Source organism: Hippichthys cyanospilos, chromosome 11 (assembly GCF_059441005.1).
Source record: "Hippichthys cyanospilos isolate Australia breed blue-spotted pipefish chromosome 11, RoL_Hcya_1.0, whole genome shotgun sequence".
NCBI classification, from domain to species: domain Eukaryota; kingdom Metazoa; phylum Chordata; class Actinopteri; order Syngnathiformes; family Syngnathidae; genus Hippichthys; species Hippichthys cyanospilos.
This window is the reverse complement of record NC_142379.1, coordinates 21,843,239-21,915,327: the sequence shown is the minus strand read 5'-3', so window position 1 is coordinate 21,915,327 and position 72,089 is coordinate 21,843,239. Positions and strand designations below refer to the sequence as shown.

Sequence of the window (72,089 nt, the reverse complement as noted above, 5' to 3'; positions counted from 1 at the left end):
TGGGATTGCATTGGCACCTACTGTACCATGATGCTGCTTTTACACTGTCATTGATGGATATGGAATACGAATGCTCGGTGAATGATGATCCAGCAAAACAATGGCAGTCATTGAACACCACCTCATATTTTAGTACACGCACACTCGTATGTATCAAATCCCTCCTGAACTACCAGTAATCGATTGGACAATATTTGAATCAAAACTCATCATTGTTTTTAAAGTAATATACTGTATAACAGTTCAATTGGACTTCACCCCCAACAGTGATTCTATATTACCCATTTGTCATTAGAAGCCAAACATTTTCTGTTGTGTGTGTGTGTATTTCTTTTTAAACCACAAAACACAAACTCTTTAATATGCACAGAAAGATATATGCCTTGTCCCAGCAGCTGTAAAGCTGAGAGACACGAACTGAGACAAAAAAAACCCCACCATTGTTCTAAATTCCCTATCCAATTGGGGGCTGGGGGGGGGGGGGGGGGGGGGGGGGGGGGGGGCTATGGAAGAGGGGTGTGCAGAATTGTTTTGATACTAATTAGTGAGGATTAGTTTGTGTGCAACATAAAATGTTTGGGTCAGTTTATTGCAAAGTATTTCCATGATCATCCAAAATGTATATTTAACAGTTACACAAGATGAGTACAATGAGTCAAATTTTCACTTTGATGTAGTATTATTATGCATTAATGAACAAGTCTTTCTATTGTCATTTATTGTCATTTTTTCATGGACTGTGAAACTTGAATGTGCCATATTTGTTATCATATTTATTATTGCTGTGATTTTGATATACTGTGAATGATTTAAGATACTTTTCATTTGTCTATTCATGCTAACTCATTCTGAATTGTCACTTCTGTAAACCAGAATTTAAGCCTTTGAAAGTAAAAACCATCTAAAATTTCTTATTAATAAATTAAATAATCTTTATTAAAAATATCATCTTAGAACAAGTCCTACTATTTCCCTGCCTTTCAAACTCCAACAATATTTACAACTAATAAAAATGTGTGGCCACAACAGCTGCTATTTCTGTAATGACTGTTTGTTGGCAACAATTTCTTCTTAGTTTGCAGTGTGATCATTCTCTTGAATATCTAGCGGTCAAAAGTAACTTCCAAAGTAGCTAAACCAGCCTGGTGATCAGTCTGGTAATGTTAGCTATTTGCAGGCCCATAAGGTACAATGAAAGGCATCACTAATGACAGAGTTCATCAAACAATAAAAGAATAGAAGAGCGTTGAATGCCTAATGCTTAACATTCTTTTACAAGGGCATGGATTAACACAAACATTGAACCTTAGTAGCTCTGTGTGTGAACAATACAGCTTTGTTGAGGCAGACCATGTGTTCCATAACTCCTCAAGTAATACTGAAACTCTTTTACTTAAAAAAATAGCACTGAAACATGACTCCAGCTATAATTTGCCACTTCTCCTTTTTCAGCCTTTGGAATATCTAAAGATACATATTAGGATCAAGAGCATCACCCCTTTGCATCTCTTGTCACCTCGTGTTGCACTTCATCAACTATTTTTGCTCTGGGGCCCTCAAATATCATGACAACACAGCTCTTTGGTTGTGGTTAAAGCAATGTACTGTTTGGGAATTGACAGTGACAAGTGCAGTTAAAAAAAATTGCATTTTGAGATACACAGTATATTTAATGCACACAGTATTTCTAAATCGTTAGGCCCTTAAAATACAAATGTTTAAAAAAAAATGTATTTGGCCCTTTTCTCATCAGAAAATGCTGTAGCTATAGAAACACACATACGCATAAATGTAAATTCTACAAGAGGGCAATATGAATCCAAAAGAGGTCAACGTGAAGCCATGTTTTGGTCCAGTGTAAATCCCTTACACATTGTTTGTCACTCCAAAAAAATAAATGTAGAAGTTGCAGATATGACATTTTTGCATTTGTACTTCAAACTTACACTTGGTACTCATCCAGAAATGAGTGCTATCATTAACTGGTAAGGGAAAGAACCGGCATGGGGAGTGGATTGAGGTCAGCTTGGCCCTTGGTGCCAGGCGTCTGTGGGGTAAACACAGCTTATTAGAGCCAGGGGAAGGTATCCATCCTGCATGTGTGTGTATGTGTCTTTGAAGGTGGTTTTGGGTAGTGTGTGTGTGTGTGTGTGTGGGGGGGGGGGGGAGGGGGGGGACTTGCTGTCTCTGTGGGCGTAAACACAACCTGGTCCACAATGAGAGGACAGTATAAATGTACGCAGGTGCATTAGAGCAGGCGCAAGAGGACAAGGCTATAAAACTGTCATTCAACTGTAAAGAGGACCTAAGAGCTGTCACTGGAGATCAACAACTTAGCTGGATGTGCTGCAAGCTAGTTTTTATCCATAGAGGTGAGCATATTTCATTATTTATTCATGGAAAGCCACGGTATATTAATACGTTGGAACCATTTAAAAACAACAAAATTGAGGCAATTTTGGAGCTTCTGTGAAACAGTTAGGACTTATTTCAAGCATGCAACTCTGATTTGCATCTGACAACATTTTTTTTTCTTTATGTATGTGAAAGTTTATCTCTGAGATTTTTCACAGATATATAAATTCATTTTTGGCCAACTTTTCCCACTGATTTGGTAGTTTCTGTGTCTTGTGTCTGTCACTGAAATTGGTTGAATGTAACCTAACAAAAGTAAAAACTGTAACATTTTACTGAAAGATATGCAATACATGTCAAGTATTTTTTTGATTGTCCAACAAAATTAAATTAAAAAAAAAAACATGAAACCAGGCCAGACAAAATGTATTCAACCTTTTGAGGCAATCACTGCAAACAAATGAATTATGTATTTCTTAGTGAGACCTCTCCACCTACCTACCTGTATTTTGTTCCCCTACTTGTGAATAAATATCTCCACATTTCCAGGTTTAAACGTGTCTTCTTCAGACTGCCTCTTTCAACACCTTCCACAGTTTCTTTTATTTGTGGTAATATCAAATATGTGGTGCTATGTTCTGGCACCAGGGATCTTGAATTTGTGTTATTTAAATGAAATTTGAGAACTGTCAAAGCATATTTGAATATAATGCGATGCCTGGGGCCCAAAATGATATCTTCAAAGATTAAAATAGATACTTCATTAAATCTTAATTTTCAATACAATAATATTCATTATTATTTTTGTCAGACTCGTGTTATTTCAGTAATCATTGTGGATTCATTTTTAGCTGAAGGATAACATTTGCGTGTAAATCTATGCAGCTAACAGCTGTTAGTTGATTTGAGTTGGGTGTTTTTTATTGCATCTTTGTGTACATGTTTTAACTACTGTAATGTATATCCTATGTTTATCTTTTAAAGAGAATGAGTTTGACATAAACAGTTTGATATAAATGTGCATTATCTCAAACACACAGTTGTGTCTCAGCAAAATTTGATATAAACTACTAATAAAACAAAGCATTTTCAAACTCACTTTTGACATGCCAACACCAATGATTAAGAGCAATTCGTGTGCAGAAGTAGACACAAATTATGTGTCTACCCTCTACCACCTGTCTGAGTGCTCAAATCAGTGGTTCTCAAAGTGAGGTCCGTGAACTCCCGAGCATTCGTGGCCTGACTGCAAGAGGTCCGTAAAATTATTTGGGTTATTTATAACATTGCAAATGCTAAATATATTATAACATTTCATTTAAGCTTGTATTAAATAAATAAAACAATAAAACAATAAATTCAACCTGTTTAAATAATTTTAGAAAATGTAATTATTTTGAAATTTGTTAAAAGACCCACGTAATTCACGTCATCATCAAAGAGCTTGTCCTGCACGATTGCCGTGGATGCGTTTGTAAGACTCTCCATTTCACCTAGTGAGAAAAATACAAAAGAAAAGCAGTCTAAACAAAGAACATACAAAGAGGACGACATCAAATTTGGTTTAATTGAAAACAACAGATGACCAAAATGGCTTCTTTTTTTTGTTGTTTTTTTTGTTTTGGCATTCATTTGTAATGGAACAACCTTGGAAACTTTGCTTTCCTAAAAGGGGGTACTGACACCAAAAATTTTGAGAACCCTTGCACTAAACCATTTTTAATCATTTAATAATCTGAACTGTTCAGTTTGACAAAAGAACTAAATAGGCTGTTAAAATTTGGCACAATTAGAATAAAACTGATCAGTAAGAAAGCAGAATTTTGAGAAAAAAAATGAGACAGTTAAGTATTATCAACCTGAGGCGACTGAGTGTTTACATATAATTGCAGACAAGAAATTACTGCAGTTAAGACCTTGCAAGGCACATGGCAAAGGATGCAGGAGGGTGGTGGTGGGGGGGATTTGAGCTTTTTATGCTGAACAAAATAACTCACCAGGCTGTACATACTGTTTGTACCAATTAATTTTCACCAACAAGCTTATGCTCACATTTGTGTTACACATTACACAGCAAAAATAGGCGCACAGTTGCTAAGAAACTTGAGGTAATTGTGTCTTAACTCTGACATTATCCAGACAGTTTGTTTTTTACCAAGCTTTACATAATTATTTGAATGTGACTTTTTCTGCTTTGAGTTGAGAGAGATTTTTCTTGTGTGTTCTTACATTTGCTGGTTTATTGAGTTAAAAAGACTCAGGTTTCATTAAAACATGTCTCATTAAATGTATGCCTTGAAAAATGACAACTACAGCTTTTCAACCATGCTAGTAAATCAATTATGAATGAATTGACCCACGTTACATTTGCTGTTTTCAAGGTTGCAGACTCACAGAAAATGTTTGGAAGTTTCAACAAACGTCTTCAGGGGTACCTGGCTGAGCGAAAGAGTCGCAGGACAAGGCTGGTAACCAAAGACGGCCACTGCAACATTGAATATGGAAACATCAAGTACAGCAAACACTTTGTTTTCCTGGCCGATTTCTGGACCACATTCGTGGAGATCCGGTGGCGTTTTGTGCTGTTCTTCTTCATTGCGTCTTTCACCCTAAGCTGGTTTATTTTTGGCCTGCTCTGGTACTGGATTGCCCGAAGTAATGGGGATCTGGCATGGCAGGCCCCCCCTGCGGGCCACATGCCTTGCATTGATAATGTTGTGGGACTCACCACTGCGTTCCTTTACTCCCTTGAAACCCAAACAACCATTGGGTATGGTGGCCGAGCCCTCACTCCTGTTTGCCCCGGTGCCGTGGCCCTTCTGATAATCCAGTCTCTCCTTGGCGCAGTCATCAACTGCTTCATGTGTGGAATCATCTTGTCTAAAATTTCCTCACCTAAAAAGAGAGCTAAGACCATCTCATTCAGTGACATGGCTGTTATCAGTCCGAAGAATGGTGCGCTCTGCTTGTCAATACGAGTGGCCAACCTTCGCAAAACCCTCATGATAGGAAGCCAGATCTATGGCAAACTACTGAGAACCACCAACACAGCAGATGGCGAGACCATTATCATGGACCAGGTGAACATTGACTTCACGGTGGATGCCGGAAAGGACAACCTTTTCTTTGTGTGCCCGCTCACACTATGTCACATCATCAACAAAGGCAGCCCTTTTTTTGAGATGGCAGTGGACACGCTCCACAAGCAAGAGTTTGAGCTGGTCGTCTTCCTGGATGGCACTGCTGAGTCCACCAGCTCCTCCTGTCAAGTCAGGACCTCGTTTATTCCCCAGGAGATCATGTGGGGATACAATTTCCTGCCAATCATCTCCCGAAGCAAAGAAGGTAAATACAGGGTGGATTTCTCCAACTTTTCCAAGGTGGTGCCTGTGGCCACGGCACACTGCGCCTACTGTTTCCACAACATCAAGGGTCACCACCACCACTCCAAGGATGGACTTGACAACCAGGGTTTTGAGGTGATAGACATCCATGATCCAGCAAGTATCACTAAGATGTAAGACCACAGAGGCGGTAAAAAAGACACTTGCAGATTACTTTTATTGTGCAGTGAACCAGTTAGCGTCCCAAAGTAACAGTTTGGAAAAACTGCCAGTAAATGTTAGATGAAGCAAAGCTCATTATCATAGTCAACAACTGTTGTATGTACAGTATGTAAAGCCTTACCTGTTTTAGTCTGTCGCCCAGTAACCTATTTCAAAAGCATTCCCATGTCATGAAGATGGCTTTGTTGAAATACAAGGAGAGAAATGAATGAATCCTTTCACAAGAGAACTCTACTCGAATGAGCCCTTGCTGTGAATGAAGATGAGTCGCTGCACTTTAGCTCAGGCCCTGCACATCGGATTTACTGAGGATCGCAAACAGTATTCATCAGTGTATGAATCCAACTTGAAGTTTTTTTGATTTTCAGTTGTCATCGATGACAAAACTGTTTTACGGTTGTTAGATAATTCATGCCATTTTTGTCTTCCATACACATAAATACACATGAGCTTGAAAAATAAGTCGTAGGTTATCTTTTCCAGAAGTGGCTCACTAGGGTTTGATGTGGACTTTTAGAGTGACTGTAGTGAGACAACAATTTTCTCGTGTAACACTTAAATTATTGCTGCGTGCAATCTGAACTGTTGAATGAGATATTTTTATGCTTTTTTTTAATCTGATCTCAGGGGGGCAAACATCCTAAATAAAGCTATTTTTACACTCAATAATGACTGCCATCCATTGCTCTCAACCTCAATTATTTATATAATCAAGAAGGTCAATGTAACAGTACATCAGTTGGGCCCCTATCACAGATGTTCATCTAAACAAAGTGAAGTTGTCACTGCAAACAGAAGAGCGTATGTGTTGGGCATAAAGTGTGCTGGTTGCCCCTTTAATCCAATGTTCCGTATTGAGCCAAAGCACTCATATGCCATGTGACAAATCTAACACCAAACCAGCACCAAGCAAAATATGTCACATATTGCATGAATAATTAAATTATTTTGATGTATCAATTCCCACATAAAACGAAGGTGCTTTGATTAAACACAAAGATGACTTACAGAAAAACAATTTATTCTGTTGTATCATCAGCATCAGAAGGGATACCCTGGTATTGTAGCGTCAAATGGAAGCCCATTCATTTACTGTTTATTTCAGACTATAAGACACACTTTAAATCTGTTAATTTTCTCAATCAAAATCAACTTTGCACCTCATGTATGAATGGTGCTTGATGACATGTTAATTGAGAATGGGTAAGCCTGATTGTCTGAAAAATTGTTGCCAGCATTGGTGGATAAACAAAGATGGCGATTGTAGTATTCGAGAAGTCTGAGCACTGGATGTCTGCTAAGGATAGTGGTGTCATGTTGCAAAACCTCACAATTCAAAACACACACACACACACACACACACACACACACACACACACACACACACACACACATGCACACACATTCTTCTGACATTTAATTGGCATCGTTTCCTTGCACAAAACGGAATAACAGTCACAGATAGAGTGGTTTATTTGCTGTTGTAGGTTTGTACCAGCACAGTGCTGTCAAATGACCTTTCCCAATATGAGGGTTCCTGTTCTGTTCTGACATAATAGAAAATCCAAAAAATGAGGGTCATATTAAAAAATGGAGACAGTTGGACAAGCTTTCAAACTTAATCAGGTTTGCAATTAGCTTTTTTCTTAATAAAATGAATGTTTGTGAGGTTTGCTGATAACCAGATAAATATTTTAAAATGTAATGCATACACAAAACTCCTTGCGGCAATGCATACACAAAACTTGTTTGGGCAAGTTCTATCCACTCATCAAAGAACAGGATACTTTTGGCCACATTCACAAATTCACACTGACTACACAGAGATTGGTATGTTTGGAAGGGCAGCGTTGCTCCCCTTTCATTAATTTTCTTCTATGTTCTAATCTAAACCAATCAGTGGGTCTGCTTAATTAAACTGTTTTCAGCTGTACTGTGCGACACACTGGGTTTCCAGCCGGGACACAGAATGCGCGTACCTACACTCCTCTTTTTGGTGTACACATCATTTCTGAACTTCACAGTTGAGCAACGCACTGAAAGTTTGAAGTGAACCAGCACGTGCTCAGAGTATATTAGCAAATGTGCCCTCTATCTACAATATTTATGTATTCCGAAGATATACTTTTCTTTAACAGTTGTTGTCGTTCAGGTTGCGGGTGAGCTTGAACAGAAACATCCCATCCAACATATACAAATGAATACCCAAATAGTAAAATTGGTTTGGCTCAGTGATGGCTGACTCACATGTGACCCATATACCTCAATGAATTACAGTACTTTAGTGCGCCACTTCTGGTATCCAAAATGTGGGCCACAAAAGGCCCATATCTGAGCCACACCGTACAACCATAGCTTTGCCTAACACTGCCCTATGTTGGGCCAGGCAATTTTCAGACTCGGTTCCTAACGTAAGCCTTTATTCAATCTTAAGTAAGCCACTTCATTCATTTGCCATTTGACCCAACTTTTTTGAAAAAACTATAACAACTACAGTGTTATTAAAAGCAGATCTTTTTTTTAAACCATGTGAACCCATGGAGGTACATATAGTGCAAAAGTAACTTGTACAGTGGTAATTTGTACGTGTACAAAGGAAATTGAGTCAGTTTTCAACTGTAAAATGACTTGCAGTTGTGGAAAATATCTTTATTTGTAGCCAAGAAACATTTATTACAACATTATAAAATAGTATGTTTCAATAGTAGGCTATACCTGTACGAAATCATTTTGCAGCTTTAGCACAAATGACTTGCAGATATGGAACTACATGCCCACCACCCCAGTCATTTTGCTACAGCTACCATATTCGTTCTTACAGGTACAAGTAACTATTTCTACAGATGAAGAAGTATGAATTTACTGGTTAAGAAAAAAAAAAAAACAAGATGAACTAAGATTCCACAGGTCACAACACTGAGTCCAAACTGCAAAACACAACAGTATTTGAACAGCAGTCATAAGTCCATCTAATTGTCCAGCTCTCCATACCATTTTTTTCCTCCTCATCTCCTCTCTCCTTCTGGCCAACATCCCCACCAAGTACCAGATGTAGCCATATTTTGATTGTGGTGTGGCAAGATGAAGATACTACAAGTTGCTGTTCTAGTATACATCTTTACTGCTCTCATGTCAACACAAAACTATGTCCAAATCAACAAGTCAAAGCCACAAGGTGAGCGCATCAAAGATTGGGTGAGACTGGGTGAGGGGCATGGTCCTAATGCCACAAAGATATCAAATTCCCTGTTAGGCCTCACAGCAGTTGAAACATGCAAAAATTGTTTTTAATGAACTTTTAGTATCATTAGGTAATACAACTAGTAATAAGAAAAACACAATGGAATTTCAAATATTTCAGTGTTCCAAGCAAAATGTCACAATGAAGCCTTGTAGTCGCTCCGAATGCATAAAAGGCACCAAAAAATGGCACATTGAACAAGAAGGACAGATATGGAGCAATGCGACATGGAAAGCGACACGAAATTCCACTTGTTTTGCCTGGTCGCAAGAAGTTAAAACATGAGTGTCACAAACCTGAGCACAAGTGTTGTGTCAGTTTGAGTTTTGATTAATTTTCAAAACATACCAACACCATGCTTGCCATGTCCTTATCCTGGCTTTTGCACCTATGAAACATATGACTGTAAATGGGCTAGAAATGCGTACAATTAAACAGTAGAACAGAATTGTATCTGAAAATATTTGGTTTGGGTACTAATGAGACATCCTGGCAATACAAATACACCTGTAAAGGTCATTCTAACCCAGGGGTGGGCAAACTCTTTGGCTCGAGGGCCACATTGACTTTTAAAATGTGACAGCTGGGCCGGGACAGCAACAAGATACATACAATACATAAAAAAAATAAAAATAAAAAATTGCATTCGTTAACAGTACATGTGAAATGTATGCATAGCTAACGTATTATGTAATTACATATACTTTTGATTGAGAACAGTGTTGTTGATCACCCTTTTTTAGCCAGTGCATCAAAGTCTAGTTGTCCTGTGATGGCAATTCTCAGAACAGGTCTGAGGTGTTCCATCACTCATAATACTCAAAGCCAAGCTGTGTCATTCAGCTCTGGAAATTTGTCAGTGTTTTCAAGTAGCTCCAAAAATGAAATAATCCTTTGAGCTCCCAGAAATGTTGACATACGTTTCCTAAACTTAACCAGTGAACATTAGAATGGTACAGTTACTTCGTATGATCAGCGTTAGTTTCTTTGAGAAAAAGAATAAAATGGTGATGGCGAAGTCCCCTCACTTGATTAATGTTAACAGGTTTTCCCACACGTTCAACATGCAACCTGTTTTTCACAGTGCTTTCTAGTGAAATATGCAGTGTATGGACATTACCTCTTGATTAGCCAGATGTTTATCCTGTCACATTTGGTGATCCATCTGTGGTAACGTTGACGAGCGTACTCCAAGGTAACTTGCGCCTCTGTATGACCATTGACACGCTGTAAAATAAGTCCTCTCTCTTGGTTTTTTCTTTCAGGGCTTCAATATCCAAAAAGTCCTCCATTTTCCCGAAAAGAGCAGCGTCCTTTATATCAGGACGCTATATTGTTCTTGTCCAGTGCCAAAGAATAAAGTCTCGAATAAAGGTGTTTTGCAAAGCCTTCACACTAGCTACTAACCTGTGCAGTGGTAGTGGTACATTGTGTTGAAGAGTTGCTGACATAATTATGGAGGCCTTGGTGGATAAGTGACGACTGCTATTATATTCTTTTAAAACCGCTGTTTCTTGGCAAATAAGATATACAGCCTTGGACCGGACTACACACACACACAAATATATATTTATGTGTTCATTCTTTCTTAAACACTCACTGACAACTTTTTTTTCTTTGACGTTACTGCAGATGGGTTATAATCTGACCAGTAGAAGAGCGATAACTGAAAATTGTTAATTCTCATTTGCTCTCCCTGTCTCTCATTCTTCCTTGAGGCTCTGCAATATATCATTGCGCCTAAGGTGACACCTGGTGTTGGTTGTCTGTCATAACAAGTCAAAATGAAACATCATAGGTGGGCTAAATTTAAAAGTCCAACCGGCCAGATCTGGCCCGCGGGCCGCAGTTTGCCTATCACTGTTGTAACATATCTTAATTATCGGAGGTGTTCTTTTTTAAGCACACCTGCACTCACAAACACGATGGAGACCATGGAAAACATTATCTACAGAAACCATATGAATTAAATCAGAAGTCAAAACATCGTTAAGTTAAGCAAAGTGACACAATGCGGTTAAATTCCCAGCAGAAGAAAATGAGTAATTGACTATCTGTGTTGTCCAGTGCCAAGTTAAAGTTCCTTTGCTGTTCAGCTGCCATTTTAAGAAAAGCACTGCCATGGACAATTGATTTAAAAAGATTAAACTGGAAACGTTTATGACATTGTAAACATGTATTACTGGTCGAAACACATAAAAACTTGACGTAATAATTTGCTCCAGTAAACAGTCGTCAAATGATATGACAAATTAATCTTACTGTACCTTCATCAAGTCACATTTACAACTTCAGCTGCAGGCGTTGGGCGTTTATGAGTTTGAAGAAATGCGCACAATCAGTCCTAACAGTCATGCATTACAAAAGTAATGCAATTACTGTAATACATTAGTTTTTGCTGTAATGCGGCAGTGTTTTTAATTTACATTTCCAGTGATCTAGGCATCATTTACAAGTCCAAGGAAGCAATAATATTTATTTTTGGCCAAATAAGTCAATTAAGTTTAGTTTAAGGTCATTGCACTAGTGTAATGGGTGTAATGAGCTACAGTGCATTTAGAATGGCTAGAATGCTGGAGAGAGTAATGTAAAAGTAACTCAATGTAATGTAATGCCTTACATTTCAAATACAGTAATATTATAATGTAACTGATTATGTTGGAATGACAGTAATAAGTAATAAACTAATAATGTAGATATTTCACCTTCTACAACCTAAAATACCATTAAAACATTTACAGAAATGAGAGAAATTTCTGCATGTAAGCACCAAGGTTAAAATCAACATTGACCGACCAAGAATTTCAATATTCGTTATACCTGATGATTATTACCTGTTATGGGTATTTATCCATGAAGCCTTTTCATAATTGGTTCGACCAAAACACCTTGTTAAAAGATTTTAAAAAAATTAATTGTACATCAAGATCATGATAATGGTTGTTTTACGTTTTTGTGAACCGTGCCTCACGATGACGTGCAAAAGTTTAATTAAATAGTTATGCAAAAATAAGGAAGGTAGAAGTTTCACAAACTTGAGGCCAATTAATTTCAAAAGAAAAGTAGCTCTGTTTTTGAGGAAACACAGCTGAAGCAATGGATCGCTAACAAGGAGGAGAGTGTAAAACATTTATTTTTCACATTTCCCTTTACAAACGCCCTTTTTAAAAAGGTATAACGTCATAGATCGCAGTAATGACAATAATAATGACAACATAACGTAATAAAAAATCATGGTGCTTTGTGTGTGTGTGTACGTGTGATATATATATATATATATATATATATATATATATATATATACACACACACACACACACAAGAAACTGCTTAAAAGAAGAACTATATATTCCTTTTGGTTGAAAAAAGTTCCCATTTTATTTCGGCTTTGAGTTGATGGATGTTAATGCCATTTGCATGAATTTACATACAATACCCTAGGTTCCACCAATTTCCGGACTATTTGCATTCAAAAATGTTGAAAAACCATCATAATCACATGTTGCATAGTAAGTCAAAAGGTTCCTGTCTTTCAAGCTGTCGCTTGTGTTTTAGGAAAAGGCTTAAAATAGCATGTTTACACAAAAGCACTTGGAACGTTACACAATCTCATACAAAATAATACAATACGAACATTTTTAAAAAGCTAAGAAATGCGTCGCTCAAATGAACAAATATAAAAATGCTTCAAATGGTGACAAAACGACTGAGCAAACATTGAATTCAAAGATTTGCATTTTTTTGACCGAGGTCAACTCGTATTAATTATCTTGTCTCATTTTAATATTGTCACATATGAAAATAACTCTGCATAATTTATACAGTAAGTTGCTTTAATGCCTAGTTAACTGATGCATATAAAATAATAAAAAATAGGTCTAACAAACGCACAGCATTTGTGAATCTGAGGAAATCTTTGTTTCATCTTGTGTTATTTTACATTGGTTTTGTTTTGCAATATACATAAAGTCATTCACTTTCAAGTGTTTCCTTCCCTTACTGGTCATGGAATGCATTTGCCAAAAACAGCTTGTCCACCTGAAGATGAAAATGTGATCATATGATACCATTACATGAAAAGGAAGTCAATGTGCATGTTATCTGGCCTTTAGATCAGTGAGAAACTAACATTCAAGCATACATGCTACTCTCAAACTAGGATCCAGCCCTGGTAATATTGACCTTGACAATGTTGACTTACACAATTAATGGATAAAGCCACTTCTCAGTGTGACCTATAAGATCCTGACTTGTCCCATAAGAAGATGAGACAGTTGGAGTCATTAAGCAAAAAATAGTCAGCTCTTTCATCAGGGCGTCTAATGAAGACCAAGCAGAACAGCAGTTTAAAGGTGATACTAATACTGTTGTAATTGAATGTTCATTTCATCGCATAGTAAACAGGTTGCACTCATTTTATTGCGATACATTTATGATTGTAAAGTCTTGGTAGACTTTATAGACACCATTAAACAAGAAAGATGCCCTTTGTAATTTAGAATGAGCAAAACCATTCAAATGAATTATTTTGGTCATTAATTTTGGTTTGTTCTATTTTACAAAATGAAACCCCCCGACAATCTTTGACTTTGCATGTTCTTTTTAGATATAAACCGGCAAACCTTCACATTAATACTGACATGGTCGAGAGACAAAATATGGCTTTGAAGCGACAACGCAGTAAACTTTTAATAGCCGAGTGTGTCGACCAGGGTTTACCTGTTGCAAAATTGCTTTAATTATTCTTTCACTTGGTTCCCTCCGCACAGCAAAGCTGGACATATTGACTGCCATCAACTCTACATGTGACACACAAAGCATTTTAAGTACAACTGACAGTTCAGTAGACATACAACACATCCTTCTCTGCTACTGAACTCTTCTCTTGCCTTCCAGTTTCGAGGATAAATTAAATTGTGAATGGCATATTCCAGTTGACAACTTTCATTCAGCGCTGAGCGTGTTTGTGTATGTGTGTGTGTGTGTGTGTGTGTGTGGGGGGGGGGGGGGGGGGGCACTTTTACTTTCCCGGCAAATTCCAAGGTTGTAGATGGTGGAAAGTAAATGCTTCCAAGCTGTAATGCACTCAGAAGGCTGTTGACAGTGTGCAGTAAATAAAAGGCCGTGTCTGAGCTGAGGCAGCAGACAGGGTTGCTCTTCTGTCTTTAGACTTTGGCTGGATTTTGGAGAAGAATTTTGTGCACATTTCAGAAGGATGTGGAAGAAAACGGCACATATTCAAAACATCAAGTCTTCTGAAGAGAAAGTAGTATTTCATTTTGGACCATAGCATCCAGTTGTTTTGAAATTCTTAACAAATATAAAATAATCTCTTCTGATTTCCTTTTGACCCTCCATTCCATTTATTAGGGTATTACATCGTTAGGAGTGCAGATCATTAATGGTGGCTAAGTGAGTGGTTAAATGGTGGTGAGAGGTATTTAATAGTAACTGCCCAAATGGGAAGGCACATGGGTGTTGGGGTGGCGAGGGACGTTTGGGTTGGGGTAGATATTGGCAGTGGGTGAACTCCAGTATGGAGCAGTTGGTCCGAAGAAGTTGGAAGAGGTAACCGGCATGGATGGAGGGTGAGGGGATACGAAGTTGACCTTCTGCTGGTGGCTGTGATAAGAAGGCACGTAGGCTAGGTCAGAGGGGTACTTGTACATGGACGACTCGGTGGGATGCGGCTGCAGCGCCTGGGCGATGCCGTGGAAGTCAAACTTATAGGCGTAGCGCTTGCCGTGCACCTTGGTCATGATGTTTTTGTCGTAGTAGTAGCGCAGCGCTCGGCTCAGTTTGTCGTAGTTCATGTTGGGTTTGCTCTTGCGCTCTCCCCAGCGTCGTGCCACCTCGTCCGGGTCGGTCATCTTGAACTCCCCGTTGGTGCCCTCCCAGGTGATGCAGCCCGCGTTGGCACTGTCCGACAGGAGTTCCAGAAGGAACTGCCAAAGTTGTATCTGGCCTGAACCTGATGAGCACAAAACGTCAAGTCGTTGTAGAGTGAGAGACGCATTGACTTAGAAACTATTACACATTTACTGAGAAAATACACGGCTGCATTACTCAATTCAGATTCGTATTGCAAAGTCCAGACTTAACATGTTTTATTGTTGTCTCGGGCTTCACTCTGACTCTTTGGCATTCGACTTAGACTTTTCTCGGATTGGATCTTTGGAATCAAGCAATATTTGGGGTCATTCCAGAATTGGAGGACATTTCAAGTCCCACACATCAAATGTTAAATGATCCAAATACAAAACACAGAAACATACAGCATCTGAGTAAATTGACTTGCCCCGAGATCAAATTGAAAAATAAGTTTGAGAATATTTGAAGAATATTTGAAAATAGTTTTTAAAAAACAAAAAATACTTAAAGTACATTTTTTCTCCTGTCCCATGCCTCCCAACTTCAAGATTCATGAGATTTATTCTCATATGTATAGTTGTACCACGCATTGAAATTCTTATTCTGTTCACTTCCCCGATCAGCAGGCATAATCGAGCAATAAATAAATAAATAGCAATAAATAGCAATAAACAACAAACAGAGACAATGGTGCTAATAATATAGTGCAGAATATCATGTAGTGCAAAATTTTAGCTTAAGATATTGTTTGTGCATGCAGTGGGAGGCAGATGACCAAAACCAAAATGAGCAAACTAAATCTCAAATAAAACTATTAAAATTAAATTAAATTTTAATTTCTTGGTTATTACTATATTGGAAAAACTTGTCTAATTTTGGTATCAACCAACTAGTGATTTATATACATTTTACAGTCTTGATGGGGCGAGATAAAATGTCTCACAATATTGAGTCCATTAAAATGAGACCAAATGGGATTTTTATACAATTTTGATAGTTACGACTGTGACGACAGGGCATGGTGACAGGAGGCGAGGAAAGGGGGCAAACAAAAATGCAGGAAACGAGTGGAACTGAGCTCAAAAAATGAAGATTTAATAAAGAATGGAGGCAGGCAAAATCTGGAAACAAAACTGTACAAACAAGCAAACAAGAATTTAGACTAAAATAAACTCACAGGCAACAGTAGAAAGGCAGCGACGGGATGACTGGGGAGCATAAGGAATGCGGAGGAAAGTGAGGTGAATACAAATAACGAGAGGGAACAGCGACATATGACTACGAGGGGAAGACATCAGTGAGGTAAGATAATAACCCAACAAATAACTAAAACAAAACTGGGGCTTGAATACTTGCAGACTTAGCGAAAACACACAACAGCTGGATGGGAACATGAGGCTGGGGAACCGGATTGGCTTGGGATTGGGGGCGGAAAAACGCGCACAACAGTTGGAACAAATAAATTAACAAGAGCGACATTAGGGAAAACATAACATTAACCCAAAGGAAGTGAACCAAAAACCGAAACCTCACAACATCAACAAAAAACATCTAACCCAAACAGACATGACACATATAAAATAATGTCTAATGCAGTTTTCCAGTTTTCAAAATGTTTTTTTACTGAGAAGACTGCAGCAAAATTAATGATCTTGCATTGAAAATTAAATATAAAAATAGAGCCAGGCTCATTTTTCAACTACAATGGAGATCTTTATTGTTTTTTTTCTTTCCCGCAAATTTTTAAAAGTATATGACAACTTGCAAATTTGGTATTTTAGCCAAAAACTTGAAGTCAAATGAGCATTTCCGGATCTGGCCCCTTGGTCTTGAGTTTGACACCTGTGAACTAGATAATGATGGAGTGACTGTACTCCTAAATCAATGTCTTACCAGGATTGGCGAGGCGACTACTGGTGGGACCAAGTATCTGGTAAGGATCTGTGAACAAATCAGAAAGGTGTTAGGCTCAAGAAAAGGACTCCCACCTACATAAGGCTAATTCATTTTAATCAGCGTAAAGACGAGGGTGGGTGGGTTCTCTTCCTCCCACATTGTAAAAACATGCATGGTAGGTGTATTGCACTCTCTAAATTGTCCTTAGGTGTGATTGGGTGCGTGAACGGTTGTTCGTCCTTGTGTGTCCTGCTATTGGCTGGCAAACAGGGGTGTTCAGGGTGTCCCCCACCTACCGCCTGCAGACAGCTGGTATAGGCGCCAGCAAGCCAGTGACCCTAGTGAGGATAAACGACTATAAAAAATGAACTAGACTATACGTGGGAGGAAGACAGACTCTTAACAAAATGAAAAGAGGAGTGATGTTTCAATCCGATTTTCACTGCAATATTTTACTCTTCTCTCTGAGCACAGCTCTCCCACAGCCCCAAAACATGCATGGCAGGTGTATGGGACACATTCAATTGTCCTTAGGTGTGATTGGGTGCTCTGAGTGGCTGATCGTCCCGGTGTGCCCTGCAATTGGCATACATAATGTCCCCCACATACTGCCCCAAGTCACCTGGGGTAGGCTCAAGCAAGCCTGCGACTCTTGCAAGGATAAGCAGCTACAGAAAATGGATGGATTTTACTGAAAATAAATCCCCTCCAACAATTCTATTTTGCCAGCTGTCTATGAGAAGAGGCCTTTTAAAAATTACTTTTTTTTTCCTTTGGGTAGTCAACGCCAAAGTGATGATGCTCAATTCTCCACTCCCCCACCCCATCCCAATCAGATAGCTGATACCTGGTTGTGCTCTGGGCTGTTCTGCAGTCTTGCTCACATTCTGAGTTACCACCGATGAGGCTGCAGATAGAGGGCAAATGTGACAACAAAATATTGACACGTTGACTTCATACCTTGGAGTTAGTTGTCACAGCTATTAGTGAGATTGTTTCACATCTGTGAACCTGTATTGCTTTGTAACCTCACCTTTGGCACTGTGCATGTTGTTTGACCATCCTGTCCGCCGTACAGCATCATACAAAGGGTTCAAGAACAAAAAGAGAACACAATTTAGGCCATGTCTTAAACACATTAATAATGAAAAGTTATGTGAACTTTGATTTTTTTTCTGTATTTTTACACTCCTTTTGTTTCTTCTTTGCATAGATCCCAGCAATATTGTGCTAGCAAAGGAATATATGAAACTAATCCACGGTAGAACAAAAAAGGAACTGAAAGCAGTATTCATTGTAGCAAATTTTTGCTTAAGACAATTTTATTCTTTTATTGAGGATCACAGGGATCTCAAACATACTTGGAGCTCCAAAAAATATTGTTCTGTAATCCATCCATCCATTCATTTTCTAGAGCCGTTTATCCTCACAAGGGTCACAGGCTTGCTGGTACCTAACCTAGCTGGCTTCGGGCAGTTGGCGGCGGACACCCTGAACTGGTTGCCAGCCAGTCGCAGGGCACAGTTATTCAGTAATCAAGTAAATTCACTTGTGTTTCTGAAGCATAAATTATTCGAGTAATTTTTAGAGATAATTTTCTCTTAATATTTGTTTGAGTCTGAATACAACGTATCAGTTTCCTCAAACCTTTTGACTTACCATACTAACCAAATGGGATTTTTACGGTCATAGTATTGTTTGAAAAAAAAGTTGTGAATGGATGATCCGGCCCTTGAGGACCGAGTTTGAATCAATCGTAAAGGGGATTCATCAGAGAAAATGACTTGACCCCAGTCCTCTGCAGTCCAGTCCTTGTACCATCTGCAGAATATCAGAAATGGCTTCTTTGCTGCCATTCTTGACACCAGGCCATTCTCCAAAAGCCTTCGCGTGCAGATGCACTCACACCTGCCTGCTGCAATTCCTGCGCAAGCTCTGTACTGGTGGTGGTACAATCCCACAATTGAAACACCTTCAGGAGACGGTCTTGGCACTTGCTGGACTTTCTTGGGCATCCTAGAGCCTGTTTGGCAACAACTGAACCTCTCTCCTTGAAAATCTTGATAATTCGATATGTGGTTGTCTGAGGTGCAATTTTACTTGCTATAGACTTCCCTGTTGCCTTGAAAGTAACCATTACTAAGAGATGAGGAACAGTGGTCTCATTTGCCATCTTCTTTTTAAAGTTTCCAGTCACTCAATCATGACAGAATGATCTCCTGCCTTGTCCTCATCGGCACCCACACCTGTTTTAATGTGCGTGACACGTGTGTGTCATTGAAATGGTCCTTTAGTGGCACAGCTCAAATGCAGTAGAAATGTGCTTTTGGTGATGAACTTCATTTTAAAGGCAAAGACGGACTTTGCAATTAAATGCAGGTGAGCTGATCACTCCTCCTACCATTTTGGAGTACAGTGAACCCTCGCTACTTTGCGGTTCCACTATTGCAGATTCACCACATCGCAGACTTTTTTTCCATTATACAGATTCACGACTTAAATGTTTTTTTTTTTTCATTACGTATTGAACTTTTGCAATAGCTCCCAAGTGTGCTGCTCCCGCGAAGGCTTGTACTGACCCTAAACGCCATCAAAAAATGATGACAATTGCTCTAGAAGGTGATACTTCTCAAAGGGAAAAGTTACGCGGCTGTGGCCCGCCATTTGGGAGTGTTCGCTACACTGTGGATGAGGCGAACTTTAAACGACGGCTGCCATCACCTTTGGCAATTCGCAGAAGCCAGTTGTTACGGCTTGTATCAAAACGATCGTCCGTATAGAAGCTGCTTTAGCAATCTGGATTGCAGAATGCCGACGAAAGAAGCCCTTTCTTTTGAAGTCTCACGCAGCTGCGGTCATATTAGTAGCGCTAATTGTACAGTGTATGAAGTTTAAAAATAGAAGTAAATATGTGTACTGCAGTAATACTTGTCTTAACGAGTATGTATAGCATGAAAACTTTTCAGAAATTCAAACTTTTTTTTTTTTAATGTAAAAAGTGGGGGCGCTGCTTTGCAGATTATCAGCTATCGCCTGGCTCCACAACGTATCTACTGCTATAAACAAGGGTTCACTGTATATGCAAATTCCCATGAGGAAAACTGAAACAACAGACTTTGTGAAAATCAAAAGTGTTATCCTCAAAACTTTTGGCCGTGACTCGCTCTCTCTTTCTATCACTATCCCTCTCTCTCTCTCTCTGTATATATATATATATATATATATATATATATATATATATATATATATATATATATATATATATATATATATACAGTGGACCCCCGTGTTATGAACTTAATCCGTTCAGCGGCTACGCTCGTAACTTGAACTGCTCGTATGACGGGCAATCCAAACCTATGTTAATTAGTGAATGCATGCAACGTGTGCAAAAACCTTAGGTAAAAACATCACGACTTTATACACATATTAAAAATGAGTAACATAATCTACTGTACAGTTAAATAACATATACAAAGGAAAAATGACATTTACCTTTAGGGCGACGTGACTTGAGTTGGGTGGAGGCGGAGGGGAGAGACCAACCCACAGAATTTATTTATTTATTTTCTTAAACGGGAACTTTTCTCAAACTAGAACATATCACCGGCGATTTCCTTCACTTTAATCCATAATAGAAGAAGCCTCTCCATTTTGTTGTCGATCGAGGTCCGTCCCCCAGCAAGGAAAGTCTTGCCCTTAGAAGATTGCCGAGCAGTTACGACCATACTCACGAGCAAGGTTAACTAAGCGTGCGCGTCCTTCGTATTTTTTTTTTATTATCTCCTGCTTCGTTTCTATTGTCATCATCCTCTTACTTCTTCCTTTACCGCCCCTTGCAATTTTAGAAGCCATGTCTAACAGATAAAGTTTGCAAAGTCTTCACAACATTCCTTCCTTCCGTTTTTCACTCATTTTCTCTCCTTCCTTCCATCCCGACCAGCGGTGCCATCAAGCTAGATAAAAGCGTTCGACCAATAGCATATCGGCATTTCTGTGATTGACGTGACGCCGGCCAATAGCATCTCAGTGAGTGAGACCGACCGTGACCTTAATCAACCAATAGCATATCGGCATCTCCGACTGACTCCGTGACTGACACCGTGACTGAGACAGTGACTGTGACATTGTAAGAGCAATAGCGTTCAACGTTGCCGTGTCAACGTCGTCAATTGATTCTGTTGACGCAGCAGAGCGAAAATATCTGAACTAATACAATGGCCAGCATGTCAGATTGTTCGTAAGACGAAAGGTTTGCACGTAAGTTGGGGACAAAAAACTCCGTGGGCCACGCTTGTAAGTCAAAATGTTCGTAAAAGAGGGTGTTCGTAAACCGGGGGCTGACTGTATATATATATATATATATATATATATATATATATATATATATATATATATATATATATATATATATATACACAATATACAGTAATAACAATAATAGAAGTCAATTTAATTTAAAATTTATTTTTACTAAATATATATATATTTTCTGAATAAAATTATTCTCAACATTCTCTTCTTTTCTTCTTATATTTTAATCCATATGAGTTCTCTCCTCCTAAGTACTGCAGTTGTGAAGAGTTTTTAAACAATTAGAAACAGCTAACGTGTGTCACCAGGCAGACATCATGGCAGACTTAATGTCTGCAGGAGCCAGGCGCTGGGCATTCGCTTGAAGGTTGCTGTGCAGCGTGCGATGACATTTAGTGTTCGGGCCTATATTTTTGTTAGGCAGCTACAGTAGCCAGTCGACCCATTAAAGCGCCTTCAAGAAACCTCATGTAGAACGTGACGTAACTAGATGCTCACTGCAGAAAGGCGGTGCTATATTGAACCTCCATGTTGAACAGCGGAAGTACTTTGTATATATATACAGTGATCCCTCCTACTTCGTGGTCTCATATATCGCGGTATCAGTACTTCGCGGGTTTATCCCGGAAAAATTAAAAATATTTCAAAATAAAAAATAATTTTAAAAATGGGCAAAAATGGAAAAAAATTGAAAAAAGCAAAAAAGTACATTATACAGTAATGTATTCATCAAATAACAAAGTAATATTAGTTAATAACTATGTTAAGAATTCTTCAAGCGTTAAGAGTTCGTGATGTTTTTTATCTTATTTTGAAATGCATGCTTTTAATTTGTCGGGTCGCGTTGCATTTCCGTTTCCTATTTTAGTTCTCTGTGCGTCATTCGGCTTGTTACGGTGACGTAGTGAATGACAACGTAAGCTTATATTTATAGTTTATTATCATTTATGTTGATAACGTACGCTACTGCCTATGTTTAGTAAGCGATGAGTGTTTATTCTGTTTATGTGTTTGTTTGTGTAGAGGTTGCACTTTATAGTTAGTAGTTGTTGTTAGTTGTTGCTAACCCGCTAATCTCAGCTAAAAATACAGTAAATTGATAGATTAAAGTTCGGCAAGTGTTTATATGTTATTTGACTGACTTTAACATTGTTGTTGATTTATTATTCAACAGATACTACATGATACACCATAGGCTACATGAGCCAAAATAAATGTGAAGTTCAACGTGATGACTTACGTACTCTTTCACCGGAGTCTTGGTGCAGATAACCAGTCCTGAAAACAAATTCTCAACAAACTAAGTAATATTAGTTATTTAATGAATATACAATAATGTTAATAAGGATAATGTTGTGTTAAATAATAGGAGAAAGGATATAAAATACGCAAAAAATACAAAAAAAAAAGATTGTTTATGGTTACTGCGGCTATATTGGGGCGTACATAGAAATCTAGGAACTGATACCCTACTTCGCGGGTTTCAGACTTCGCGAGGGGTTGACACTTCCCATTAACCGCGAAGTAGGGGGATCACTGCATATACATATGCTGATCTTTTCATGTCATATTATCTATATTTGGTTTTGCTCCTTCCAGTGCTGTAGTTTTAGATTGAATTTTTTATCCAATTAGAATTCAGCTACTTGTTTCGCCAGGATGTATGAAATCTGCCTGCGGCCAGGGGACAGGGCAATCAACAGTTGTGTGCTTCTGTGCTTGTGTGCAAAGACATATGTGAAGGGGCAATATAGACAGTTGCAATAGCCAATAGACTCCTAAGGTGGCCATCTGAAGCCTCATGTTGAACGCGACGTGATTTGATACTCACTTTGACCTAAACAGAGACAGCATGGAAGGCGGTGCAATGTTGATTAACTGTGTTGAACAGTGAAAAAATTAACTGCTTTTTTAATTTCTAATATGTTCTTGTGATTTTTTTTAATTCACAATAAAGTAATAGAAAAACTATACAACTGTGTTCTTATTTTAAGTTGTGATTTAAAATTTAGCGTAAAATGTTGTTAAAGCTTGCCTGCTCTTAGTGTACGGTATCTTAGGGTGTCTGATTATGGCAGCGTTGTTGTGTTTTATGCCCAGTGACGACTGTGGCACGTTGTTGGACAACATTTACAGTTCATCGAGTACCTTGCATTGCGATACCCCTCATCACAAATGAAAGGCAAATTAATGGCCACAGTTCACATTTTTATTTGTGATTTGTTCACTTCCTCACTTCATGAAACTGACAAACAGTAAATCCTGGCTCACTTTTCTGTGGATTAGTGTTAGGGTTGTTATAATATTTTGTTTTATTTTTTTAATTGGTTATTTTTAACATTATGATATTTGGTGGTGTATTTGAGGTAGGTGTGTTTCACTTGAGCGCATCTTGGCACTATGGAGGTATATAGGTATATCGATTGTTCAGAAATCAGAAGGTGGAATATAGTAGAGCATTGGTTGGGACAAGTGAGGGTAATATGTTTTATGGCAAAGGTATTTTGAGGTTATTAAAAGGAGGTGGGATTAAATACGTCTTCATTCTTCCCACTCCTTTTCAGACATGGGGACAGGACTTGTGGTTTCCTTTTATTCGTTTTTTACGAACTTTGATGGTGTCTCCTTGGCAACTGTATCTATTTTTATTGTATTATTTGTGTGCTCATGTTTATTTTTTCCCACTTGTTTGAAATAAATAAATAAACTAAACTATACAAAATGTTATGGTTTAAGTCTATGCTCTGGTGAACAGATTACATACATGTTGGCTTCAAATAAAGGAACGATATCATCCAGGATCCCCTTTTTCATCATGTCGTGCTTCCAAGACCCGTATCTACTGTGAAACATTGCCCTCTTGTGGATAACAATATGTTGACAACTCAACAAGCAATCCACACGTCCTCTCTAAATAATCAACTACTATGGCACTGTAACGAAGAAGAAATTGCAACCCTTTTTAAAGCGACTTCAATCTGAAAATTTCATTCACAAATATAAAAACCTTTTTTTCACGGATATTTCGTGTTATATATTGTTTCAAAGTGTCTTCTAAATGGAAACATGTATGTTTCAGTCTCGTCAATTATTTTCCACCTATTTTAAACCCTAAATTATTTAACAAAAGCGTCCATTCCAGGGGATGATATTTAGAGTGTAATTAAAGCTCCACCAAGAGCACGGATAGAGTAAGAATTAGAGGCATAAAGTCATTAGGATGGACGGAGGGTGGGGAGTGGGCAGGCAAAGAACAAGCGGGCTGAGGGGGCTGTCAGGTTGAATCTGGTGTAGGCTGAGGAGCAGCAAGTCCTGGGAGACTTGCGTTTCCTGCCCACCTCGCCTGAGGACAGCCTCTCTTTGTTTTACTGGCGTTTTCTCCCCCTCCACCTCTTCACTATAACCACTACAAACGCACACATCCACTCGGCAGTACCTGGAGCGGGACCCACAAAAGTTTGCTTGAGCTATTTGGAGAGACGCTCAACGGGAAGAAAGAAATCGTCAATGGGAAACAAATATCGGAAAAGAGGACAGAATGTTTGGAATTTAGAAAAGAAAACAATAGTAATTAACGTCCTGGTGAGGACAGGCCATTCTAAAATTGTTTTTTCTTCAGAAACATTCTCTAGTGATATCGGTTAGAAGACAACTCAACAGTGCGACTTTAAAAATGAAGTAGGGACACCACAAAATGTGTGACCACAATCCACTTTTGTAACTCTTGTTTTACTTCAGTTGATCATAGTAAGAAGGGAGAAAACACAAGGAACAATCAGCAGATGTAAAACATACACAAAAAAAATTCAAATGGTCTGGGTGCAATGCAGATCCACCCATACATACATACATACATACATTGACCCAAGAGCGCAACCTCAAATTGCCTCCACCATTCTCTCCCACCTCCCAATTTTTTTTCCAAGCATTGCTCTGACTGTGTCTTGAGCCAGTTTCCACTCTTGTCTGGGGTGTGGTGCACACTCCTGGGAGACATCTGACTGCGCCACTACTCAGTCAAAACAAGGCTTGAGTGCTAGACAAAGAGGGTGAGAAAGGTGGAAAAACGGAAGGAGAGAGAGAGAGAGCGTGAGAGAGAGAGAGAGAGAGAGAGAGAGAGAGAGAGAGAGAGAGAGAGAGAGAGAGAGAGGGAAGAGAAGTAGATCCTCTCAGAGACAAAAGAGTTGAACCCCTGGATGTCTGGTGATTTTTCACTAAACTGGCCTTATTGTCAGGCAACTTGGGGTGAGTTTGAACGGGTCATAAAATCAAATATAAATATATTTTTACTTACAACCCATCAAAATGTTCATCAGCCCTATCAGCCCTATCTACGGTGGCCCTGAAGTGCAAATGAAAAAAACAAATACCGAAGCAAAATTAAAAAAAGAAAAACACATTTACAAAAGACAAAACAAAACAAAGAAAAACGCAATTCAAAACAAAATGCAAAAAAAGAAAAGAAAAAACTTTTTACAAAAGTCGAAACGCACGCAACATTTTCACAAATGCACACAACATTTTGAGAAACAAAACAAAGAAAGAAAAACGCATTTCAAAAGACAAAACAAAACAACAAAAAGAAAAACGCAATTTAAAAACAAAACGCAAAAAAAGAAAAGAAAAAACTTTTTACAAAAGTCAAAACGCACGCAACATTTTCACAAACGGGCGCAACATTTTCACAAACGCACGAGGGAATAGTGGACTCACGACTGATTGGACGAGAAGTGGCAACCTGAGTGGACGTAAATTGACTTTGTATTTGAACAGGAGGTTGTTTCACGGGACGTAATCATTTCCTTAAAAAAAAAAAAAAAAAAAAAGAGTGTCAACACCGATTCTGACGCGGGCGCTTTCCGGCTTTTTAAATAAATTATTTTGTTAAATTTTGGGGATTTATCTTAAATGCTTGTTAATCATTTATACCTTCAAAATGAATCACTGGCTCCCGTTGTTGAATTGGGGTAAACACTCCTAAATCACTACAACCATTAATGAAGTACTCCCAATTACGGTACAACTGCTGGTTTTCTAATTAATTCCTTTGCCTAATTTTAAGGATTTTTTTTTAAATGCATATTGACCATAATATATTATTATTACCAATATATTGATCAATAGCTCTGCGGTTGGTTGGGTTAGGGACTCCAAAATCGCCAAACAAATCAGTGACGTCCCTTCCTTCATGCTATAATCTGGTTTTCAAATAAATTACTTTGCCTTTTTTTAAGTCTCTAAACCAACAAATGGCCGAGCTATTGATCAATATATGGGTAAATATTAATCAATAATCATAAAAAAAATCCTTAAAATTTGGCAAAGGAATTTTTTAGAAAACCAGAGATTGTAGCGATCACGGAATGATGTCACTGATGTGAGTGGTGATTTTGGAGTCTCAAACGCAACAAACAGCCGAGCTATTGATCAATATATTGATAAATATTGATCAATAAGTTTAAAATTTAACAAAATAATTTATTTAAAAAACGGAAAGCGCCCACGTTAGAATCAGTGTTTTTTTGTTTTTTTTTAAGGAAATGATATTGTCCCGTGAAACAACCTCCTGTTCAAATACAAAGTCAATTTACGTCCAATCAAGTTGCCCCTTCTCGTCCAATCAGTTGTGAGTCCACTATTCCCTCCCGCCCCCACCACTTCCGGTTTGGTCTTTATATAATAGTGTTTCTCGAAATGTTGCGTGCGTTTGTGAAAATATTGCATGCGTTTCGACTTTTGTAAAAAGTATTTTCATTTCTTTTTTTGTGTTTTGTTTTTGAATTGCTTTTTTTCTTTCTTTGTTTTGTCTCATCTTTTGTAAATGTGTTTTTCTTTTTTTAATTTTGCTTCGGTATTTGTATTTTTCATTTTCACTTCAGGGCCACCGTACCTATCCATGCAAATCCATATGTATTTTTACATATATATTTCAAAGCTGTTTTGTTTTTGAAGAATTTCCATTTTGTAAAGAAAAAAAAACGTTAACAGCCTTTCCATGCTGCAGATTTGGCAAATGGGAAGGTGCAGATATAATGTTATGCGTTGCACAAAATAACACACTTCCCTGCAGCAAAATAAAAGCTGTCCTGCAACTTTTAGTTCTTGGGTCAAAGCCTTTTGTCAACTAAAAGTCCCATAGTGCATTGCAAGAACTTTGCATTATGGGAGTCAGCCTAAGCCACTCAATGGAGTAATTGAAAGGCTTGCATAAATTGCCCGTTAGCGCCCCCTAGGGGTCTCAACACAAACAAATTCTATTGCACATTTTTGTCGAGTTGCCAATTGCAAAAATGGAGGAAATGCATGATTAAATATTGTTTTTTCAATATGTCCAAAACTGACAATATTTCCAAAATGTAATGGCAGTAAAAAAGCCGGACATGAGGTAAATTTGACATATGCAGGGTGGACCTCTTGACCTCCCATTTGCAAACATTTAGAAGGGACAGCAGGACGGCATATTGAAAGTTGACATATTTGGACAATCTATGCAATATTTTATATTTAATTATATTATATTTAACCTGCTTGTTTTTTTTTTTTATTTGTATGCTTTTCCTTTGATATCACACATCAAAAACATCTAAAAGCCCAAGCTGGGTCAAGATTTGCCCCAGAGGTTAAATATATAGGCTAGTGAATCTGGTGACCAGTGGTGGCTAATGCTCACTTGGTTGACAGTTCAACAGCTGTGAACATTGATGAAGTCAATTTAGTGACCACTATCCAACCTTTGCTACTCACTCAAGGCAGCTATTGGAAGCTGGCTGTGTCATTTACCTGGCCCAGGTCCTATATTGTAAACATTAAGAGTCATCCAGACTTGCTCTGCCTGCAGTCATAGGCTCGTAAGACTACTTTTCCCAAGATTCTGTCACATGGTTCAAAGCTATGTGTTTGCTTCATTTGTGCTATGGTGCATCAAGTGTTTCAGAAACCCTAGAAGTCAACAGTGTTAAAATTTCTATGGGTATTTGTTTAAGAAAATGACACAAACGTACTTTACATTTACAATATGAACATCATTCAACGAGTATCAAAGCTTTTTCAAAGTGTTTGGCTTTAAACTGTTTCTTTTTTGGGAAAGTATTTCACCAGCTTTAGAAAAAAACCTTTTCACAGGGAGCAGATGAAAGTCGGTGGCAGGGAAATGCAACTGCCAGTTGCAACGCAACGCAAGTGCGTTTTGGTGTCCGCCAGTACACTAAAGGATTGTTCATTCTGAAAATATTTGGTTGAGGGAATTTTGGACCTCCACCATTGCATCACCAAATGTCACATTATGTTCGTAGTTAAACAAATGGGACATTTTCCATTACACAAATTCCATTGCAACAACGGACAATGCTCGTAAAACAGTTGCAGTTGCACGTAATCCACAAAATGTGTGATGACAGGCAATTGCTATTGTGTTTTGTGGCAATTCTATGTTTGCACATATTTTATATAGCCTTTATGGAGGTCTGTTCAAAGTCTCTTTAAAATAAGGTGACAAAAAGTAATCTGTAATTCATGTGTCGTTTTGTTTTTAATTGAATAACCAAAGATAAGTGAACATATATTGTGATATATCACTTAATGCTTCATGACAGTTTGCTTGGCCAATCAGGTGAGAACAACACTATTTTTTTGAGCGGGAGGGGGGTCATAGTGGAGGATGTTCTTTAAGGACTGGTGGCTGAGAGATCGTGAAAGACGCAAGAAAGCTTTGGAATCCTCATGTCTTTAATACATGGAATTTAAAGTGTTACCTTTTTAATTATGTTTTGGTAAGCACCTTGTTACCTGCTATTAGTTGGACATCCTTGGAACTGCTCACTGTGATCCTGACTAGTATGTACAGCCAAGACACAGAAAGAGACAGAATACCAGTACATTTACTGTATAAGGCTTAATAATTTAAGATTTAAGTAAATATATGTACTGCAGTAATATTTGTCTTAAATATTTATAGTATGAAGACTTTTCCCATTTAAAACAATTAAAAGATTTTTTTTTTTTCTTAATTCGGGGGGGAGGGTGATGCTACTTCACGGTTTTCCCTTATCACGGGGGTTTCTGGTCCCCATTAACCACAAAATACGAGGGATCACTTACACATATATATACATATCGTTTTTCTCCAAATATAGAACGCAACTGTGTATAGACACACCCTTAATTTTGGAGTCAAATTCTGTTATTTTCTATGTTAGACGAACCAACACTTTGGCAACAATTTCAAAACTGTAGCAAAACAGAAAGAATCTAATCTTCTGTAAACTCTTCATATTTTCTTGTGTTCATATCTGTAAGTTCTATATCTGTTGCGCAATGATTTAAGTGTATTTCAGATTCCCCACATTGTGAGCGTTCAGTGAATGCCTCGCCAGTAATGTTGAATGCACTCTAAGCTGTTGTTATTCTTTTTCTTTCTTTTTATCATAAATAACGCAAACTTGAGCAGCATCTGTGTTTCACCAAGTTTATGACTGTAGTCAGGTGGAGACCATATTTTCCTCCAGTTTTAGGAAAATTTTTGAAGAAGGATGGACTCAGACATTGGTTCAGTCTGCCTAATTATTTTATTTAAAATAATGCAGTAACAACTTCGGCTAACACAAGTCGCTGTTAGCTGTAACAGGCACTAGAGATGCCAACAGCCAACTGATGTCCCCCTCTACTAGCTTGTCCCATTATGGTAATTCTTTTAAGTAAGAATACAGCTGAAATAAAAATGCTCATCTGCGCATCAAAACTCTGCTTCCAGATTTAGCTGACACATTTTGGATCTCGAAACTCTTTTTGGAGAGGCTGGTGTCAATCTATTTAGCAATGTTACAATGAGACATTCAGAAAGCCACACATACACATGCATACCAGTCTACAAGCAGACAAATTTTAAATACACACATGCACACGCACACACTCACAGAAAGCACACGCTTACACATACATACAGACAAACACACACGCACATACAGACACATCGACAGACACACACTTTTATTGCAGCTACATTCCATGTTTCATATGCTGCCTTTTTATTCATAACATTGCAGTTTACACCACAGAGTCTGGGCCAGATTAGGGTTGTCTCCAGTGGGATGCTCATGCTTACTCAACCCCAAGGATTCTGCGAAGGTTTAGGCTCCTCTCAAATGACAATATGAAAATGAACATCTGGCAGTGCTGATCTTTGAAACTGTCTGATAGAGACTTATCTGAGAGCAAATATATTTTGTCTCACATTTTTACGACATAGAGATCAAACGTTATGAATGACTTACTGTATGTAAAAAACAACAAAAATACAAACAAGCAAACTATCTTAAAAATGCTACTTTTTGCCAACCCCCCCAACCCCAAAACGACCCCCTTCCTCCTTCCAACCCCCTTTACGAATCAAGACGGCTGGGATAGGCATCAGCAAACCAGAGTCCCCAGTGAGGATAAGCAGCTATAGAAAATGGATAAATGGATTCCAAAATTACCCTTAAAAAAAAAAAAAAAACTTAAATAAGAAATCCAAGATGTGTTCACAACAACACTTTAACATTTTGTCTTGAAATCTACGAGTTTGACAAATTTATGATAGTGATTGTGGATCCTAAGGTTACGCAATACTGAATACCTCAATTCAACAGCAACTATTTCATTACCTTTTCACGGTCAACTTAATAATACACTGGGACAAATTTGATTATTAGAATGAGATGTAGGATGTCATGACTTTTCTAAAAACAAACAGGTGTGCACATAACTTGTACACAGGTATCATGAGCTGCAGAAATAATTGGGGTGAAATGTCATGTGGTTCATTTCGCGCCTTCACGTACCTACTGTCATCCATTATCTCAGCTGCTTGTGTAAGCACAATGAAGGAGCTGTTGTGAAAAATGCCAAAAACAACAAACTTTAATCTGCTTCTTTGGTGTTTCACCAACAAAAAAGAAGCACATAACCAAGCCTGAGCTGAACATATTCTTAAAAAAATATGTATTCTTTTTTTTTCATAAGAAAGTTTCCAAGATGTGCCATGCCTTGAAGTTGAGAACGAGTACACTGAATGTGCCTGAATGAAGTGCAAGTTTTGCCGCTCATATCTTTAGCTAGTTGACAAAAAATGCTTGAAAAATTTCAGTTATCCTTTATTTGATGAGCATGAAAAGAAAACAAACAGCTCCACATAGAAAGACCAGAGCTGGAAGTGAACCCATGAGGTCTGCACTATAAGGCGGAGGACATGTTAAAACTGCCACCATGCTGTCTGAAACTGATAGTGCTCTACCTTATTTTCAATTAATAAATATACATTGCAGGGTCTAACCTTTAGTAAAAATTCTACACAATTTCCATTCCCATGGTCACCCAGCCACCTCAGTGGAAATCTTTAAATCCTGACTAAATTCACTTTTTTCCAATAAAGTTTTAGTTAATGGGTCCGTCTGACTCTAGCTTCCTCCTTCTCCTTCCTTGTTCCGCTAATAAACAAGCTGATGACAATCATGGTTATTTGAATCAGGTTTACCAGACGAGGGATACATGGAAAACAGTCTGGATAGGGGCTCTCAAGGACCAGACTTGGACACCCCTGATCGCCTGCCGTCAAGGTATCTTTGCACTGGACACTTACTGCTTAATATGGCACAACGTATTATTTTTAGCACCGGGCATTTATTGAGCCTGGAACCCTCTTCCCTGGAATCCTCCTCCCACCTGCAGTCCTGTTGAGTCCATCCTAACCAGCTGCATCTCTGTGGTACAGCAGCTCCTCTGCTATGGACTACAAACGAGAGTGGTCAAGATGGCATCCAAGATCACCAGAATTCCACTGCCCTCACTGCACTATAGGTAAGATCAGGCCTAAAAATTCCAGCCCGACCCAACCTAGGCCCATGGTGTTAAAGCCCGACCCAGCCCGAGCCCGACCAATTAACTTGATTTGCAGGCCCAAGCCCGAAGCCAACCCGAAATTTAATATTTTATTTGTGAGGACTCCGGAGGTGGAGGTGATTTATGAAAACAAATTAAAGCCTTTTGTAACGAAATCTAAGTTTAGCAAGACAGTATAAAGATTTACATCTTTTATATATCTGTGTCTGCAGAGGTTACATTAACCGACAATTTTCCATCATTGATGGATTTTTTTAAATGCCTGATCAGCGTCGAGGTGCCAGCCTTTTTGCTCTCGTACAATAGCAAAGCGCCACATTGACTACATTCAGCGAAGCCAACGCAAGTTTCTGTAGCATTTTCAATTATCAATTTGAAGCTTTTCCATACCTTACTCTTCCTGGTGTGTGTTTGCCTTTTAAGTTCCCCTGTCTTTTTAGTTTATCCTTGACTTCTTGCTGCTCCATAATCAGGAATACCAGGTCAAAATAGATACGGACTTGTGGAGGGTAAGATTATTAAGACGGCGCCGTTCACGTGCACAGAGCATGCTCTGGCTCTGTGGCTCGTATAGTACTTAAATAGCAATGACCTTATAGCTCTGTTTTATCCAAATTATTTATTTTATAACAAGTATTCCTTAGTTTAGTATCCACATTCCACACATCGTTTTAATATAAATTAATATACATAAACATATATTTATTTTAAAAAAAGTCAGCGAGTTAGAAGCCCGGCCTGACCCGAACATAATGAATGACATTTTAGCCCGTACCCGGCCCAAACCCTGCACACCATCCATCTAGCAGCTCAAAGTCCGCAGGAGAGCCGCCTTCATCACCCAAGACCCTGCACTGTTCACTGTTCACTGTTCACAGCAGACTCAGAAACCCTTTCTTCCCCTCTGCCATCAGACTCCTCAACAGCCACTAGTAGCACAATACAGCTCATAATATCTCCCTCATTCATCTCATACAGCTGTGACTATGCCAAGACCATGCACCTTATTTCTAACTTTTTTTTGTACTATTTATGCTGCACCTTCTTTTGCACACCATTTGCAAATGGCTGCACCTAACCTACTATGTACACATGCACTCTTTTTTTTTATCTACAATGCACACTTGCATACTATTGTGGATATCTCTAAAGAACCTACACATTTACGGTTTTACTTGTGCTGTGCTACCTATGTGTTTATACCTTAGTTTTTCTTAACTTGGTTTTTCTTAACTTGGTTAGTTACTTATTATTTTTTACTGCATTCCTGTGGACATCAAAGTCAGAATTTCATTGTATGGTGAAAATTGTTTCTATAACTGTGCACATGACAATGAACACTTTGAATTTTGAATATGCTCGCAGATACACAGACTGGGACAAGTTTTATGCTTTGCACATACTCTCAATTTAGCAGCTCACTTGAAAAAGTTTATTTCCATATCTTGTTGTCTTGTACTGAGAAATATCAATAGTTTTTTATACCAGCAACAGTTTTTCACATAGTACTTTGTTACTGCAATTTCCGGTAAAATGACAATGTATTTTGTTCTGCATTTTCTTATGATACGAATTATTACCTTATACTGTACAATAAAAACTACAAAAAAAAGACTAGCATTTGTCCATATGCTGTTAATGTGAAAAAATGCAGCCTCCATACAAATCAAAACTCATTTTATGCACACCTACAGATTAGAAGCAGAAATTATTTTTAATTGAATTTAATTTATTTGTTTTGATTCAAAAATTGTTTTGAATTGAAAATTGACACAGAATGGAATCGAATCGCGAGACGACCAAATGTTCCCACTCCTAATGGTAGGTTTGTTGTGCCCTGCGTTTGACTGGCAACCATTTCAATGGTGTACTTCACCTACTGCCCAAAGATATTTGGGATATGCACCAACAAGCGGTCAAGAAAATGGATGGATAATGATAAGACAAAGAATAATAACATTATTACTACCACTGCCAATAATAATAATAATAATCAGAAAAACAGAGTGCAGGAGGATATTTGTTTTCTTTTATGATTATGAAGTTTTTCATTACCTTTTAACAAGGATGGTAAAATGTTCAACAATTTAAACTTCTCCCAAACACAAAAATAGGTAAAAACAGCAACCTACAGCACAAGTATTTACTAATTGCATGATTTCATCGTTATTGGGGTTCACATTGAGGATACCATGTGATTTTATCACCTTTTCTATGGCGGGAGGAGGCTGTACCTTGGCGTAAGAATCGATCACATGCCATACCACAGTCAAGGCAGCACATAATGGAAGTCATCTCTTAAAAAGGGAAATGCTCTCGAAGGGAGTTAACTTGCTATTCGTGCCAGTCCAAATACCTGCCGCTGGGAAGCAGGAAGGCCGGGGTCAAGAGGTGACCAAGCAGAATCTTATCTGTCCTTCCCAATGGGTGACTCGTACTGTATACTGTGGAACCCTTGTGACATGGACCCAATCACGCTTGCCGCCTGGGGCAGATAATGCGCCCGAAGGCATTCTCTGACACTTATCAGATAGATGTAGAGTTTCCTCTTTTCCTGTCTAGATGGGCCTCTCATCCTGCTAGTTGGGCTATCATTGTTATTGCAGTGCACTCTTGCTCCACTGGTGACACCATATGGCCCACGTAAAGGCTGTATAGCCTTCTTTTTGCAATGGGAGCGTTGGCCATGTTTGTTTTAGATCAGCACGGTCATGTTTGTCCAGTGAAAAGTTATCCGAGGAAATTCACTCTAGGCGTAGTCCTAAAAGATTTAGTTTGCTTTTTGCTATGATTTTGTTGGAAATATGTCAGTAAAAAATTGAAGAGCAGGTTAAACCAACCTTACAGTTTTGTTTTCATTTCATCAAATGTCTCTTTGTGTTTGGATGGCATTTAAGGAAACAATCGTGATCTACTCTAACAGAGTAATTATTTTCATTAAAATGTGTGCATTAAAATGAGTGCGTCTTTAAAAATAAGGTTTTATCATGGCAAAAGCTATGTTCAGTATGTTAGGTTAAATTAAGATCTATAAAGATGGATTTTCACCAGCACAGAATAAACCATTTAAGCAACAATTCCAATATTAGGTACAAGAGCATTTTGGGCCAATACATTATAAAATGTCTCTCTGACTAATTTTGTTAAAAGTGTTTTATTCCTCTTTTGTGCTTGGGAAACATTTCAAAGTGCTGGCAAATGCCATATACCAGGTCTGATCTATCTGAAATTTTGCCTGTCCATTGATTAATATCTCTATAAGTTATGTGACAAATTACAGTTTTGAACAAATTGTAGTTGCAGATTTACAGTTGTTTGAATTGAGTCGGTTTTTGTATTTGAAAGAACACACACCACAGGAGATCTTTGATGAAATGATGAAACTTATAGTAACAATGCCCCATTATATGACCTTGTAAAATGTTGGCATCATGAATTCAAGTAATGGCTGATAACCTGGTCGTCCCCCTTAAGCCCTTGATGAAGTCAAGTTGAGGCTACCATTTTGGAAGTGTGACTATTTGCCATATAGCCCAAAAATTCATGATTAGTAGAGGGTCTGTGGAAACTATTGTGTACTGTATGACCATTTGCAAATGCAAAAGGTGTCTGCCGGATGGATTTCCAGGTTGCTGACATGTTTCCAGAGGCGAGAACGTGGCGAGTGCTCGATGATGAATTTGGAGATGTGTCAAGAAGATGAGCCAAAGTTTTTCAAAAGGCTGAGTATACAGGAAGAGACCTGGGTCTATCACTTTGATCCAGAGACGAAAGCCCAGTCAATGCAGTGAAATAACTTGTAGTCATGACCTCCAAAGAAGGAAAGGATGTAGCCCTCTGCTGGCAAGGTCATGCTCAAAGTCTTGAGACCAGGGCAGAGTAGTGTTGACAGATTTCCTGGCAAAGGTCGCCACAATTACAGGAGCCTATTATGCTTAACCTTGGAGTAAATTAAGAGAAGCTATCAAAATCAAGAGGCAAGGCAGGATCAACAAAGGCAAGACAATGCTCCGGTCCACAACGCCCATGTCACCAGATTAGAATGGGCGTGTGGCTATGAAATCCTCCCTCATCCCACTATTTGACTTTCACCTCTTCTCAGCCATGAAGTTATTTTTGAAAGGAAACCTTAAATTCTGAAGTCACATCGTTGGATGACCAACCTGGGATGTTCTAAAAAACAATCTCCAGAGCTGTATTGAATGATGGGAGAAATGCCAAACTCTAGGTGATTCCAAAGTAGAGAAAGACTAATATTTGTGCCCATATATATATATATATAGTGAACCCTCGCTACTTTGCAGTTCCACTAGTGCGTTCCATTATGCAGATTCACAACTTCAAGGATTTTTTTCATTACAGATTGAACTTTTGCAATAGCTCCCAAGCGGGCTGCTCCCACGAAGGCTTGTACTGAGCCTAAACACCATAAAAAAAAAATGATGAAAATTGCTGAGAAGGTGATTCTTCTCAAAGGGAAAAGTTATGCGGCCATGGCCCACCATTTGGGAGTGAGCGAATACAACATTCGCTACACTGAGGAAGAGGCGACCGTTAGACGACGGCTGCCATCACCTTGGCAATTCGCCGAAGCTAGTTGTTACGGCTCGTAATTGCTTTAGTACTCTGGATTGCCAACTGCCGACAGAAGAAGCCCTTTCTTTTTAAGTCTCGCGCAGCTGTGGTCATATTAGTAGTGATGATGAATTAAAGTCTAACCTGTACATGCTCAAAGATGATTACAATGAAGAGTTTACACTTGAAATGCCATTTTATTATAAAAGAAATCAAGGGAAGAGGTTTCCAATGGTCTTGTGAGCATCGTCTTTGCTCCACAACAGCGCCGGGGTGCGCTTCATAAGCTATACCGCGCGGGCCTGTGGAGTTTTGATCTACTCCCGTCTCATCACCTGCCCCACAGGCACATTCGTGTCGGTCATGAAGCGCATCCACAACAAAAGGCACACACACACACACACACACACACGCACACACATTGTCAGCACAGAGAGAGTTGTTATTGTCTCTGCTCTTAGTGTCCCCCTGCAGGCTTTTTTGGGCATTGCAGAATAGGTAGGAACTATCCTGGGAGGGTGGCGTCACCAGCTGCGCACCTGTCTCCTATCTGTAATCCTGAGACTACTTAAGCGCAGCCGGCACAGTCAGACGCCGTCGGATTATTGCATCACATTCCTCGTTGTTCCCGAGTTCCTCGTTCCACCCAAGTTACCTTTTCAGCCATGTCTGCACTTTACGTTTTTGATACTTTGGCTTTCTTCTCCAAGTCACGCCACGTGAACATTTTTCGTTGTTACATTTATGCCTCCCGTTGCCTCCCGACGGCGTCTTGCGGCTGATCCGTCCTCTCTGTGAGTAGCTGGTTTTTAGTTGCCCCCTTCCATTGATATCAGTTGTTACTTTGTAGCTGTGCAAATTCTACCGTGCTTTTCATTTGGTACTTTCTGGCTCACCTTTGTTTTTCTCCTCATGTGTTACGTGCTCTTTTTGTTATTAAACAATTTCACTTCTAACTTTTAGTCCAGTCTGATTTGGGGTCCACTTTATTCGTGAGCATCCCCACCCTGTAACAAGAGTAAGGAGCAAACGTTCTTTTATTATAAAAGAAATATAGGTAAGACTCTTACCTATATTTCTTTTATAATAAAGTGGTATTTCAAGCATAAATTCTCTATTGTGATAATCTTTAATCATGTACCGATTAGACTTTATTTCAACGTCCGCAGCAGCCGCTGCTAATTTGAGCACAACTGCGCGAGACTTGAAAGTAAAGGGGGAACAGTTCTGTCGTAAATTCCTTGTTGCCACTGGGTTGATGTGCATGAGGGTGGATTGCGGCCGTGCGTGTGTATGCAGGGGGAGAGCCTTTGCGTGCTCTGGTTGGAGCAGGCATGTTACGGGACAGCTAAGCCTAACGACGTTGAGTGGGGGCTTGTGTACATTGTATTGGTGGGGGATGACGGCGCAAGCATTAATAGAAATACAGTTCAGTTTATTGTTTTGGAGCTGCCGCGTTCAGTTTTGAAGTTGTAAGCAAAATAAAAGCCACGTTGTTGAGCCATATAAAACCGACCGTTCTTCGATCTAAACTGCTTTGTGGATGAGGTGCTCTAGCGCAGCCTACGGAGTAGGCTCTCTCTCTATTCCCAACAAGCTCACTACTGTGCAGTGTATAATGTTGAATAATTTAAAATTTAAGTAAATATGTGTACTGCAGTAATTTTTGTCTTAAATACAATGGGGCCCCTGTGTTACAAAATTATTCCGTTCCGCACTTGGGGTCGTAAGGCGAATTCGTCGTATGACGGGCAATTCAACCCTTTGTTAAAGAGCTAATACGTTTAGAAATCCAGGTAAAAACATCAAAAGTGTACATACATTATATGTATGTTGATACCAAAATAGTATAGTAAGTACTAGGTATATATACTACACATGTATACAATCAGAAAACATAATAAATAAAAACTATAGAAAGGATTTGACTGCCGCTTGTTATGCCCATATTCCCTAATAAGGGTTATCTTCCATATAAATTTCCATATAAATCATCTTCTTAGTTCTCTCTTTAACATCACTAGCAATCTTGGGACCCATGGGTAACCCTTTCAAATTTTAATTAAGCAGTAAAATGCACTATAATTACGGTTTTGTAACCACTCACAAACGAACAAAGCTTTACCATTCCGCCATTTTTAAACAAGTGAGGCTGACCAATAGCAGACCACCATCTGGAGAGACTATGACTATTAGCAGAATTGTAGTGATGTGTTGCACTGACAGCAACTGAAAACAAGTGTAATTACCTAAAAACGCATGCAGATAGAGACGAAACACCACTTAAATACAGCTAAGCCCCTTGGGTCATGGCAGTTGCAAAATGAGAAAATGTCATAAAGAGGGGATGAAAAAACTCAGTATTCTGCGTCGCAAAAATAAAATAACGTAAATGGGATGTTGTACCATGGGGGTCCACTGTAATATGTATGGCATGAAGACATTTCATTTGAATTAAAAAAAAAAACAATCTTTAATGTGAAAAGCGGGGGTGCTACTTTACGGATTTTCAGCTATTGTATATATATATATATATATATATATATATATATATATATATATATATATATATATATATATCCACAGTATATGACGTTGCTATATTGTACACCACAGCAATCAACTATAATGTTGAACAATAACCTGATGATGCAGTCCTTGAATCCAATATATAAAGTCTACAGATGAACGACAGAAAAATAAGTCACTTTAAATCTTGTCCCCCATTAATGTAATGTGTGACCTGTATAATTTCAATAAACTTTATTTTGGGCTAAACGACTGAGGAAACAATATGAGGGATAGGGATTAGGGATAGCCAGATTGTGGCTAGTGTTCAAAATTGTGCTTCACAATCACAATCAAACAGGTTAAGCAGGCTGCAGCGATATAAGTCACCGATGTGATTAGGAATGTTTGTTATGGTTTGATTTAGAGAGATCTTTTTGTTTAAATCCAGGTTTGGATTGAATATAACCCTGCTCATAAGAACATCATACATGCAGTAAAGCCAAGCAGCCCCATGATTTAAGGCTGGTTTTCTTTAGATTAATCTGGTACCTTAGATAGGGTGAAAAGAATTTAGACTTTGTAGAATTTTATCGCAGTCAATGTTAACGCAGAATCTTCACTTTACTTTTAGAAAGCAGAAATATCAATGTCAAAAATGCCTACTGGAATGCCAAATTCATCAATGCCTGGTTCATTCTGAACTTAACCACAATAGTAAAACAGATGCGTTAAAATTACCGTAAACCAATTCCGGGTCGACCCATTTTTGGGGAAGAATTTCATTCAATTTTCTGAGTTGTACACAAAGCAACCTTCTTTTGCGCCTTATAATCCGGTGCGCCTTATATGCAGAAAATATGGTACTTTAGCGGAAAATATGGTACTTTTAACACAACTGTATTCAAAGTGCACATCTCATTTATGAAATGCTATGTGCATGTGAGCCAACATTTTGTTTGTGGTTTCTTTGTACTTTCTTTATTGAAAAGAACAAAAAAAAAAAATGTTACAGAGGATATAATGTTGTTACGATACTATCTTTTGGCCCCTGATATTGATGGATTATTGGCCAATGTTTGATATTTTACCAATTTCACCGCACTTGGAATTTTGGGAAGAACGGCACACTCATTTGGATGTGGTTAGGCACTGCTTTCAAAATGATGAATGATGAAACAAGAAAAAAAGAAAATGATAGAAAATGTTAGAAAGTGAGTAAAGTAGAACTTTTTATTGCCTATCTAGTGTGTGACTGACAACAAATCAAACTTCTAAATTCTCACTGTCCTATACACAGATGCGTCTACTATTTGCAAAATTACGCAAGTGTCAGAAAATGGCTCGGGCGAGTTATTTGTTAGTAATTACCAATTACCAGTTTAAATGTGTTGGTACATCTTCTGACACCAATATTGAAACATTATTAGTTTTACTTCACAAAAAGTTGGCATTTAGACTGTGTAGAGCAGTGTTGGGAGTAAAGCATTACAGTAATTACATTATTTTTGTCATGCATTACTTTTTGCTGTAATGCATTAGTGTAATATATTACACAAAAAAATATTAATATTGTACTTGTTACAAATGAGTGTAATGTAATGCATTACAATGCATTTTTATCCTGAAAAAAATTTTCTCCCCCAAAATTCAACAAAAACCCTGCAAGATCGGAGGAGAAAAGTCGAGGCAAAATGCTTACTTGCTGATCTACTACAGCTGAGCTGAAACGGCAGGTTGAATTTGTACACAAGATGGACCACACAGCCATTACTTTCAGTTTGTCAGAGATAAAGACAAGAAAAATACGTATAATCGTTAGGTGCCACTTTATGCGCAACACCTAAAAAGCTGTCCACTTTGCGAAATAGGACCAGTAGTTTGACAAACCACTTAGAGTGGGGCCATAGTAACTTGAAGTTTGCAAAATGAAAACATGAGGAGGATTGCACTCTCTCACTGAGGGATTACACCTTGAAATCAAGAGGTTAGAAGATTCGTTAGGAGACAAACTGTCGATTTCTACAGTGGATTCAACAGCATTTGGAAATCTTGTCAGCAAGATCCCTGTTGAACTAGCAATAATGAAAAGGTAAGCTAACGGTAATTTTCACTACACAATTGCTATTAATAATAGTCTATAAAACGTATCAAGATGAAGCATACAAAACCCATGTTAGTCAGTACGTTAAACAATAATGATGTAGGCTAGCTGCTAACGTTAGTCTCATCAAAACCACCTATCTTTGAAACATATGTCTCTAACCTAGCCATCTGATCCTGAATTTGACTATCAACAATTAACATTGAGTGAAGTGTAAAATGCACTCACTGTTTTTCCCTACAGCATAAACAACGCATCACTATGCTGTGAAGCTAAATTATAAAGGGATTAAAATCCAAAAAAAAAAAAAAAAAGATTTTGTATCTGGTCTTTAAAAGTTTATAACATGATACAGATTAAATGATTTTATCTGGTTTAAGGCTTGCGCTAACCTTTCACTGGATGTGTAATGAGTGTAATGAGCTTCATTTAGAATGGCAAATCCATAGTTCTATTTCTGGTGGTGAGAGCAATACTAAAGTAATGCAATAGTAGTGCATTGCATTACATTTCAAACACATTAATATTGTAATGTAGCTAACTACTTTAAAATGACAGTAATAACTAATAAATAATGCATTACAGTTTTGAAATAACTTTCCCAACACTGGTGTAGAGTTCATATATCCGCTGTGCTTAAAGTTTCCAACAAGATTCAAAATGTTGTTTGTCCTCTTTTCACCCATCACGTACGTGCACACTCATACCCAATACAGTTTGCTGTGAGTAGCCAGTCATGCATCTGGATCGAACACCTTGTTGCCTCAGCGCCTGTCACTGATGCTTATTCACCTAATGTTTCTTGCCTTGTTACCACAATCATTGCATTCACCATCTGTCAACACTTTGCTCGTGGTGGATGGAATTCATCAGCACGTCACTTTTTAGCTTCTTGTTAATATGCTTCTATTCTCTCTGAGATGGTTTGTCTCATTTTTGACACACAAAAGCTACACCTGCCCCCTGAGCTTGTTCAAAAGTGTGTGAGAAAGTGCTTTGGACTTCCACAAGCAATTTTCTGACTTTTAATTCCCCTATTAATCTACACACATTTTTACTTCTCCATCTCTTTGTAGCTCTCACATCTTTCCCCTTTATGAATAGAAACATGGATTCCGAACAGAAACAATAACAAGTGCTCATACCTTCTTTGGCAGCCAGACGCGGGGATGGGTCTGTGTGTGATGGTGTATTGTAGGATAATGACGTGCTACCTGTAAAGGGACCATAAATGAATGCCATTAAAATCTGACAAAACAGAAAATTGAATAAGACACTGAAGGTTTAATTATAATGAGAAATGTATATGATGATGCCTGCAATAAAATGTAGGGTACCAGTATTGGCAACATTCTATTCAATCTATCATGTTATTCTCAAAGTAAATAAAACCTCAGATGAACTGCTTCAATAAATCACAAACACCAATAATGGCTAATAAATATTTGTCCAAGCATTAAAACATATATTTTCATAAATTTTGTATGGCATGCTGAGAAGAAAAATGTAAATAGCCCCTCAGGAAAAATATTCCCTGACCTTGCCGAACAAGGTGATACTGACAGCCTTTGTGTTGGAGTTGAGTATAAAAACAAACAGGAGATGGCAGTAGAAACTCCATTACCTTTGAGGCTGCTCATATTATTTTCTCAAGTCCCATTTTGAAAATAATTTTCAGTGGTATTTGCATACTGTAACACTGAGAAAACGAAATGCAGCAGTCAATGCCCAGGCCCTAAAATATAAGAACTTGAGAAGTCAGCCAGCATTTCATTGGAATGTCGAGCCCTGAATAATAAAGGCTGTCTAGTTATTTCACCTTATGGAGTAGAACCCAGCACTGCATTCCAGCACTTAGACAGGCACCCTGGGCGGCACCTAAATGCTCCCTTAATTTTAGCTGCCTCGAGCATAAATCAGCGTGTGGAAAAACATACCCAGAAAAATGCACAGAGAAAACACAAGCATGGCTACTACGTCGAGCTTGTTAAGATTTAGCACACAGACAGCTGCTGCTGAGTTGGGAACGTTTTCTTTTTTCTAAATTGTGCAAACTGAATGGCGAACAGTGGAGAAAAGTTAGTGTAGGATTTGATTCAGATACTCTGTGCCTGTTAGTGTTGAGGGGGATGGAGTAGCCAACTTGGGCTCTGTTATTTTTGGGGGTAGAAAGGAAGGAGCCAAGGGGTGCTCCACAAATGTACACTAGTCTTCCAACACCCCACCCCTCCTGGTTCTACCTATTCCACAGCACTCCCAAGGCTCTGGGTCTCGTTTAGAGACCTGGGGCCTCAGAACAGGGGAACCATTGTGTGAGGCAGGGTCCCAGCACAGCAATCAAACACAGCTCCTCATACAAAAATAATTCCTCATGCTGAGTGCAGGCACGCAAGAGGCAGGCGAGTCACCAAAGCAAATGTGTTTGGAATAAGGCAGAAAGTGTATAAGGGAAAAGACGAAAACAAAATGGGAGCGACTGGGGGAGAGGGAAAAGCGCTGTTTAACCCTTTTCCTACTGCGCTGACCCAGACAGACAAACAGTCAGCATTGCTGAGAAAACCTCAAACCATGCTGCCGAGAAACCCAGAATTGCGTCGGAGAGGGAAAGTGGGGAGAGTTAAGAGTAAACGAGAGAGGCAAATGACAGGGAATTTTGGCAATGCTGCATATTTATTTGGGAAGCCTTCCTTTCTTCGAAAACAAACACTTCTCACTAATCTGACAGCACAGTGGTCAACAAGGAAAAAAAATCTTTTTCTTGTTCTGTTTCATAACATAACTGATATTACAAAAATTATAGTCTTCTTGTAAGGCAGGGCCTAACATTAACAGAATTTGTCTCAAGCATCTTGATAGACCGCCGTAAACTCAACTTGTTTATCTTGTGGAACCACATGATATCATCACCTAAACATGAGGCGTAGACTTTGTCAACAAACAATTCGAGGTTACTCACTTTAAAAACTACTCAAACCCTACCAAACTCTTGCTCCACCCCTCACTAATATTGGAAAAGGCACTCAAGGAGGGTGTTACCTGGAGGATTGTTGGGCTTGCAGGGGGGAGAAAGTTAGGTGTGGTTTGGCTGTGATTGACAGCAGCAGTTAGACTGCAGTGATCAGAGGTGGGCACTTCGTCAGCACTGACGGACTGTCCGTCAGTCCGTCGCAGACGGACGCTCATTTTGCTGACAGACCGACGAATGACGGGAATGCTAAGAAAAATGCCGAATTGAAAATGTCGGTATTGCAATTTTCATCCGTTGTGGGAATCGTCGGGATAGACATTACGTCAGATCAGTTATATGTCCGTCAGCCCGCCATGCCACTTTTTGGTTACTGAACTACTATAATCTAATTGGCTTGAATATCTCCCGTATTGCTGCATCTTTAAAGTACAAACTGCAATCAGCCTGCAGTCAATGTGACAATACAACTTTACAGCATCACCAAGCAGAGGAGGAATATGATCAGTTGTGTGAATGAACTGTGTTGGCTAAATTCACTACTTGTCATTCACAACTATAGCACAACTGACTTTGCTGGAGATTTATTTGTCGTTGCTCCCTTTTGTAGTCCTGATTTCAGCCTTCTTGCTGATAAAACCAATCTGGGATGCGTTTCCACTGCAAGCCAGTCTCTCTTTCAAGTAACCAATGGCTGCAGAACAAATTTGCATTCTTTCTCTGATTAGCCAAGTAATGCAACATAGATTTTTTTTTCCCTAATTGAGATGGGTTTATTTGTGTTTTTTTTTATTTTTTTTTAGTAAATTCAAGTTCAGCAATTTGTTTTACTTGTAATGTCAATGACAGAGGAAATTTGGACAAAATTACACAATGTCAATGAAACCGTAAATGTGAACCGACATCCACCATTTGAGTTTTATGTATAACATGATTATATCATCCAATGAACATGATTGCACGTCTATAATCAAACTGACTTGAAGTTTTACCTCCCATATTGCTCCATCTTTAACGTGCAAACTGCAATCAGCTTGCAGTCAATGTGACAATACAACTTTACAGCATCATTAAGCAGAGGAGAAATAGGATCAGTTGTGTGTATAAACTGGGTTGATTCAATTCACTACTTGTCATTCACAGCTATAGCACAACTAACTTTACCGGAAATGTGTTTGGAGTTGCGCCTGTCTTAGTCTGATTTCAGGTTACTTGCTGATAAGAGCATTCTGGGATGTGTTTCCACTGCAAGGCAGTCACGCTTTCAAGTAACCAATGGCTGGAGAACAAATTTGAATTCTTTCTCTGATTAGGCAGGAAATACAAGATAGAAGTTTTTAAATTCCCTAATTAAAGACTGTTTTTATTTTTATTTATTTTATTATTTTTAGTAAATTCAATCTCAGCAATATTTTGTTTTACTTGTAGTGTAAATTACAGATGAAATTTAAATAAATTTGCACAATGTTAATGAAACCATCTTCTATAGTTGTAGGACAGGCAATTATGAATGAGAACCAACATACACCATTTGAATGTCCTTTAAAACATGGTTATGCCATCCAGGGGACATGATTGCTAATTGCACTCCTGTCCCCTGCATTTCCTCAGAAGCGGGATAATAAAGATGATGGTGTATGACAGCCGTAGGTTAACCACCTTAGCTGGCTTTGTTTTTGTGTTACACTTATATTGATGTCTTGTGTTTCAATTGCAGTCTAACTGTAGAGTTACAGGCATGGTGTTTATGTGTAAGTACTAAAAGAGAAAAAATATTTTTTATGAGTGCAGACAGAAGTAGACCATCGCATGACAAATGAAAGGCCAAGGAAAAAAAGTCAAATGTCACCCTTTAGCGGTTGCAGAAGATTGGGCAAAAATACACTGATGGACTGACGGCCCGATGATTACAATTCTGCCTGGCTTGAAAAAATTGCGAACCGACGATGACGGAAAGGGGGCAGGGCTCTGACGAATGTCAGACCTGCAAAAACATGTAAATTGCCCACCTCTGGCAGTGATATTCCGACTCATACTGCTAAGGAGTTTGAGGCAGAGATTCACCAACTGACGTCAACAGTCTCTGTCATCCAATGAGGACAACCAAATGGTGCCTAACATGTAATATAAACTAATGCCCAGTATACATTTTCTGGTTTTCAGTGTTCTTTTTTTATTTAGTTTACTCTTTAAAAAAAAAAAAAAAAACTAGTGCAGTGCAAATGTAAACATAAACAGGAGAGGCACTTTTGTTATAGGCTCATTTTTCAGCTAAAGCTAGTTTTTGTGTGATCAGTGAAAATTGATCAATACCAACAGCAAATGTGTTGGGATGTTAGAATCAAAGTTTGAAGCTTTGTCATATTGAACTGAAACTGAAAATAATTCAACTGGTCTGAGGGGCACTCTAGCTTTAATGGCTAGAGGTTAATGGCTAGAGGTCAATCTTTGCTAGACTTTAAATACTCAAAACAGACGGGGTACAAAAAAAATGTTCGAGTAATTACGTTTGTTTTTTTTTGTATGCCCTGAATTGAAGGTGATTCCAAAACAACTTTTTGTTTGACACAAAGACACTGTTTCTCCTTGTTATTCTGTCTTGCAAAGCAGACTGAAGTTGAAGCACATCTATATGTACATCTATACATTAAAGCCAAAATTGACTGAATCCAGTCGAATCATTTTGAATCGAAAACGATTAACTGGAGAGCCCAAAATCAGAATCAGATCAACAGTCAAACATTACCACCACAACTTTATTTTTTAAATATAAATATTAATCATTGGGACAAAATGTTTCTGTTGGGACCCATATATTTTTAATATTGCAATTCCTGGGTACCCAACTATTCCCAGAGGTAAAATGAGCGCTGCATTGTATTTGTTTTTTTTTTTTTCTTTACATTTTGAAGTTTCCTTCTAGCCACAACACACGCATGGATGTATTGTACATTCTAGTTGTACAGTAGAGTAGTGTCCAAATTCGGTCTCCGAGGGCTGCTGTTCTGCATGTTTTCCAGGTTTCTTTCCTCGACACACCTGATCAAATTATCAGGATCGTTATCCGGCTACAGCTGAGCTTGCTGATGAGCTGATCATTAGAATCAGTTGGACACTGTTGTCTAAGTTAATACATGATTTAGACCTACAGAACTGATTAAAATTTTACAATTACACATGCACATCCATGTTTAGATTTAAAGGGAAATGTAGTGTCCTGCAGACTGCAGCACCAAAACATTTTTCATTGTGACTGTATTGATTAGAAGTAAATGCAACCACAGATGGAAAGAGTGCTTAACCAAATAACAAGAAACAATAGTCTCACATTAAGTTACCTGGGATTAAATTTAGCACCCCCCTGGCCCAGCATGGAATTAACATTATCGAAATAGATAGAGAACAAAGCATACTTTTAAAACAGGCACTCGTCATAATGTCTGTCCAAATGATTATTCAATTGTCCAATATCAGCATTCTTGCAAGGTAGGAGCCATCTGCAGCTCCATTTATTTCACAGTGATATACTTTCCTGTAGGCCTGAGTGTCTGATGTCCTACATTAAAGTTAGCAGCTGCATACTAACTCTGTTTGGCTGCTAGCAGGAGACAGCTAACAGTACAGGGCGCAGAGCCAGGCCAGCCAGCCCATGCACACCAATGATAACCTGCCAATACAAGGAACTAATGCGCAAAGAGCTCAATAAAAATGTTGTGAAGGTAGAAAGAGAGAGAGAAACATTTTCCCTACTCAGCTTTTAAGGCCAGATGTTTATGGTCTGTATAAACTATTGAGGGTTAGAGAATGTCCCCCACTCAGCAACAGTGCGGTGCAGAAGCCCAGACTTATCGTTCATATTTTTCTCCCACTTTCCCATTTTGACCTGACTTCCAGTGTACTCTATCTGGACAAAAAAGAAACAGTGACAGTTGAGAATAAAATCTTTTTTAACGGTGGTTGCTCATGACCAGCTTAGACTGTTTCCATGCACCAAAATCTTGAACTGATACACTAGCACTCATGTGTTTTGTTTAGTGTTGCTTTAACTTCTATGGTCTCTGCTAAACTGGTTTCTATCCCCCCAAAGAACTCAGTTGTCGGCACATGTGGTATCAACCCGACCTACATGGGTGCGATAAAGCAAACAGTCCATGGTCCCTCCTCGACAGACTAATTTGAACAAATTCTCCAATTGCACCCCAAATTGAAAGCACATTGAGTTGCGGACAGCCATCATTTATAAAAATCTGGGTAAATGACCAATAATCAAGCCAAAATATTGCACTGGCAACTACCCTTGTTACTACAAACAGCTGGTTGGCCAGGCATGTTCCCATTGTGCTGGCAGAAGCACTGTTGTGGCTCCCTGAATCATGTATCTGCATCAGACATGGCAGCGACTGTATGTTTGGCTGCATTATGCCCACAGGGTGGGGAAGTCTCTCACGGTCCTGCACCCAATGTACATTCAGCTCTTAATGACTGTGTGGAAACTTAATCAGAGGTTTAATAAACAGACTGCTGCACGATGCACACGGATGTCTATAAAATGATTGCAAATGCAGGGGAAAATTAAAGAAGAAATCCATTAGATATCACATGGCATAAATTTACTAACACATCTAGGGCTTGGTTCAGCCACTACCTGTATGCTTCCCCACCTCCAAAACTATAGATGCTCAGCCTACCTCCAACACTCATGAAGGGAGTCAGAATTGTACTATCTGGACAGATTTTCTTTCCATCATGGTTGTGTGGAAGGAGAGTAACAAATGAATGTATCTACCAAATCATTGTCCCGACAGTTTTATCTTCCTACTCCTACGTTCTCCAACATTTGGTACGTTTTTCGTCTTGCCCGTAGGCTTCCAGTGTCAATAATATGCTGCGTGCTTCCCAGACAGCTGCTCTGGTTAGCCCATGCACGGGAAGGGAGCATTCATTGCTTTTGTTTGTTGGGAACAGATCCAAAGCAATTTCAACGAGCAAGCTGAGAGGATTCCACAGCACACAAGGTCTCAATCAAACGTGGGGGCAGCAATGGGCAAAGTAATGGTCCACAACATAAGACACTGCTAAGTCATGCAGTCGGCAGCTAAAAGAAAATCTACTGTGCCTGGTGGCGGTCAGACAGTTCCACCCACTCCTCTGCAGAATTGCACAATGAGAAGGTTATACTCATAACAGGCATCCCTCTCAACCCTGACAATGTGCACAAAAAAAAAATGTTGACACCCACAAAGTACAGTTCCCATTACATCATGTTGAGGTCCATGACAAGATTTTGGAAGCAATGCTAAATATAGTAAAGACATCAATCACTCCACCCAATGAATGGTCTTGATAGTATACACTAGAAAAAGCAGCCATTACGGTTTTAAACTTTGAATGCGAAGTATTTAATGATAGTTCCAAAAGGTTTCCGTGTTAATCACTGAGACAGCACTGCTGCACTGCCAGATGTTACATTTTATTTTTCAAAGGCATTTGCATACTGCCTCAGCATATTGCTTTGTGTTTCCAGCTGAGACATATGAAGCAGGATTCCATGGAGATCTTTTTCAGAGTTAATAAGCTCGAATTGTGTGCCTGGACACACTGGTCTAGCCTACTTCCCGAGGCAATGCACCTGGAGTTCTTTCTAAGGTCCATGTGGTGTATGGAGTGTAGGGAGACATGTACAGTAGGGTGACGGATAACTTTGATAGACGGGAGCACTGCTAATTACTTTGGAGGAAGAATTTTCATGTTGGCCAATAGAGACAACACATTGGACTTCAGATAAAGGTTCAGGAAATAAAAAGTGAAACTGCAAGTTTGTAAACAACTAGCAGTTATCAGCACCGGGCAACTCATGTGAATGTATTTACATGTATGTACAAATATATTTCAATGATTTACCATCTTTACAATGTATTTTCAAATATGTTCCAACATACTTGCAAATACGTTCAAGCATACTTGTAAGTTAAAAGCTAGAGGGTATGCTTGTCAACAACCCATGGCATTATGGGGAAAATGTTTGTGCCTACCTAATGGTTATACCTAGTAAAGTATTTCCAAAATATGTCAAAATATTTGGCAATGGAAATACTTGTCATTATACCTGTAAATACGTGGGAATATAATTGTGAATATGTTCGATAATACTTGCATATAGAACAATACTATCAAGCACATTCAAACAACTTTGACAGTCAAAAATGTTTAATGTATTTTGACATCTCCATGCTTGCGTACACCTTACTTGTATGTAGCTTCATTTTCATATGTAATTTAAAAAATGTCGCCCAAATTACCCCCTTTGAGTTTCTGGAAGGTACTTTCACTTTTCCTTCACATTTTCTACCATCAATTTCTATGAATTGCATCACAATTGAATCTGGTAAGAAACATTCTTTACTGAAATTTTATAAATCAATCTTCAACTGAAAAGTGTATTTGCAATTGCATGACCATTTTTGCAAAAAAAAGACTTACTTTCCCTGAGGTAATTGAGATGAGAGAGAAGAACTTCAGCGTTATACATGGTGGTGAGCCGAAGGAAGTCGTCCTTGCTCATCTTGCACAACTCTTTGCCGTCTGTGTTTTGAAACACTGATGTGTCAATCTCCAACAGACCGTACTCCTTGATGGCCCACTCAAGCCACTGCCGCACATGGTCCTGGGACCACAATGAAGGATCTGTGGCAACATGGAATAGAAGTAGTCATATATTGTCTGCACGCACTAGTTGAACTTGCATCTCGACTAGGAGTGAGGGATTGAGTCTCTACTATCTTGTGGCATATACTGCAAAAAGTCAATGTAAAGAAGGTAAAAAGAATTGTGATAAGAAATAAATGCTATTTTTTTTGTCTAAAAAGGAAAAATATCTTGTGCAGCAAAAGAAATCTTATGAAAAACTGCTTATTTTCAAGGTATGAAATGTAGCATTTTCGGATCAAGATTTCTTTGCTCAACGCGTTCATATATTTCTTATATTAAGCTATAAAGGTGATTTTGAATTGTCTTCAGCTTAAAACCAAGGCCATTTTTCCTAATTTAGGAAATTATAAGCAAAAATAAAATCTTAGTATAAAAACGGACTTACTTATAAGCATTGTTTTATAAATCTACAGCTAGATACCTACATTTTTTTGTAAATTAAGTTAAATTACGCATTAGAAATATGTTTACTTGCATCTGCAGCATAGCAGTCATTGCTTCAATAAGTAAATTCCTTAGAGTTATTTTTTTTTAAATTACAATTTTACATGGGTGTAATTTTAAAGTAATGAGTAAATATTGCTTACAATTTTACAGTACATTAGGACAATTTGCTACAATCTCGGCTCAAACGAGGAAAAAAACAATGCTAAGCTACTTTTTGAAAAACTTAATGAGAAGATTTTTGTTTTTAAAAAATTCAACTGTTGCCGTGGTTCAGTTTAATGTGGTTACCTGCCAACCGATAGAATGAGGGTTCACTTCAAACACCGGTGTGACCCTGTTGAAGTGTTTTTTAGCAAGACACTAAAAACTCGGTTGATCCTGAAATCGCCGTGAGCACCAAATAAGAAAAGTGCTATGTAAATGCAAGTCCATTTAAAATTCAATTATTTTAAATTTTACTCTAAATTGAGAAATATTTGTTTAATTTTAATTTGCAACTTGCCTAAAATAAGAATTTAGGACTCCTTTTTTTAAACTCAAATCATTCTTAACATTAAGAAAAACAGTCTTGAATTAGGTTTTCGGGCAAGGAAATCATTCTCAACCCATTGGCAGATTTTTTTTTCCTTGAAACAAGAGAATTTGCCTAATCATGTATTACTATCTATTATTTGCCCAAATAGAAGAAATGGAACATGTTGAAAACTGATTATTCAGAGGCGAACGTGGCTCAGTTAAAACATGAATATTTCTTTGTCCTCCTTAAACCACAGCATAATTCTTCAGAGTGGGATAACGTTTCAGGTTAATCAACTATTCTGAAGTTCCCTTTCTGTCATTGTTGTAGTTTTACATATTGTACAGACTGTGCAGACTGATAGCAGACAAGGAGCAGACTCCAAGTTCTCTGAGAATGTTGAACCAGTGTCTGTCTGCATTAATTTAAAATCAATCTGTGACATTTGAGTTGCTGTGATTGATTGACTGCAAAATGCAAACCGACCCTTGTGGCTTGAAACCATATTTGAAGTTTCTTCAACATCTCAGTGCTGAAACTGCAACTGTTGCTACACAAACTGTGCCATTTCTCATTTTTAATGATGAACCATAGCTGGTAAAAAAAATATGGCGCGGCCGGCTATGTGATCTTCCTATTTGCACACACTCAGCCAAACTCTGGTGGGAAAAATGAGAAGTTGTCGCCCAGCTAAACAAAACTAAGGCTGCGTTGGCATATCTGGCTCAGAACAGAACAACTGAAGAAGAAAATTCTGCATCTGAAATGGATACATATACACAGCTTTATGCAGGACCCCTCAGACATAGCTGTAGTTCAAGGACTTACCCGCTGGTACAATGACTCTCCGTTCATTGGTGGTCATGTTGGGGGGAGGGGCATTTTTCTCATCCATGTAGCTTCCATAGTTCATCTGAGTCTCGGTACTCCCCACCATCTTATTACATTTACCCACGCTGCAGTCCACTGGTGACTCCCTACTAAGCACACACAAGTATATCATAGGGTCTTGTGAAATGGTTGTTTGGTCAAATGGTTGGTCAAAGACAAGGACATCATTAGTTAAAACAAGACTTTTCACAAGGGAATTTGGTAGGTAAATAATAGTGAATATAAGTTTTCAAAACAAATATCATATTGAGAATTTGTTTTGTCATTTGAAATCATGTAGATTTAATCTCACATTTTCAGTCCAACATATCCACCATGTGTTTGAGTCATTAAGATTTTTTTTTTTGTATTGGTCGCTGGTGGAAAATGATGCTACTTGGAAATATTGCTCTCCATTTATTTTCCGCTTTTCTGTTGGATGAGATATTTTGAACGACACGTGTACTAAATCAAGTGCTGTAATCTCACATGCGTTGGGTTGCTTTTACCAAACAAGCAAATACTGTAATGTATTTTGAACATTTGGCAATTTTTTTTTTTTTTTTTGGGGGGGGTGTCCTTCAGTGACTGATTTCTTTGTTTCGGCCTTTATTCATAGAAATGTTGTTTGCCAATTAACAGCATGAACATTGCCTATTTTTAAATTGAAATCGTTTTTCTTTGCCAAGAAGCCGTTAGTCCACGTTACACTTGTAATACTACACAAAAAAAATCATCATACATTAAAATACCATAAGCTATACAGTATTAACCAGTGAAAAACTGTGATTTTGCACACTAACATGCCAGAGGACAGTATCAGGTTTGCAACATACTTTTTTTTCAAGTTTAAAATCAAATGTTCTCTAAAATTAGTTATTTGCTGCAAATAATGCATATTTGTTTGTCTATCCACATTGGATGCATAGTAACAGGCACAACAATTAAATGCTCTTCCACTAGACGGCAAAAGGATAAATTTACCTATTATGACCAGGAAAGAGCAAACAAACTGATCACATTGTTCCTCCCTATATTGCACATAACATTTTGGTTTGGTGCTGTACCCTGAGATTGCAAAAATACATACCTAAGGTCAATGAACATCAGGACAACAACAGCAACATGGATCCATTTAGCATGACTGATGAATCCCAATAAAATCTAAACATTTTATTAATACCTCCTCCCAAATAATATAATCATTATTCATCAAATCCACACAATTTTGCTTCTTACCGCGATCCATTCATATGCTCATATTCTCGCTTGACATTGACCCTCACTGGTTGGTTGAGCCACTCCTGCTGTGGGGGCAATGGGTTGATTTTGTGAGTCTGGCCATAGTCCTGCGCACCAGATGCAGTCATGTCTGTCTTGGGGAGAGGGGCAGCAGCAGCGTACGGAGGCTCAAACAAGGACTGGTCTTCACTCACCACTGATAGCGCCTCCTGTAAAGAGAAGTAACAATCATGTGGTTTGTCTTTCTTTGCTCAAACAGGCCTTACATCCTAAACTTGACTCTGCAATGTGTTTTTCAAGGGCTATTCATTAATGACTTAGAGACCTATCTTCTGAAGCAGAAACTCCTTGTGGAGGTAGCGAATGTTAGGGAATCTCAGGGGTTTTAATACTGTGTGCTGCAGGGATGTTTGCAAACAGTTTTCTTGCTGTCAGGAGTGGGTTGACATATTAAAAACATAAGTCACCCGGTCTTTAGCATTGGTGAGACGTTTCATCGTGTGTTACGATGGTTTGAATAGGTTTATGGCTGTGAATGTGGAAAAGTGTTGCCCATTGTCGACAGCGCTGCTAAATGTCACGAATGACAAAGGTGAGCCCCTGCGTTTGCAACTCAGTGCAATGGGCTCTTTTAGAATTTGAAGCATTGGGTAAAGCTGGTAAAGATCTGCCTATCTGCCTATGCGGCTATCATACGTAAAATAACATGATGCGGATACAGTAATGGTCTTAAATATCTTGCCCTCTTGCTGTTTTTGGCATTTTAGGTCGACAGTACCAGCAGTCATTCTGGCATGGTCATATAATACATTGTAGGCTGTTACACCCAGCCAAGGGGAACTGGGATATAATGTGTGTGTGCTCCCCCGTCCGCACCCTCACCACCAGAAAAGGCCCGTGAAACTAAACGTGTTGAACAAAAAACAGCAGCTTTTATTATCTTCAGAGGGAGAGCAAACAAAATAATAAACAAGAGATCTTCTGAATCCATAACTAACTAGCCAAACAAAAAGGAAACAAATGACAATTGGCTCACTATCTACCTATCGCAAAAACACGAGAAAAAGGGTTCAACAAAAATTGCGTCTCCCTCCTACTACGGCTCGATCTACAGGAGTCTAACAAACACGTCTAACAAACACAGCTAACAAACACAGCTAACAAACACAGCTAACAAGTACAGCTAACAAGGATAGCTAACACTAGTTCTAACAGTTCCTGGTGGCGTTTTCTGGCGGTGGGATGACCGGAGAGAGAGAGAGCTTGGTCCGTGGACTGTTTAAATAGGGCGGCAAATCAGGAGAGCCAGCCAATGGGATGACACCACCTGCACACAATTGACACACTCCAACCAAAAAGGCACTCACACACACGCACACACACAAACAAAGGAGAACACAGCAGAACACATACAAAAACTACATATGACCCACGGGTCATAACATAGGCATTGTGAATTTAAGATTTTTGAGCCTTTAACCATGTTGGAACAGTGCTGGGAGCAATGTATTACAAAATTAATGTAATTACTGTAATTCATTACTTTCTGCTTTAACGTGGTAGTGTAATTACACACAAAAAATAATAATACTGTACAATCTCTGGCTTGCATTTTTTTTCACCTTACGACGTGGACCGCAACATTTGTTTTGTCCCCTCTTTGTGCCATTTCTTTTGGCTAATGACACATCAAACAACCTTGCCGACAGAACTTGAATTTGAATATTAACATTGAAATTGTGGAATGCACTAACTGTTTCTGTCTAAAGCATAAACTATGCATCTCTATGCTGTGAAGCGAAATAATAAGGGGATTACAATACAAAAAAGATTTAGTATCGTGTCATGTCCTTAAATGTTTACAATAAAAAAAAACAGATTAAATGACTTAAGCCAACCTTCCACTGGATGTATAATGAGCGTAATAAGCCACATTTAGAAGGGAAAAGCCATATGTCCAGTTATGTTGGTGAGAGTAATAAAAAAAAAATAATGCAATAGAAGCGCTAATTCATTCGCATCAACAGTTGCGGGCTTCTGCACAAGCGTAAATGGATATGTGAGCGGTCCATATAACATGATAGACAGCTGTAATAGCCAACCGAGTCAAGATCGCCATCTAGATGCCTCACGTTGAAGGTGATGTGAGTGAAAGCTCACTGCAGGAAGGCGGTGCAATGCTCAACAAGCAAGCTACGCGGTGTTGGCTTTGCCTGATTGCCTCAGAGGCGTAGCGTAGCTATTAGCTAACCTGTACCGACTTGGCCATATTTCTGACTGGGCTACCAGGGGCATGAGCTAACCCTGGCTAATCGTTGTGCTGGGAATGCCTTTTGTTTGCAAGGAATCGATTTGGTGTTTGGAGCTACACTGGATTTGCAAACTTCAATAGTTTAACCAAGGCAGCAACAAGACACCCTGGAGGGAGGCGCCCACGCGCTACAATGCTTTTAAAAACTCCTTGGGACACCTGAGTGGATAAACAGTATTGTACATCTCAGTTCTAAGGTAAATGCAATGTGCAATGTGCTACGGTGCTATTTAAAACTTCTTGGGTCACCCGAGTGGATATGCAGTATTGTACATCTCAGTTTGAAGGTAAAGAGAGCTCCTCAATGCGCTATGGTGCTTTTAAAAAACTTTTGAGAACAAGTGTACACTGTACATCTCATTGCGAAGAGAAAGCTTGAGCATGAAGAGGTCATGAAAAATCTGGAGATATTGAAAAGACTGGTCGATTGTGACAGCCGTTTGTTTCCGTGAGTGCAAGCCTTTTCTTTCTTTATTGTTCCATTTTTAATATGTTTGTTATTTTATTTCGTTCATTTTCAGTTAAGAGTAAAGAAATAAAATGTTCTTCTTGTATTAAACTATGATTTGTAATTGTAATATATATATATATATATATATATATATATATATATATATATATATATATATATATATATATATATATATATAATACCGTATTTTCCGCACTATAAGGCGGAGTTACTGGCTCAACAGATGACAAGGAAATGGACAATTGTATTATGACAAATGTGTATATATATATATATATATATATATATATATATATATATATATATATATATATATATATATATATATATATATTGTCCATCTCCTTGTCATCTGTTGAGCCAGTAATTACCATAAGAACAAACAAATGCACACAAGCACTTTCACCTTTGTCAACAGCAAGTGTACACTACTTTATTGCTATTATATGATACAATACAACCCTACGTAATACTTTTTTTTTCAATTTGGGACTTTCGAGCAAGGTCCAAATTTGGCTAATTTTGGAATGGTTTGAAATCTTAGACATGCAGCCTTCGTTGCAAGTCATATACAAAACAAACAACAATGCTAATCGCAAGGGAGGGCTTGAGCTTAGGAAGCTAGCTGGCAGACGTTCACCTCTGTTTCCTGCCAACATGGGAAAGACATCAATCTTGTCAACATTCACCAGGCCAAGAGTGCAAAAAAAGTATTCTAGTAGTTGAACTCTGCCTTTAACTCTTTCAGTGACAAGCATTATCAGAAAAGGCAACCGGCTGATTGTGTCTTTCGCAGCTATTGAGAGCAACATGCCCATCAAATGGTCATTACAGTGCTCAATATGCTTAAAAAGAAGAAGAGCGCTGGCTACAAGTCTCACCGCTCTATTTATAAAAGAAAAAAACATAGTCGCTGGCAGACAGCAAGTATTTTACATGACAACAATTTTTGTCGTTGACAAGGAAAGACTTAGGGAGGTCATGGTCAGGTGATGCCAAAGATAAGAAGTGGTACAAAGAGAACATCAGAATTGTCTTTTTAACTACACAGAAACTTGTGATGTAAAATATTCACTCTCTTGGGGACCATTTTTAGGACTAATTGCGTGCAGTTATGGGTCATATCAAAGTCTGACATCCAAAGTAGTTTGGCTAAACAGCCCCTGTAGATACTGTTGCTTCCTGTTGACTTAAGATTACTTCAATCATGCTCACAGCACAGTTAGGTTGCAAACAAATGAGAATTTACTTGCATGCCCTAAATTCTCTGCAACAATTTGAATGATAAAAGATTACCTCATCTATGGATATTCATTTTATGTCTCCTGTCTGTAGACTCAATAGAAGCGTGCGAGGAAACCTATCGTCCTAATGGATCAGTGTGAGTTTATTAAAACAAAAACAAGCAACTCTTAACTTGTCGACATTTAACACAGTTTTAAATGCCTTGGAATTATTTGCTAGATTTGGTCTACTCTTTTATACATGCTTAAATTATCAACATTCTATACGTGCCATAGTTGGAGTTTCTTAAAAATGCTCAGTGACAGACATTTTTATTTCCCTTCCAGCCATCACCATTTAAAATCAGCCAACATTTCAAACAGAAATAAGTCTGGGATTGAGACACATCTAAATCTAATAAGATCTGATGGCACATTTTAAACAGAGACATGTCTAACCTTCATAGGAGCGGATTTATATAATTTTAAAATGCTACATATGTTTGCCGGGGGTAAAAAAGTACAAGTCTTATCAATATTTCCAAAATTATGGCTATCCTAATCGTCTTTAAGTCCAAAAGTATGGTCCACCATATTGAATATACGCTGTTAGGTGGCTTACACATTGACTTAGAAATGTCAGAAATTACAACACAACACAATTATTCTTAGAAAATCGACTTTAAATAATATTCTTTAAGAAAACAAATAATGCATATTTGATATTAATAGTAAACAGTATGCAAGTGTGCCTTCACTTATGCAAAACAAAGCTCATCTCATTACCCTTAGTTCTATGGACGGATTCAAGAGGAAAAGCACATTCGAGAGGGGGCTATGGAATAAAATGCACCCTCTCTGATGGAAAGTATTGGATAAACAATAAACCTCCTTACAAAGTTTAACCTCCTTCCCTAGAATTAGATTTTCTGGAGATTTAGTTAATAGATCCATCATAGTCCTTACCCTGGCAGTATTACTTGCAATCTAAGCAACACACAGCAGCTCGTGTGCCACTGATAAAGCACCAAGGAGCGAGGGAATGTCTCATTATGGCTTGATAAGGCCACCCGCGACAATTGTGACTGTTGCAAGTTACATTCCGAGTGACATATCAGCCTGTCAAGTGGAAACCATGATTGACAAGTGCCGTGTGCCCATCAAGATGGTGGAGAAGGGCATTTAAAAATAGGAGTGAGCCCCTCTCTACTGAGAAGAAATCTGCAGTGTTTTTTCTTTCCCATTGGTGAGGAACATAAATTTACGCATCCAGCTTAATATTCTGTTTTGTCCTAAAACGATTCACTTGTGGAAAGCATTTCAGATCAATGTCATCTTTACATACAGATCAAATAAAATGTTATATGTAGATACTAAAATACCATATTTACAATTTTAAAAAAAAAGCATTCACTGATACAATTCATTGCGTTGCTCTTTTGTTGTCCCCTATTGTAAAACATCCTTGAGGTTTCTCCTTAGATCTAACTTACTATTACTTCTGATTGTGCATTCCTTGTCAGTAAAATTGGTTCAGTAAACAATATGGGCCGACAATGTAAATCTACACAACTGTGTCCCATAAACCTACTAATTTAACTCCAAATTCCATTTTCCAATGCCAACAAAACAATCCATCATAATTTTGGAACTTGTGTTATGATATCCATCACTGCATAGTAAAGAAAACAAACTAGTGCACAAAATGATTCAAAATGTTTTCAACTTCAACATCCACACATGAGGAAAACCTAATTAGAAAGGGCACTGTTGCACCTTCTTTAAGGGCACCTCGGCTGCTTTGACTGTGTTGTGTAAAATCAAACCTTGGACTGAATAAATTACGACTGTACTCTAACAGAGCTAATCCTGCCTCGCTCCCCATAAAGGCAATAAAATTCTTCCCAAGTGGTAAAATGGTGTACAGCCAATGTATATATATATATATATATATATATATATATATATATATATATATATATATATATATATATATAAAAACAATATTCTCCATATTCTGTTCTTTTCGTGTCATATATTATATCCATTTGGACACACTCCTCCTATGTGCTGGAGTTTTAGTGTAAAGTTTTTGGCCAATTAGAATTCAGCTATTGCATGTTGCCAGGCAGACTTCATGGCAGACTTCATTTCTGTCTGGCTAAGGCCAGAGGCCCTGAGCATTTGCTTGAGCAGTTAAATGCTTCTGTGTGGTGTGCAATGACATATATATATATATATATATATATATATATATATATATATATATATATATATATATATATATATATATATATATACTGTATATATACATAAGGATTTTTTTTCATCACATAAAGAACTTTTACAATAGCTCCCACGAAGGCTTGTACTAACTTAAATACCATCAAAAAATTTATGAGAATTGCTGAGAAGGTGATACTTCTCGAAGGGAGAAGTTAGGCGGCCGTGGCCTGCCATTTGGGAGTGAACGAATCCACAGTTCGCTACGTTAAGGACGAGGCGAACACTAGAAGACGGCTGCCCATCACCTTTGGCAATTCAGCGAAGCAAGTTTTTACGGCTTGTAATAAAACAATCGTCCGTATGGAAGCTGCTTTAGCAATCTGGATTGCCGACTGCCAGCGGAAGAAGCCCTTTCTTTTGAAGTCTCGTGCAGTTGCGGTCATGTTAGTAGTGGCCTGGATGTTGATTTAAAGTCTAATCTGTAGAATCTAATCTGTCAAAGTCATTCTACAAATTTTAGACACAATGATCCACACATCTACAAAGAGATCCTGTGGCATTTGCTTCATTCAGTGTGTGAGAAGAGGCAGCTGATTTGACAACACATCTGCTTACAGTACCCTGAGCATCTGACAAGTCTTGGATTAGAAGAAGCAACTACCCATCAAAAGTAAACTGCCTCTGTTCATATAGTTGTGTCCCCCTCTTTATCTTGGTAAAGTGATTCATTATGGTGACCTGTTTTTCAGGCATGGATGGCCAAGATTGACAATGGACCTGCAAATAATTATTCTAGAAGTGCATCTAGGTGGGGAAAAAAAAAAGCTTACTAATTGTTTTGCTTCAGGTGAATGACTTTAAAGAGAAAAACATTTTGTCTGTAGTCGATTTGAAATGTGTCTTTCTAGTCCAGGAACGTTTATGACACACCATGTACCCTGCTGATGCATGGATGGCTGTATGGATGGGTTTCAAATATTCCTGGACTAGAAAACTGGCTCCTTCTGAAGCCAATGACTCACAATTTGCTTTTGTGAGAGCACAAAACTTGTAAAATCATTAGCAAGTTAATGTTACATCAGCCATTATATACTGTGTAGCCATGCTCAACAGAGGTATGCTGATCTCCAACGTGCCAAGTTCTCTTCCCTCATTGCCATAACCAACCATATGTGGTTACCTAGACAGGAAAAAGGAAAAAGCCAACAAAAAAGCTAAAATGTTAGGAAGTTCATCCTTTACATAACCAAGGTTTTATGCATGAAGGTGTTTATTGTATGACTTTAAAGGACACAATGCTACCTGGGTCAACCACCTGCCTGGAACCACCATCTTACATTTGTTTACATCCACCATCTCAATGCATCACAGCACTCCATATGCTGTGCACACGTGTGTCTGTTTGGCACACACAACCCAACAGATGCCCACCAGGAGGGCGGTGGAACGGATCAGTAGGAAGGAACTCCATTCCTGCCCTTTGTTTAAGTAGGAAAGGGAAATCTGTCAGGAAAAGATTCTGTAGACAGGAAGCTCTCATGGCTCGAGAGGGAGTTCTTTATGAGCAAACAAGCCAGGCCAGCCATTCTCACACTAACATGACTCCATTCTTCATTCGTAGGTTTTTGCAACAAACATCTCGAATGGTCTCCATCCATCCACCCAATATGTTTTTTGTTTTCTCTTTTTGGTGCCACCATCATTAACACCCCTTATATACACACCACACCCAACTTCCAGAGAACCATTATTGAAAACGTGCCCCAAAACACAACAGAACTCCTTAGCGAGATGAGTTCAATTTAGGTGCATTTTTGGGAACTGACACTTGTTAGGATACAAGCCAAGAGACCGGACTTGCCATTCAAACATCTGGAAGCATCCCAGCCATCTGGAATGTGACTGTCTGGAAGGGGGGGGGGGGGGGGGGGGGGGGGGGGCAGTAGCCATTGTTAATTCAGCCCAGCACTCCTGGCAACTACCAATTTTATCAAATATGCCTACTACTTTTCAACTAGGCTTTTCTTAACATATTCATGGTTAATGGGTATTAAATTTTAATTAAACAGGGTTCATGTTTAAGGGGTCTGCCACACGACGCACTAACCATCTGATTATTAACTAATATATACCTACACTATAAGGGTAGCCTTAGTCGTAGTATGACGCTAGCGAAGGGAACACTTAGTAAAGTGTTTTAAAAGTTGCAATAAAGTTACCAAATAACAGCTTGTCTTATGAACACACAACTCAGAAACGAAAAGACGGTTCACTCACAACACGTGCCATAGAAATCACTGAACCACCACATCATTGCCATCGTTGGGCTCCGTTTGAATCTATACGGACGCAGCGGCTGCGCAGCTCCCGTCCGGCATGTAAGATTCACTGACCCGCTGGTCAACTTCGAGAACAAGGTAGTCTAAATTCCTTACCTATATGAACTTTTTGGGAACAGTGCGTTGCGGGGTAAGAAAGAGCCGCTCCAGATGTGCGTAATTTGCGCGCTCAAAATCCAACAAGTCGGGCGATGATGCACAGCTTCACAGCGCTCGGAAATTATGATTATCAAAAAAAAAAAGCAAAAGTGTGTGCGTGTGGGAGGGGGTGAAGGGAGCAGCGAAAGAAAAACCATTTAAGTAGAGGTCCCAACTCACGCACACTAAAAAGGAGGTACAAGTTTGGAAGAGAAAAAATTGGTCCCCACAATCTCCTACACGATCCTCTCCAACCTTACCTTAATAGTTCCGTCCATTTTGCGCAACTTGTAGTGAACTCCGACGGTATCCCAAACATGACACGTTCTTGAATTTATTCCAACCAAGTCTCGCTGTGTGTTTTCGCAAAGAAAGTCACTTTTTTCTTCTTTTTTTTTCTTTCCTCCTAAATTTGGGAAGTGAAGTCACAGCCGCCGCTCGCCTGCTCGCTTGCTGCTGCAGTTGCAAAGGAAGGTTGAGAGAGGGAAGATGTGTGTCACCCAAAAGCCCTGCCTTCAAAAAAAAAAAAAAAAAAAAAACAGGATACTGTCCGAAGCAGATAAGCAGGCAAAACAATTCAGCGTTCACTCCGTTGTTATGTTTTATTATTACTATTTATTTATTATTTAATCTGGGAAATATTTTACAGGATGATAGGTGATTTTTTTTTCTTCGTGAAACAAATCGGTGTCAGTGTCGTAGTCGGTATTCATTAAATAGCCAATTGCATTTTCAAATATTTGCTTTAAACATAAAAACGATGCTCACCAGTCAAATCGGGCAAGATCTGTTTTTAAGTAAAATGTGAGCATTTGTGGTAGGTGACTGCATGGACTATATTTAAAGATGACAAATTCGAGTGGTCGTTGCAATATTTCTTTGCCTTACAAGCCTCCATGTCAAGACGAAGACTTCCCAAAGAAACCATAAATCACATCTATGCATTCAACTTGCACACCCCCCATTAAAAAAAATGCTCTGTATGCGTGTGGCACTGTATTGTCATGTGGTGCTTAGTTTTTGATCATTTATTATATATTTTTTTATCTCCTGTCGAACTGCTCTCTGTAAAAAATAAAATTAAATTAAAAAATTAAAATCTTTTGTTTTTCTCCTGCATATAATTTTTTGGGATGAAAACACAAAATGTATTTTTTAATCAAATAAAATATTTCCAACACAATACTGTACTTGTATTTTGATGTATTTTTCCACTTGGAAAATAAAAATGCACATGTTCAGAATTGTAAGGTATATGGTATATATGGCCACACAATGACGATTGTCAACACCCCCCACCCCCATCCGTCCCTCATCCAATGCTGCTTTTACCTTAAATTCAATGTCAGCTTGTTATGAATTGTTCAACCAGCTCAAAGTTGAGGCAGCGCCACTGGCTGCAAAGCCGGTCTGTCCGCTCGCCTCTTGGGGGTCTGGCAGGACTCAGGGCCCCACCCTTGGGACTGCCACATCTGGATCCTGCTAAGGGTCAAGGCTTCTCCTGCCTGAGGCCAGCTCAGTCTTGTATAATTAAGGGAGACACCTCGTTTAACTCTTCACTGACCGTTTTAATGCCACATCCTTTTTTTCTATTCTCCATATTTTCCAAAACCGTTTTTTTTTTTTTTTTTTTTTTTCAGATGTACATATTATTCCAAACATACAGTATACCCTTTAGGGATTCAAAGAGGACGCTGTTAAAATAAATCAAAGCAGCAAACTTTGCTAAACATTTTAAACTAAGCAATTCAACTAAATAGGTTAAATTTAGAAAGTCTGAAAAAGGGCGGCCCCACATTATTTTACAAATAAATTAAAGTTCTGAACGTATTGCCAGCACATTGTTAATTTACGTACTTTATATATAACACTCATGTCCACTCATTGCATTGTTTGCATCATTCATAGAAATTGTGACCTGAAACTCAATGAAAAGCATTTACTATATATTGGAAAATGCCACATACACCATAATCATGATCCACATTAGATAAAGCTTCAATCCCAGAACAGTATAGGCAGTTAAGCACAGTTTTTGCCTGAACAGTGTAAAGGTCAGATCAGAATGTCTGTTGTTGTATGTGAAGTAAGAGGTGGAATTGCATTGAATTATATCGTGTGGTGATCCTAAAAGTTTGTATTGTAAGATTGTCAAAATTTTATAAACACTTGTCATCGAAAAGAAGCCAGCAAATTACAACCACAACAACCACGTCATTTGGAGAAGGCCTTTTTAGAGAATAGCATTTGATGATCGATGTTTCCCAACCAATTAGTAAAATTATAAACATAAAAAACTAAATAAACACAAAATGCAAATGGAAATGATCATTAAAAATGGAAAATGTTTGATCCCATATGCCATTGTCAATTGCAACTGAGAAAAAATTAAGTATGCAGCTCAGGATCTCATGGACTATGCAAGCGAAATGATAGAACAACTAAATAAATAAATAAAATTTAACCAACTGACAAGACAATGTCATATTAAAAAACGATTTCCTCTGGACATCTCCTCTCCTTGGTTTGACAGGGGGTCCGGACCATATCTCAAGACCACAATGAATACATTGGTAACAAACATTTTGGAAGGCCAATAAACGGATGCAAGATTGTTTACGCAGTCAACCACAGAACATCTGGCTTGACGCTGCAAGAGTCAGGCAGCAGACGTTTCTTCATTTGCGCGTGCACGCACGCACGCAAGCAGAGACACAAGACACACACGCACACATGCTTGTGCCCCAGACATGCTTGAAGTGGTGCTCCTGCCATGTATAGGGCCTGCCACTGTATGGGTCATGTGCGCAAGAATTGAGGGACCCTCATGGACATAGACCCTCTGCTGTTGAAGCGGGCCTTATCGTCTCTCAAGAGCAGGAGTCCACAATTTGGGGGACTGCTAACGCCAGTAAAAAAAAAAGGGCCCAGTGAATCTTGAAAATATGGTTTGAAGTGGTTGTTTGTGAAGATAAAATTGTCCGCTCTAAATTTGTATGATATTAAATCCAAAATGGAATCCTGGATCAATATCTTTCGCTAGACAGAATGACTCATGTGCACCAGTAGTGGAAGACAAGTGGATTTGAGTTCATAAGACCAAAAAAGTGACATCTTCTTCAAGATATTGATGAAATGTGAGGTTGTTGATGAAAACAAAAGAAACCTATTAGAACGATCACTTTAACTATAATTTAATGCCAGGGAGGTATTTGCTATGTTGTTTTTATTTTTGTCCAGATATTCAATCCCAGATATTTAAGTATCGATTGTATACTTACGTATCTGGAAAATTATGTCCTTGATGTACTTAAGTATCGATTTAATACTTAAGTATCTGGAAATTAATGTCCTTAATGTAGTTAAGTATCGATGTAATACTTAAGTATCTATGATTTAATGTCCAAACTCTTAACAAACGGGAAAATCCGTCCTCGGCATTGAATGAGACATACAGGAGACATACAAAATACATGGATTAAAACATTTAAAATGTTGCCAGAAAAACTAAATACACTGATAACTAAACATATACGTGTAAATGGAAATGTTTTTGCATTGATGTTTTGCTTTTGTAATTTAAAATTGCCGTTTAATTTTTGCAGCATATTGTGGATGGACCATAAAAGTGAAAAGTGGGCATATATGAATAAAATTGAAAAAAAAAAACATACTAAACTTGATCTGTTCACGAATTTCCTTCAAAAGAGTCACGGAAAAGAATACAGCGATTGACAAACATTTATTTGTATTTTTGTTCTCTCTGCTTCCTCATAAAATAATACATGAACCTAAATATGTAATAGCGTTAATAATTTGCAATGCCTTTTGTATAACGATTCGATGACATGAAATTGTACAACTCATAAAAATACAAAAAAGAACACAAATAAAAAGGACCGATTTTGTATTGCATTTAAAATCATCACTATTTGATTTTGCTCAGTGGTGTAGTGGGGATTTTTTAAGTGGGTGTAAGCGATTCTGTGATGTTCTATAAATACATACAGAACATCAATCATAGGCTACAACCCCAGTTGAACTAACGTTAAATTTAATGTTTTACTACTCCAACATAAGCACAGGCTAACGTTATTAAGCATAAATCGCATTAGAACAAGGATCAACAAACATTTCAATAACCCGCAGACAGCGCTGCCTGCTTTTTCTCTGTCATTTTAGTGCAGGGCTAAAACCGAATTATAATTTGAACGTGGCGTCGGGAGAAGTGGGTGAACGGCGTACCCCCGCGTACCACGCCCACTACACCCCTGATTCCGCTTATTGAAAATCGGAATCCCGCTCCAGTACACTGTACAGTGAATGGGTGACATTCATTTGACTGCATGTGCCTTCTCATATCTTGGCCTTCCAGTCTGGAAGCCTGAGCACGTATGTGCACGAACTGTCTGGCCCCCCTTGCTTCAGGCCATAATTAATTTGAGATTTATTTTTATTGGAGAGTTCCCGTCTCGCCTGGCCTTAACCAAACAAAACCAAATGCCTAGACCACGGAGTCTTTTGAAGGAGGGGCGGGGGTGGGGGCGAAAGCAGACTGAGATGTGCACACGAAAAATGCGAACTTGGCAGCCAGCATGCAACATGCCACGCACTTTGCATTTTTACAAATAAAACAGATCCACTGTGGAATTTAACGTTTTTATTAAAAAAAAAAAAAAAAAAAAGTTTCCACCGTCTGTCATTGAGTAGGAAAAACCTCTTACACTAAGGGTATTTCCTTAGGAAATTCAACCTATTCATTTCTTTAAAAAACCTTTATTGCATGAAAAGAGGCCTTATTAAATGTATTGTTTTGCATGTAAAAAGAAAAATAGAGTGAAGTTTTCTTTATTGTTGTTTTTAATTGCTTCCAGTGCAATTTTGATGTCTACTGACGAAAAAAAATCGATCAACAAGGGTTTATTTATTTAGTCTCTCATACGCCTATTATTGTTGTGTTATCCAAATCCCAAACGGATATTTTGCAACAAGCTACAGGTTTGCTTTATTAATTTATAGCTCAGAGAATTGAATCAAGTGAGTATTTAAAGGAAAAACAAATAACAGGACGCATGCATCAAACATATATTAGGTTATAATTTATTATTTCCAACGTGTATTTTGCTTTAAGTTATTTTTTCTTTCAAACCTGACTGACTACGCGTGGTTTTGTTCGGAAAAAAAACGAAAATACAAGTCATGAGCTTATACCAAAGAGGCGGTGCTGTCTTACCTTGACGTAAGATGAGGTGTCAGGGACAGTTTGGAACATGACTGTATACCAGACACAAGGGGGGTTCCCAATAATCTGCCGGGTCTCCAATTGCAGGTCTGATGTTGAAGGGGAAGAAAATAATTAAAAGCGCCAGTGTATTGTTTACTGATTTTTTTTAAATGTCACTAACATGAAATAATTATTTGTGGTGGCCCGCGGAGGAGGGGGTTTAAGGGTTCCAATTCATGCATCCCGAACCCCTTCCCCCTCCAAGTCTGAAGCTTACCACATATTGAAACACTTTTCGCTTTAATAAGTGCAGCTTACAAAGTCTGGGGGTGAAAGGGCACTTGGAGGACGGAGCATTTGAGACGTTTTTTTTGCAACCGTTACAAAGACACATGCATGTACGCTTTTTTACTACAGGTATCATTTTGCAAATATTTGTTAGAATAAATAGTTTTATGCTATTAATGTATGCAATCAAAGGAGAATCTGTTGCAAATATTGTCAAATGAAGCCACCACATCAATTAAACAGGACTATTTAAAAGAGTGATCACTGGTTTAATGGCACTGCATTTTGTCTTCTTTTACAGCCCAATTTGAACTACCTGACGAGGTGTTGGTGTGTAGTAAATTTAGCTCATGTAATACTTATGAATTTGTCACCTTTTTTTTTTATAACATGGCTTAATTTCTAATCCACACGTCGAGCAATCCTTTACAGTTGATTTGAACGGGCCACATCTCATGCTTTTGCTGGTTGTACATTATATTATTCGTGACCTGGAGGTTGCAAGTCACTACTTTAAATACGTTTGTGTAGGCAAAAAAAAAAATCCTATTTCTGAGTGGTGAAAAAAACCCGCCATGGAGACGCGCATCTGCAGACAATTAGGGCTGCTATGGTGAAAAACGGCGTATACCTTCCTCAGAGACAGCCTCCTGGGCCGGGACCCCTCTAGTGTTACATTTTAAGCATCTTACCTTTGCTGTTATTAATGACTTTCAGCTAATACGCGGTGCGTGTAGCCTCACATCCCACAAAACGGCCTTTTTGTGCAAATCAACCAGAAACGGCAGCGTACAAACATGTGAAAGGGAATGCATACACTTATATATAGGTATGCAGAGAATCTGTATGTACTCACCTGTTCTTGTTAACTTTACCCGCTGGTGTCGGTGTGGTGTCACTCCTCCAATTTACTCCTCTCACTGTCCCACCTCGTTTATACACTTTTAAATAATAATGTCCTGTTCAGGCGAAATATTTTGCTCAAACGGTATGTGGATCTTGCTGCGTTTGTATGAATGAAAATGTTTCCGCGATGAGAAAAAAAGCTGCGGCCAATGAGCATCAAGAGAAAAACCTCCCCTTGTCTGCAGCTTGAGGTCGAACACTCGAGCGTGCAAATAACGTGCGCGCGCGCACACACACATTCACACACACGTGCTTGCGCGCGCGCACGCACACGCACACACACGCACACACACACACACACACACACACACACACACACGCTTCAACGTGCTAAAGCTTTAGGTTAAAACGTCTTGTTTAGATGCTTAGATGAAATGTTTTGACACTTGTTTTTGTCCTATTCTTGTTTGGCAGCTTGAGAATAACAATAATGATAACTTGCCATTTAAAAAAGGTAAACCTAAATATTCCATTCAAAAAAGTTAAAACTACAAATGGCAAAAAATGCTTGGGTAAAAGCATCTGTAGCATTCCATCCATCCAGTTTCTAGAGGCACTTATTCTCAAAAGGGTCACAGGCTTGCTGGTGCCTATCCCACCAGCAAGCACCCTAAACTGGTTGCCAGCAAATTGTAGGGCACACAGAGACAAACAACCATCCAAGCACCCAATCACAACCAAGGGCGTTTTAGTATGTTCAATATATCTGCCATGCATGTATTTGGAGTATAGGAGGCAGCCGGAGTGCCCGGAGAGAACCCACGCAGGCTCGGGGTGAACATGCAAACTCCACACAAGAAGGCCATAGCGAGGTGGTTTTGAACTCACAAGGTGGATTTGAACTTGCCCTTGGCTACCCTCACGCCTGATCTTCTGATCTGTCTGCTTGGATTTTGATCTTGCTTGTTCCTTACTACCCTAATACCTGCAGGCCTGTTAGAATTGCTCTGCCTGCCTTCTACCATCAAAATATCTGACATGCCTTGTCTCTGTCTGCCTGCCACCTGCCTCCCGAGCCTGTGTGTGACAGTCAGCCACTGTCTCCAATCTGCCTTGTTTGCCCAGTTTCAAATAAATTGGTTGTTCAGTACCCTTCCCTGCCTACATGTGCATTTGAGTCTTCTTCCCTGATTATGACAACAATCTATTAAATGAGAGTCAATGCACACTGCCACGATTGAAGCAGCCCAAACTAAGCTCACATTGTACTAGGCTTTTCCAGATTTTTTCCCTTTTTTTTTTGCTTTTGAATAATTGTTATTAATGACTAAATTGAAAAGTCACCATGTCAAAGCCTCCCTGTCCAGTCACCTAATTTTTCTTCATATTAACCTATCCAGGCAACCAGTCTAATCACCGTCAAGTGAAACCAATGACCCATTCAAGCAGGTAAGCATGCCTCTTTGTGCCTGTCCCCACCAGATCATCTTGTTTCCATGTCAAAACTTCTCTCACTCATTTCTGTTCCGCCTGCCTGAACTCTGAAACTGCCTGCCTCTGACTTTTCCTGCAGTCCTAATCAGTCTGTTCGGCTTCTGAACTTGCTTGCCCCTGACATAAACATGCTCGTGTTGCTATATGAACAAACAAATGCTGGAAGGATAATTTCTTCATATTTCATTTTGAAATAATAGCTTTTTCACATTTTTATTTTTACTTTACTTTACTAGAAACAAATGAAAATATTCCCAAACAAGGCAAATTCCCTTTTTTTGCTCAGGTTCCATTGTTATACAAGATCTCTTCACACTCCTACTGTCTTCATTGCAAAGTCGTTGTTCATTTAACCAGGTTCTCTTGACCTGATTGGGTTCTGGTTTTGTGACAGGTTCAAACAGATAATGATGGCCACTTCCAACTCTACCAATATGCCAGGTATACCAAAAACCAGCAATAGTATGTTGTCATATTTTAATTCCCCCAAGCCATGTTCCTCTCAGTGCATCTCGAATGAGAGGTAAAACGATTCTACAAATCTGTGGGTTTACTCTACACAGTTTTAATTAGGGTTGGGCACCGACAATTGGGAATCCATTGAGCTTGGTACTAAAACTCAGGTTCCACCTGAACCATTCAGACTTTAAAATGCTGTTGCTACTCTATATTTCAATTCCTGGTTAGCTAGGAGGAAGAAGCACGGATGGAGTAAGAAGCCCCCCCCCCCCCCCCCCCCCCCCCCACACACACACACACACACACACAAGATAAGGCTTTTTGTCGTCCGTCACGCTGGTCCTATGTCTGTAGCATAGATAACTTTCTGTTTCGACATATCCTAAGTCTAGGTTGTACTAGGTGTCACAGCCAGAGCAGGAAGCGCTAAAAGAGTACAGTACATTGCATCATCTCTCGTGTCTTGTCGAATTCATCCCTCATTATTTAAAGATACTGTGGCCATGTATCAATTACGTTAGACTCAATGACATGACTTAAAAATAAGTACCGGTTACCCTTCATGGAATTTGCCATCATGGCAATACACTTGGCCAGAATTTACTCCAAGCTTGACCTTCGCAATGCCTACCATTTGGTCAGAATCAGGATAGGAAGGAGGAAGAGTGGAAGATGTCGTTCTAGAAGTTTGAGTATTTGGTCATGCCTTTTGGGTTAACTATTGCCCCCACATTTTTCCAAGATCTAGTCAATGATGTGTTCAATAACATGACTTGTTTTGTCTACCTCGATGATATAATGAGGAATTCCCCAAACCTGCAGGAACACATACAAGATGTCCGCCTTATCCTACAATGCCTTCTTGAGAATTGTCTCTATGTCAAAGCAAGGAAGTTGGATTTTCACATCATGTCAGTTCATTTTCTTGGGTTCATCGTGGAGAAGGGCCAGTTACATGCTGATCCAGCCAAGATCCAGGCTCTGGTTGAGTGACTGACTCTTACATAAAGAAAGC

General features: G+C 38.6%; 2 protein-coding genes across 6 annotated transcripts; one reads left to right on the top strand and one right to left on the bottom strand.

Annotated features, from left to right (window-relative positions):
- Nucleotides 1-2,229: 2,229 nt before the first annotated feature.
- LOC148416343 (ATP-sensitive inward rectifier potassium channel 1-like) lies at nucleotides 2,230-6,589 on the top strand. The gene is made up of 2 exons (XM_088426792.1): nucleotides 2,230-2,372; nucleotides 4,737-6,589. The coding sequence occupies exon 2, from the start codon at nucleotides 4,755-4,757 to the stop codon at nucleotides 5,874-5,876; it is 1,122 nt and encodes a 373-aa protein (XP_088282918.1). The 5' UTR covers nucleotides 2,230-2,372; nucleotides 4,737-4,754; the 3' UTR covers nucleotides 5,877-6,589.
- A 5,689-nt stretch (nucleotides 6,590-12,278) lies between these two features.
- On the bottom strand, nucleotides 12,279-69,265 carry fli1 (Fli-1 proto-oncogene, ETS transcription factor). Of its 5 annotated transcripts, none has more exons than XM_088427725.1 (10): nucleotides 69,132-69,265; nucleotides 67,997-68,094; nucleotides 54,052-54,263; nucleotides 52,771-52,922; nucleotides 50,751-50,954; nucleotides 42,451-42,519; nucleotides 17,963-17,992; nucleotides 17,777-17,836; nucleotides 16,927-16,974; nucleotides 12,279-15,133 (listed from the first exon to the last, which is right to left on the bottom strand). In XM_088427725.1, the coding sequence occupies exons 2-10, from the start codon at nucleotides 68,033-68,035 to the stop codon at nucleotides 14,604-14,606; spliced, it is 1,344 nt and encodes a 447-aa protein (XP_088283851.1). In that variant the 5' UTR covers nucleotides 68,036-68,094; nucleotides 69,132-69,265; the 3' UTR covers nucleotides 12,279-14,603. The 5 variants fall into 5 exon arrangements, with proteins under 5 accessions (XP_088283851.1, XP_088283852.1, XP_088283853.1 ...); XM_088427726.1 differs by having other exon boundaries at nucleotides 52,771-52,919; XM_088427727.1 differs by lacking the exons at nucleotides 67,997-68,094; nucleotides 69,132-69,265 and adding an exon at nucleotides 63,024-63,227.
- Nucleotides 69,266-72,089: the final 2,824 nt, after the last annotated feature.

Coding starts and splice junctions, on each gene's coding strand:
- fli1 (XM_088427725.1), bottom strand. CDS start 68,035: ATGTTCCAAACTGTCCCTGACACCTCATCTTACGTCAAG. Junction 17,993..42,450: donor GCGTCTGGCTGCCAAAGAAG/GTATGAGCACTT, acceptor TACGGCGGACAG/GATGGTCAAACAACATGCAC. Junction 16,975..17,776: donor ACAGCCCAGAGCACAACCAG/GTATCAGCTATC, acceptor ATTTGTTCACAG/ATCCTTACCAGATACTTGGT.
- LOC148416343 (XM_088426792.1), top strand. CDS start 4,755: ATGTTTGGAAGTTTCAACAAACGTCTTCAGGGGTACCTGGCTGAGCGA.